The sequence below is a fragment of the Triticum aestivum genome, chromosome 5B (genome assembly GCF_018294505.1).
Source record: "Triticum aestivum cultivar Chinese Spring chromosome 5B, IWGSC CS RefSeq v2.1, whole genome shotgun sequence".
NCBI lineage: Eukaryota > Viridiplantae > Streptophyta > Magnoliopsida > Poales > Poaceae > Triticum > Triticum aestivum.
In genome coordinates, this window is record NC_057807.1 from 196,835,187 (window position 1) to 196,907,275 (window position 72,089).

Genomic DNA, 72,089 nt, shown 5'->3' on the forward strand with positions numbered 1-72,089 from the left:
TCTCCGCACGCACCCTAGAGTTCGAACCTATCAAGGGTTTGTGGAAACCGCAATCCGATATTTGGCACGCCAGGTAGGGGTTCGTCGGGGATCCGTTGCTCCATCCGTCACATTGCTCCACCGGCTTCGATGGCGGGTGCTCCTTCGCTGGCTCGACTATCGCGCGCATTTGAGGGGGCCGAGGAGCTCCGCGCTTTCATCCCTTCCTTGCTGCGGGTGGATTGGCCACCTAAGTTCAAGCGGGAGATGCCGCCACACTACAACGATGTGGCGGACCTGGCTGGTTCCTCCAGGCGTACGAGGAGGCGATCTAGGCGGCCGGCGGAGACAGCAAGGTGAAGGCCAACTGGCTCCCCATGGCCCTCGTAGGCGCACTGCGTGCCTGGCTGCTCAACCTACCAGCCTCCTCTATGGCCTCCTGGGAGGAGTTGTGCAGCCTATTTGTCGGATGCTACACGGCGCCAGCGCCTCCCGTCGTTGCAGCTCTCGTAGGTGGATCGCAGGCACCACCCTCCGACCAGCACATCAAGTAGTTCTACCGCTAAGTGGGCGCTACCTAGTTGAGCCCCGGGGCCCCGCCGGGCTGGGCAGCGCCTAAGGCCAACCTCACTTTGGACCAGAAGATCATCCAGCAACCACAGCGGGAGCAGGCGCGCTCCCGTTGCTGTGCACCCCCACCATCTGCAACGTGGCGGTCACCAAGACCCTCATCAACGGTGGAGCCGACCTCAACGTGCTCTCCGCGGAGGCATTCCTCCTACTGCACGTGCCCCCCGACCAGCTCCGCCCCACCAAGCCCTTCTCCGGGGTTGGCAGTGGCTTCACCAACCCCTTAGGGCAGATCCGTCTCCCCGTCACCTTCAGTACCCGCGACAACTACCGCACCGTGCTCATCGGCTTCGACATCGCTAGGATCGACCTGCCATACAACGCCATCCTTGGATACCCCGCTCTAGCCAAGTTCATGGCGGTAACTGATCCAGCCTACAACCTCATGAAGATGCCATGTAGCAACGGTGTCCTCACAGTGGCAGGGGACACCAAGGACGCGTTGTAGGCTCCCAAGCTTGCCTTTAGGTATGCGACGTTCGCGCTGCCTGGCGAGAAAGGGGGCCCTGAGGCCCTACGGGCAGCACCGGCCAAGAAGAATCAGTTGTTCTCCCAGGACCAAGCCAAGACGAAGGAAGTGCTGGTCCACGAAGATGGGGCATCGGCCGCCACCTTCACAATAGGATCTGGCCTTCCTAAGGACCAAGAGAAAGCGTTGGTCGACTTCTTGCGCGCCAACAAGGATGTATTCACATGGGAGCCCAAGGACTTGGTCGGGGTACCAAGGGGAATAATCGAGCACCACCTAAAGGAATGCCCAAACCTGCGCCCAGTGAAGAAGAAGGCCCGCCGCCAGTCCACTGAGAAGCAGGCATTCATTGTCCAAGAAACCCGCAAGCTGCAGGATGTTGGGGTCATCAGGGAGGTATGGTACCCGGAATGGCTGGCAAACCCAGTTGTCGTCCCCAAGAAAGGAGGGAAGGAACGCATGTGTGTCGACTTCCTCAACCTCGCATCGACCAGGTCATTGACTCCACCGCTGAGTGCAACCTATTGTGCTTTTGGGACGCCTTCTCAGGCTACCACCTGATCAAGATGGCCGTGCAAGATGTGGAGAAGACGGTGTTCCTGACCCCCTGCACAGTGTACTGCTACACCTGCATGCCCTTCGGGTTGTGCAATGCCGGGGATACCTTCCAACGGCTGATGCACATCGCCCTGGGCAGGCAGCTTGGGAGAAATGCTGAGGCATATGTTGATGACATAGTGGTGAAGTCTCAGGAGGCAAGGACCCTGATTGAGGACCTGGAGGAGACATTTGCCAGCTTGCGCAAGGTGGACCTGCGGCTCAATCCCGAAAAGTGCGTGTTCGGAGTTCCCTCTGGCAAGCTGTTGGGCTTTCTAGTATCGCACAGAGGAATCAAGACAAATCCGGAGAAGGTCAAAGCAATAGAAGACATGAGCCCTCCGAAGACGCTGAAGGAGATGCACAAGCTGGTGGGCTGCGTGACCTCACTGGGGCATTTCATCTCCAAGCTGGGAGAACGCGCCCTCCCGTTTTTCAAGCTAATGAAAAAGAAAGGGTCGTTCGAGTGGACCCCTGAGGCTGACGCAGCCTTTTAGGACATCAAGAGATACCTGACCAGCGCGTGATGATGGTGGCACTGCACCCTCTTGAGCCCCTGGTACTCTATCTGGCAGCCACCCTCACTCTGTCAGCGCTGTCGTGGTGGCGCTAAGGGAGGAATGCATGCTCAAGGACCCTCAGCAGGGCGCTCGGTTACCAAGCAAAGTGCAGCAGCCTCAGGATAGCGCTCCTGAGGCCTTGGCCGATCTGGCAGTCGACATTCATCCTGAGGTTGCAACCGACCTCCCGGCTGGGGGAGGGGGCGCCTGAGGCCAGCCCTCGCGAGACCACACTCGGCACAGTAGTAGGCGGAACCGCCGAAGGCCCACATCCTCGAGAAGCAAAAGACTCCGCCAACACATCTTCCCTCGTCAAGCACCTTGTCTACTTTGTCAGCACGGTGCTATGGGAGGCATGGGCGCATTACCCTATGCCTCAAAAGCTCTTACTCGCACTCCTCGTCGCCTCCCAAAAGCTGCGCCACTACTTCCAAGGCCAGCCCATCAATGTCGCTTCGGCCTACCCACTGGAGAGGGTGCTCCAGAGCCCTAATGTCGCTGGACGAGTTGTGGAGTGGAACATCGAGCTCTAGGCGTTCCATATAGAGTTCAACACCACCAGAGTCATCAAGGGTGCGGCCCTCACTGGTTTCATGGCAGAATGGGTTGACGCCCCTGACCGTGGAGTGAACGAGGACGGTTCCCTCTTGCCTGGGGACGAGGAGCCAGACTGGTGGATCATGTACTTCGATGCCGTGTTCGAGCGACAAGGCGCAGGGGCTGGGGCCGTCCTCATCTCACCCACCAATGACAAGCTCTACTACACAGTGCAGCTTTGTTTCCAGTAGGGTGAAAAGGTCTCCAACAACATCGTAGAGTATGAAGGCTTGCTCGCTGACCTTAGGGCCACGGCGGCATTAGGGGTGAAGCGTCTCACCATCAAGGGCGACTCCCAGCTCCTCATCAACTTCTCCAACAAAGAATACACACCCAAGGATGAACACATGGAGGCCTACCAGGAAGAGGTACGCAAGATGGAGAAACGGTTCTTAGGCTCGGAACAGCAGCATGTGCCGCGAGGAACAAACAAGGAGGCGGACGACATTGCCAAGAGAGCATCCCGAAGGCTCCCTCAGTAGCCGGGGGTGCTTGAGGAACGGATCTTCAAGTCATCAGCGGCTCCTCCCACGACGACTCCAGCGCCACCTCGGGAGGATCTACCGCAAGCACTAGCAACCGACGCCCCAGCATGCGGCCCTCCCTCAGGGGCCTGCCTGCTCCTCGCGCTTGAGCCCCAGGTGGGGTGCTGGACCAAGGAGTCCAAGGCGTACCTAGTTCAGGGGACCCTGCCAGAGAAGGAGGAGGACGCCGAGTGGATGGCTCGTCAGGCCACCACGTACTGCATCCGGGATGGTGAGTTGTACCGCAAGAGGTTCAATGACGTTTCGTTATGATGCATCTCCAGGGAGCAGGGGCTCAAGCTGCTGGCGGACATACACGGTGGGGATTGCGGACATCATTCCTCATCACGCATTCTTGTGGGCAAGGCATTCCGCAGTGGCTTCTACTCGCCCACTACACTCAACGATGCTACCGAGCTGGTGCGCTCCTGCAAAGCATGCCAGTTCCACGCCAAGCAAATTCACCAGCCTGCGTAGGGCCTTCGGACTATCCTGCTCACATGGCCGTTCGCGGTCTGGGGGCTGGAAATCCTGGGGCCATTCCCTCGAGCGCCAGGGGGCTACCACTACCTTTACGTCGCCATCGACATGTTCACCAAATGGACGGAGGTAGAAGCCGTCTGAACCATCCCAGCTGGATCAGCCGTCAAGTTCATCAAGGGTCTCCTGAGCCGGTTTGGGGTCCCTAACCGCATCATCACCGACAATGACTCGCAGTTCACTAGCAACCTTTTCAAAACATACTGTGCTAACCTTGGAATGCAGATATGCTATGCCTCAGTGGCACACCCCAGGAGCAACGGCCAAGCTGAGCATGCCAACGCCAAGGTCCTGAGGGGCCTCAAGGCAAGGACCTTCAAGAAGAAGCTCGAGGCATGCGGCAGGGGCTGGCTTGACAGCGACGCTTTGTCCCGAAAGTCCTCTCCTTATTTTTTTTTCTAGGTCAAAATGACTTATGTACTAGAAGAGGGGCACCGGAGGTGGGCCGAGGGCAGCACAACCCACCAAGGCGCGGCCAGGTGTGTTGTGTCCACCTGGTGGGCTCCCTTCGTACTTATTTGCCCCAATAATTCTCATTTATTCCAGAAAAATTCCTCGTGAAGTTTCAGCTCATTTGGAGTTGTGAAGAATAGGTAGCATGACGTAGTTTTTTCAGGTCCACATTTCCAGCTGCCAGAATTGTGCCTCTTTGTGTGAACCTTGCATATTATGAGAGAAAAGGCATTAGAATTACTCCAAAAACCATTATTATGCAATAAAACAACATAACTAACAGTAGGTAAACATGATGCAAAATGGATGTATCAACTCCCCCAGGCTTAGACCTTGCTTGTCCTCAAGCGAAAACCGAAATCGGAAAACATGTCCACATGCTTAGAGAGAGAGAGAGAGAGGTGTCGATAAAAAATACGGACATAAAAGCATCATGTAACTTATTATGACAGCAACAAACTTTAACATAAAACTTTTATCATAGAATTTTTATCACAGACTTCTCATGAACAAGTAACAATTTATCACAACATCTAAGTATAAAGCATAAACTCTGTTGAAAACCAGCAAACTATGTTCTCGGTCAACTTTGCAACTACAATTCATCATCTTTTCAGGAAGGGTCACGTATCAGAGCCTTTTTGGGCAAGTCCACATACTCAACCATCATATAGTCTTCTATGATTGCTAACAATCATCGCATACACATGGGAAAAACGTTTCAACCAGACACACAGAAAGATAGGGGCCTATAGTTTTGCCTCCCAACATACTCACCTCGAGGGTGATGTCAACAATAATAACTCATGCTACCCATATCCAACTAGATATATGTGCCTAGATCTATCCTCACCATATGATGCTTGCCAAAAGAGAAAATAAAAAGGAATAGAGAGAATAACTTTGTCTCTTGCATGAAAGTAAATACATAAAAGTAAAATATAGTCCCTTCGTAGAGGGAAGCAGAGGTTGCCATGCGCTTTTTGTTTCTATGCTCAATCCCTTAGTGCAAGAGAACATCACTTTACATTGCCCCTTATGATGGCAACCTTTATTATGCAGTCTGTCGCTTTTATTCTTTGCCATCACAAGTTCGTACAATGCTAAATTTCTCTTACACTAAATGATCTAACACTTTTAGAAGTAATTTTTATTGCCTTATTGCACCAATGACAACTTACTTGAAGGATCTTAATCAATCCATAGGTAGGTATGGTGGACTCTCAAAACTAGATTTTGGTTTAAGGGTTTTTGGATACACAAGTAGTATCTCTACTTGGTGCAGAATTTTTGGCTAGCAAAGATAAGGGGCAAACACCACATGTTGAAGGATCTATAAAAATATAGCTTATATGTGAATATGAACAAGCATAAATCATTACGATCTCTTCCTTGTCCAACGTCAACAATTTTGGCATATAATATTTTGATGGGTGCTCACAATCAAAAAATATTTCCAAGATAGTGTATTTGCATGTGAATCTTCTCTTCCCTTATTAATTATTTCATGAATTGCATCATTTACCAATGCTATGTTTGTCAATCTACAATAAAATTTTCTACTTATACTTTTCCTTGTGTGATGTCATTACTTACCGTAAGATTAGCATATGATCTTTTTCATTTATTTTCTTTGTTTTTATTGAAACATGAAAGTAAAGAAAGCAAAACTCAAACTAAACTTTATTATAAATCTCGCACACGATTACAAGGATAGATCACTAAGCAAACTCTCAAAAAGAAAGGATCGAACTAAACTTTTATTCCTCTAAATAAAAAGATAACTATGGATCGAACTAAGAAAATTAAAAGAAAAAGATAGTGGAGGTGATACGATATCGGGGCGCTTCCCCCAAGCTTGGCGAAAGCCAAGGGAAGTGCCCATACCCGATACTCAATTTTCTTTTGGTGATGAAGAAGGAGGTGGTGGTGATGAAGCAGTAGCGATCCTGTCCTCGGGTTTCCACGGCAGAGGCTCACCATCATAAGAGGAAGATTGAGTCTCTCGGGTCCTGCAACTGGCAGCCAAACTCATACCTTTAAACCTTGCCTCATATTAAAGGACTTGGTTTTGAAGGTCGTAGATCTGGTTCTGGAGGAAGTTGATTTGCTCATTGAAGGAGAAGACGATGTCCTTCACGGACTTGCCATCCAACTTGAGATCACTGGTGTAGTCCGCAATCATGAGGTGATTGGCATTGAGTCCATGTTCCACCATCCCCTTGCACCGGAAGACTTCCTGCTCCATAACTTCAAGCCTAGCCTCCACGGATCCAGTCCCCTTGGGGCCTTGCACATCGCGGATGTGGAGCACCCCCTCACGCATCTAGATAGCTTGAGAGTTCTGCATCACCTCCCGCAGATATGGGTTGATGACATTCTCAAAGAACTTGTCCTTGGAGTAGCTTGAAGCGGCCATGGTGGATTAGATCTATTAGAAACAGCAAGAAAAGAAAACAGGAGATTTCTCCACGGTAGGGAGGTCAATAGGTTCGGGGAGTATATAAAGATCTTTTATCTTGGGAAACAAGCAAATGGAAGAAAAATAGAATCCGGAAGGTACCCGAGGTGGGCACAACCCACCTGGGTGCACCTGGCCTAGTGTCTTGTGTCCACTCGGGTCACCTTCCTGGTAGTTTCTTATTGTCCTAATTTTCTAAATATTCCAAAACTGCCAAAAAATATTTTTGCGGATTTTTCGGAGTCTGTTTACTGACTGTATCATGTACCTCCTTTTTTCACGATTATGGAGTGTTGCGGAAGTTTTCTTTTATGTGTTCTTCTGGTGTCATAGTTTGGATAACATTGCTTTTGACATTAACGGGCGTACCTGAGATATAATGTTTTATTCGTTGCCCATTAACAACCTTCGGGTTAGTACCTTTGGTATTATTTATTTTGATAGCTCCAGATCGATAAGCCTCCTCGATAACACAGGGTCCTTCCCATTTGGAGAGGAGTTTTCCTACAAAGAATCTGAAACGAGAGTTGTACAAAAGAACATATTCTCCAACTTTGAACTCACGCTTTTGTATTCTTTTATCATGCCATCTTTTAACTTTTTCTTTAAACAACTTGGCATTTTCATAATCTTGGGTTCTCCATTCATCTAATGAGCTAATATCAAATAACCTCTTCTCAACAGAAAGTTTGAAACCATAGTTGAGTTCTTTAATTGCCCAATATGCTTTATGCTCTAACTCAAGAGGCAAATGACAAGCTTTTCCATAAACCATTTTATAAGGAGACATACTCATAGGATTTTTATATGTTGTTCTATAAGCCCAAAGTGCATCATAATTTCTGAGACCAATTCTTCTGGGACCTATTGACAGTCTTTTGTAAAATTAATTTTACTTCTCTATTGCTAAGTTCAACTTGACCAATAGACTGAGGATGATAGGTGATGCAATTCTATGGTTAATATCATACTTAGCAAGCATTTTACGGAAAGCACCATGAATAAAGTGTGAACCACCATTAGTCATTAAATATCTAGGGACTCCAAACCTTGGGAAAATAACTTCCTTAAGCATTTTAATAGAGGTGTTGTGATCATCACTACTAGTTGGAATAGCTTCTACCCACTTAGTAACATAATCAACAGCAACCAAAATATGAGTATACCCATTAGAGGAAGGAAAAGGTCCCATATAATCAAATCCCCAAACATCAAATGGTTCAACAGCAAGAGAATAATTCATAGGCATTTATTGACGCTTACCGATATTACCAATTCTTTGACATTCATCACAAGATAAGACGAACTTACGAGCATCCTTGAAGAGAGTAGGCCAATAAAAACCAGATTGCAATACCTTATGAGTAGTTCTGTCTCCCGCATGATGTCCTCCATAAGCTTCGGAGTGACGTTTCCATAGGATTTGTTCATGTTCATGCTCAGGTACACAACATCTAATAATACCATCTACTCCTTCATTATAAAGATGTGGGTCATCCCAAAAGTAATGTCTTAAATCATAGAAGAATTTTTTCTTTGTTGGTAAGTGAAGCTAGGTGGTATGTATTTAGCAACAATATAATTAGCATAGTCAGCATACCAAGGAGTGTTATGACAAACATTTATTGCAGCTAACTGTTCATTAGGAAAGGTAGCGTTAATAGGTTGTGGGTCATCAAGAATATTTTTCAAGTCTAGACAGGTTATCAGCTACGGGATTCTCTGCTCCTTTTCTATTAGTGATATGCAAATCAAATTATTTTAGTAGAAGAACCCACCTAATGAGTCTAGGTTTAGCATCTTTCTTTTCCATAACACATTTTATAGCATCATGATCGGTGTGAACAGTCACTTTGGAATCAACAATGTAGGGTCTAAATTTATCATAAGCAAACACCACTGCTAAGAATCCTTTTTCAGTAGTAGCATAATTTCGTTGAGCTCTGTCTAAAGTTTAATTAGCATAGTGGATAACATTTAGTTTCTTATCAACTCTTTGTTCTAGAACAGCACCAACATCATAATCACTAGCATCACACATAATTTCAAAAGGCAAGTTCCAATCAGGTGGTTGAACAATAGGTGCATAAATTAAGGCTTTCTTGAGTGTTTCGAAGGCTTCTAAACAATCGTCATAAAAAGGAGTGTTCTTTTGCAAAAGATTTGTAAGAGGCCTAGAAATTCTAGAAAAGTCTTTGATAAATCTCCTATAGAAACCACCATGACCAAGGAAACTACAAATACCTTTGATATCTTTAGGGCATGGCATTTTCAGAATTGCATCAACCTTGGCTTTGTCCACCTCAATACCTCTTTTAGAAATTTTATGGCACAAAACAATACCTTCGTTAACCATAAAGTGGCACTTCTCCCAATTCAAGACAAGATTTGTTTGCTCACATCTCTGCCAAACTCGATCAAGATTGCTTAAACAATCATCAAAAGACTTCCCATAAACAGAATAGTCATCCATGAAAACCTCAACAATCTTTTCGCAAAAATTGGAGAATATAGCAGTCATACATCTTTGAAAGGTAGCAGGTGCATTGCATAAACCAAAAGGCATACGTCTATAAGCATAAGTTCCAAAAGGACAAGTAAAAGTGGTTTTTTCTTGATTAGGTTGAGAAACAGGTATTTGTGAAAAACCATATATCCATTAAGGAAGCAAAAATGTGTGTGCTTAGATAATATTTCTAGCATTTGATCAATAAAAGGCAGAGGGTAATGATCTATTCTAGTTGCTTTGTTTAATTTTCTAAAATCAATTACCATTCTATAGCCTGTGACAATTCTTTGTGGAATAAGTTCATTCCTATCATTAGGAACAACAGTAATACCTCCCTTCTTAGGGACACAATGAACAAGACTTACCCATCTACTATCAGCTATAGGATAAATTATACCTGCTTCCAGAAGTTTCAATATTTCCGTTCTTACCACTTCTTTCATCTTCGGATTTAACCGACGTTGGTGATCAACAACGGGTTTAGCATCAGGTTCCATATTAATCTTGTGCTAGCATAGAGTGGATTAATGCCCTTAATATCATCAAGAGTATATCCAATAGCAACTCAGTGCTTCCTTAGAACTTTCAATAATCTTTCTTCTTCATGTTCTGAAAGGTTAGCACTAATAATAACAGGATTTTTCTTTCTCTCATCAAAATAAGCATATTTCAAAGTGACTGGCAATTGTTTCAATTCAAACATAGGACCACCTTTAGGTGGAGGAGGACCTCCTAGAGTTTCAACAGGCAGATTGTGTTTAAGCAGAGGTTGTTGTTCGAACAAGATTCTATCTATTTCATTTATTTCATGCCTATGCAAATCATTTTCATGGTCTAATAAATGTTGTTCTAAATGATCAGTAGGAGGTACAGCAATAGAAGCAAGACCAATAATTTCATCCTTACTAGGAAAATCTTTCTTATGAGGTTTTCTACTGAACTTAGAAAAATTAAACTCATGAGATTCATCACCAAAACTAACACCGACAATTTGTTTCTCACAATCTATTTTAGCATTAACGGTGTTCAAGAAAGGTCTACCAAAGATAATGGGACAAAAGTCATCTTGTGGGGAACCAAGAACAAGAAAATTTGTAGGGTATTTTATTTTTCCACACAAGACTTCAACATCTCTAACAATCCCAATTGGTGATATAGTATCTCTGTTGGCAAGCTTAATACTAACATCTATGTCTTCTATTTCTGCGGGTGCTATATCATTCATAATTTCTTGATATAAGGTAAAAGGAATAGCACTCACGCTAGCACATATGTCACATAAACCATGATAACAATGATCTCCTATCTTAACTAAGACAACAGGCATGCCAACAACAGGTCTATGTTTGTCTTTTTCATCGGGTTTGGCAATTCTAGCAGCTTCATCACATAAGTAAATAACATGCCCATCAATATTATCAACCAAGAGATCTTTAACCATAGCTACACTAGGTTCTAATTTGATTTGTTCAGCTGGTTTAGGTGTTCTAATATAACTTTTGTTGACCACAGTTGAAACTTTAGCATGTTCCTTCATCCTAACAGGGGAAGGTGGTTTTTCAATATAAGCAGCGGGAACAACTAGATCAACATTATAAATGATAGTTTCATCTTCAACTTTTACCGGTTCTTTAATTTCTTCTTTAATTGGTGGGTGATATTTGAACCACTTCTTGTTAGGAAGATCAACATGAGTAGCAAAAGATTCACAAAAGGAAGCTACTATCTCAGAGTCAAGTCCATATTTAGTGCTAAACTTTTGAAAAGCATCGGTATTCATAAAAGATTTAACACAATCAAACTTAAGCTCAATACCTGACTATTTACCTTCGTTGAGTTCCCAATCTTCAGAGTTGCGTTTAATTCTTTCTAAAAGATCCCACCGGAATTCAATAGTCTTCTTCACAAAAGAACCAGTACAAGAAGTATCGAGCATGGATTGATCATTACGAGAAAGCCGAGCATAAAAATTCTGAATAATAATATGTCTTGAGAGCTCATGATTAGGGCATGAATATAACATTGACTTAAGCCTCCCCCAACCTAGAGTGATACTTTCTCCTTCACTAGGCTAAAAAGTATATATATAATTCCGATCACGATGAACTAGATGCATAGGATACATTTTTTGATGGAATTCCAATTTCAACTGATTCCAGTTCCAAGATCCAATATCATCACATAGCCTATACCATGTCAATGCCTTTCCCTTCAAATATAAAGGGAAAACCTTCTTCTTAGCTTCATCTCTAGGTAAACCTGCAAGCTTAAACAATCCACAAATTTCATCCACATATATCAAGTGCTTATCACGATGTTCGGTTACATCTCCTGCATAAGGATTAGCTAGCAGTTGTTCTACCATACCCGAAGGAATTTCATATTCAATATTTTCAGTAGGTGCAGAAGGTTGAGGGGTAACTACTTGTGGTTCCGGTCGAGGTGAAGATACCCCGAACAAACCCTTCAAAGGATTGTTTTCCATTGTAACAAGTGACAATAAATTTCAGCACGTAGTAGTAATTTTTCCTTACCAATTTCCACTTACCAAGAGTGCTTCACTCCCCGTCAATGGTTCCAGAAAAGATCCTTGATGACCCTCAAGTATATGGGATCAATTGAATCCTTTTCGATAAGTAAGAGTGTCGAACCCAACGAGGAGCAGAAGGAAATAACAAATGGTTTTCAGCAAGGTAATGTTTGCAAGTGCTGAAATTGTAAGTAACAGAGTAGTTTAATAGGAAGATAATCTATAGCGAGCAAGTAGCGGTAGTAGTAATAAAAGTGCAGCAAGGTAGCCCAATCCTTTTGAGGCAAAGGACAGGCCAAATAAATCTCTTATGATAAGCAAAGTGTTCTTGAGGGCACACGGGAATTTCATCTAGTCACTTTCATCATGTTGGTTCAATTCGTATTCGCTACTTTGATAATTTGGTATGTGGGTGGACCAGTGCTTAGGTGTTGTTCTTACTAAAACTAACCCCCTACTTATGATTAACCCCCTCACAAGCATCTGCAACTACGAGCAAAGTATTAAGAATAAATTCTAACCATATGTAACATCCCAATTTTCAATTTGGATGTTATACATAGATCATCATATGCATATCATATTTATTCTTGCACTTGTTGAGATCCTAGAAATTTTAAGCAACTCAAGGACCCAAAGAGAGAGTTGGAGGTATCACAAATTTCATATTTGAATTTATTTCAAATTGGAAGAAAGGATCAAATTGATTTTATTATTTTTCTCTCCAATTATTTCATTATTAAAAATATATGAGAGAAGATAATATGACTTCTTCAAACTAAGAGAAATACTAGAGAAAGAATTTTAAAATCAAGTTCTGATTTATTTGGTATTTTAATTGCTATTTTATTTGAATTAGAAAAATATGCATTTTTGAAAATTGCATTTTTAAGCCAGAAAAATATTCACTTTGTTCTAAATATTTTATTTGGACAATGAAAATTATTTTTGGCATTTTTTAAAAAAAAAATATTTTTATTAGGATTTTTTTCTTTCGGGCGGAATTATTTAAAAAAAACTTTGTCGCCCAACTGGCCGAAGGCCCGGCCGAGCCAGGCCGGCCCAGCAGCCGCGCCGCCGCCTTCCCCCGCAGCGGGAGTCTGCCCCGCCGCCGCCGGCCGAGTCCGAGGTGGGTGATACGTCTCCGTCGTATCTACTTTTTCAAACACTTTTGCCCTTGTTTTGGACTCTAACTTGCATGATTTGAATGGAATTAACCCGGATGGACGCTGTTTTCAGCAGAAATTCTGTGGTGTTATCTTTGTGCAGAAATAAAAGTTCTCGGAATGTCCTGAAAATCCACAGAGCAACTTTTTGGATTTAATAAAAAATATTGGCGAAAGAATAAACGTCAGGGTGCCCACACCCTGTCCATGAGGGTGGGGGCGCCCCCCAAGGCGCACGCCCTGCCTCGTGGGCCCCCTGAAGCTCCACCGACCTCAACTCCAACTCCATATATTCATGTTCAGAGAGAAAAAAACAGAGAGAAAGATTCATCATGTTTTACGATACGGAGCCGCCGCCAAGCCCTAATCTCTCTCGGAAGGGCTGATCTGGAGGTCGTTCGGGGCTCCAGAGTGGGGGATTTGTCGCCATCGTCATCATCAACCATCATCCATCACCAATTTGATGATGCTCACCGCCGTGCGTGAGTAATTCCATCGTAGGCTTGCTGGACGGTGATGTGTCGAATGAGATTTACCATGTAATCAAGTTAGTTTTGTTAGTGTTTGATCCCTAGTATCCACTATGTTCTGAGATTGATGTTGCTATGACTTTGCTACGCTTAATGCTTGTCACTAGGGCCCGAGTGCCATGATTCCAGATCTGAACCTATTATGTTTTCCTGAATATAGTCACCTATTATGTGTTATGATCCGTTAACCCCGAAGTGACAATAATCGGGATACTTACCGGTGATGACCGTAGTTTGAGGAGTTCATGTATTCACTAAGTGTTAATGCTTTGGTCTGGTACTCTATTAAAAGGAGGACTTAATATCCCTTAGTTTCCAATAGGACCCCGCTACCACGGGAGGGTAGGACAAAAGATGTCATGCAAGTTCTTTTCCATAAGCACGTATGACTATATTCGGAATACATGCCTACATTACATTGATGAACTAGAGCTAGTTCTGTGTCACCCTATGTTATAACTATTACATGAGGAATCGCATCCGACATAATTATCCATCACTGATCCAATGCCTACGAGCTTTTCACATATTGCTCTTTGCTTAGTTAGTTTACCGTTGCCATTGTTACAGTTACTACAAAACTGCTATTGTTACTTTTGCTACTATTACCGTTACTTCCATATTACTTTGCTACTAAATACTTTGCTGCAGATACTAAGTTATCCAGGTGTGGTTGAATTGACAACTCAACTGCTAATACTTGAGAATATTCTTTGGCTCCCCTTTTGTCGAATCAATAAATTTGGGTTGAATACTCTACCCTTGAAAACTGTTGCGATCCCCTATACTTGTGGGTTATCAAGACTATTTTTGGTGCCATTGCCGGGGATCATAGCTCTATTCTTTGAGTCACTTGGGATTTATATCTACTGGTCACTATGAGGAACTTGAAAGATGAAAGAACTAAGATTTATCCCTCACTTACGAGGGGAGGTAAGGAACTGCCATCTAGCTCTGCACTTGATTCTCCTTCTGTTTTGAGTAAGCTTGCGACACCTAAACCTGCTTCTGATATGAATTCTGATATGTCGCATGTTATTGATGATGCCACTTCTACTATGCATGATACTTATGATGAAACTACATCTATGCTTGATACTACTATGCCATTAGGTGAATTTCTTAATGAACAACTTGCTAGGGCTAGAGAGAATGAAATTATTGAAACTGATATTATTGATGATAGTGATGATGAAGGTTCTCCCCCTAAATATGAATTGCATGTTGTTCCTAAAGGTTATGTTATGGATGAAGAAACTGCTAGAGATTTTCTTGCTTGCAATGATAGATCTGATCTTAAGAAGTTATTAGCTAAGCTGAAACAAAAATCTCTGAATGCTAGAATTAAATATGACCCTGCTTTTGCTACTTCACCTATCTTTGTTACTGATAAGGATTATGATTTCTCTTTCGATCCTGAGATAATTACTTTGGTTGAATCTGATCCTTTTTATTGCTATGAATCTGAAACTGTTGTGGCGCATCTTAGTAAGTTAAATGATATATCCACCCTGTTCACTAATGATGAGAAATCTCGCTACTACTATATCCTTAAGATATTGCCATTCTCATTAAATGTTGATGCTAAAACTTGGTTTAATTCTCTTAATCCTAGTTGTGTGCGTAATCCCCAGGATATGATTTATTACTTCTCTGTTAAATATTTCCCTACTCATAAGAAACAAGTTGCTTTAAGGGAAATATATAATTTTGTGCAAATTGAAGAAGAGAGTCTCCCACAAGCTTGGGGGAGGCTTCTCTGATTACTTAATGCTTTGCCTGATCATCCTCTCAGGAAAAATGAAATACTTGATATCTTTTATAATGGACTAACGGATGCTTCCAAAGACCACTTGGATAGTTGTGCTGGTTGTGTTTCCAAGGAAAGAACTGTCGATCAAGCTGGATTGCTATTGAATACTAATGAAAATAATTGGACACTTCCTGAGCCAACCCCTGAGCCAACTCCTAAACCAACTCCGAAGAAAAGGGGTGTTCTATTTCTCAGTCCTGAAGATATGCAAGAGGCAAAGAAATCTATGAAAGAAAAAGGTATTAAAGCTGAAGATGTTAAGAATTTACCTCCTGTTGAACAAATGCATGGTCTTAATATACCACCTATTGAAGAAATACATGGTCTTGATAACCCGACATAGGTAGTAAAGGTAAATTCTCTCTATAGATATGATAAAGTTGAAATCACGTCTACTAAGTTTGCTAGTCAATGCTTGGATGAATTTGATGACTTTATGGCTAAACAAGAAAACTTCAATGCTTATGTTGGTAGACAATTGAAACAAAATGCTTATATGATTGGACACTTGAGTGATTATATGGCTAGAGTTAAAGGTGAACTTAAACTCATTAGTAAACATGCTTATATGGTTACCACTCAAGTAGAACAAGTGCATTAGGCTCAAAATGATTTGCTTGATGAATTAAATAATAAAAATGACTTTGTTGTTAGAGTAGCAACTAGAACGGGTAAGATGACTCATGAACCTTTGTATCCTGAGGGCCACCCTAAGAGAATTGAGCAAGATTCTCAGAGAAATAATGTAGATGCACCTAGTCCTACTAAGAGGAATAAAAACAAAAATGATAGGACTTTGCATGCTTCTAGTGAACCTGTTGTAGACACACCTAAGAATCCCAATGATATTTCTATTTCTGATGCTGAAACACAATCTGGAGATGAACATGAACCTAGTGATAATGTTAATAATGATGCTCATGTTGATGCTCAACCTAGCAATAATAATGATGTAGAAATTGAACCTGTTGTTGATCTTGATAACCCACAATCAAAGAATCAATGTTATGATAAGAGAGACTTTGTTGCTAGGAAGCATGGTAAAGAAAGAGAACCATGGGTTCATAAACCCATGCCTTTTCCTCCTAAGCCATCCAAGAAAAAGGATGATGAGGATTTTGAGCGCTTTGCTGAAATGATTAGACCTATCTTTTTGCGTATGCATTTGACTGATATGCTTAAAGTGAATCCTTATGCTAAATACATGAAAGATATTATTACAAATAAAAGAAAGATACCGGAAGCTGAAATTTCTACCGTGCTTGCTAATTATACTTTTAAAGGTGGAATACCAAAGAAACTTGGAGATCCAGGAGTACCAACCATACCATGTTCCATTAAAAGAAACTATGTTAAAACTGCCTTATGTGATCTTGGAGCCGGTGATAGTGTTATGCCTCTCTCTTTATATCGTAGACTTGAATTGAATAATTTCACACCTACTGAAATATCTTTGCAAATGTCTGATAAATCAACTGCTATACCTGTCGGTATTTGTGAGGATGTGCCTGTTGTGGTTGCAAATGTTACTATCTTAACGGACTTTGTTATTCTTGATATTCCCGAGGACGATAGTATGCCGATTATCCTTGGTAGACCCTTTTTGAATACTGTAGGGGCTGTTATTGATTGCGACAAAGGCAATGTCACTTTTCATGTTAATGGCAATGAGCACACGATACACTTTCCGAGGAAACAACCTCAAGTTCATAGTATCAATTCTATTGGAAAAACACCATCGATTATTATTGGAGGTTTTGAATTTCCTTTTCCTACTGTCAAGAAGAAATATGATATTCTTATTATTGGGGATGTGCATATCCCCGTTGATGTAACCTAGTGTTATTCGAAATTTCTCCAGTTTCATGTTATTCGGAATGAGTTTGTTAACAAGAGTTGATCAAGCTTGTTACTGGATTCCTTTTGATGAGCATGAGATGGATGAAATTAGAAGGCACAACCTTCTGTACCCTCTTTTTACTTTCTGTTATTTAGATTAAATAAAGCAAAAATGGTATTTTCTGTCTGTTTTCTGAATTATCCATGCAATAAAAAAATACCCCAAAAATAAAAGTTCTCCAAATGCCCTGAAAATTTAGTATGATTTTTTCTGGAATATTTGAGAATATCTGGCACTGAGAACACAGCAGGGGGAGCTAGCACCTAGCCACGAGGGTCAGGGGGGTGCCCTACCCCCCTGGGCACGCCCCCTGCCTCGTGGGCCCACGGTGGCCCCCCTCCACTTCTTCCTGCACCCATACACTTCTTCTTCCTCCCAAAAAATCACTATCCAGCTCAAGCACGAGTTCTAGCTCATTTTGTTGCCCTTTTCGATCTCCTTGCTCAAAGCTCCATTCACAAAACTACTTTGGGGGATTGTTCTTTAGTATGTGAATCCTCTAATGGTCCCATTAGTTTTTGTTCTAGTGCTTTATTCATTGCAATTTTTGCTGCCTAGGTGACCCTGTTCTTGAGCTTGCATGTCAAATTTACTTGGTCCCAAGTAGTTCTATTGCATGATACAGTCTCTAGGCACTTGTGGGAGTAGTTGCCATCAATTTTGTTGAGTTTGGTTCACTTTTATTTTGAGTTACTAAAAGTTTCAGAAAATGATGAAGAGATTTTTGAGGGGCTGATGCATAGAATCCCACGATCATCCCCAAGGACGCATCTACATCCCCTACAACACCACTTGGACCTATGACTCGAGCACGTGCAAGAGCTCTTGAAACCGAGGTGACATCACTCCTCTCACAACTCCCTTTCGATTCACAGGAGACATGGTTACTACCTCAAACGGAAACGCTATGTGTACTGAGGTACCAAGGAGTTAACCATGGAGAAGCTAGGAAGCAAGGAGAACCGGAAGCGGAAGAAATGCGTGAAAACGGAGAGGAAAAGCGCCAAGTCCCAGACTGGCTAGATGATCCGGACGACGGCCCAGACGATCCGGACAGAGCCCGGACGATCCAGACCCCAGTCCAGACGATCCGGCTAATGCGCACCGAAGGCACCTGAAGGTCTCACCTGAAGCCGGATCATCCGGACGGCGCCCCAGATCATCCGGACCCTGCCCGGATATCCAGACCCCCAGCCGGACATCCGGACCTGCACCGCCACCTGCCGCGCCTCCAGCTCATCCGGGCCTCCACCCGGATCATACAGACCTGCCCGGATCATCCGGCTCCACCCACGGATCATCCGGCCAGCACCTGCGCGCGCGTGTTGGGCTAAGCCCATGTACCCCTTCGCCCCCCTAGCGTATATATAGGACTCCTCCTCCTCACTTCGAGACTTAGCATTGTGATAGCTCATTTTGAGATAGAGCACTGCTCATCCGTACCGGATCTACTCCACGTGAGGGACCGTGCCTCCTCGGAGAAGATCCATTCGGATTCAAGGCCTCCATCCGGAGAAGACAATCAAGACCTCCTCACGAGAAGAACGGTTACTCGTGTATCGTCCATTGTTGACTTTGTATCTTGTGTTACTCGTGCTTCGATGATCTAGACCTTGTGTGATCGATCTCTTGTCGTTTGAGTGTTCCTCTCATTCTTCCCCGTGATTTTCTCGTGTTCTTCCGCGCGTTCTTCGTGTTTCCCCCGTAGGATCCTCTCCAAATGTGAAAGATGGGCCACTAGGGTTCTTCCCTACATCATCTTGGTATCATGAGCCATATTGATCACGTTTTTGGAGCCCCTACCCCTCTTTTTCTAGCTTGATTTTGTTGTTTTCGTCCTAAATCCGAAAATCCCCACCAAAAATAGCCCCCAAATTTTTTTGTGATTTGTTGGTTTTGATGATGTTTTGTTGATTTTGATCCGTGGATTCGGTGTGTAACTCGTGGATCTTGCCTTTCCCCACCTTCTCCCCCTCGAAATCCATTCTAAATCTGCGGAATTGTCGAAATTCTCGCCGTTTTCGAGTTCATCCCGAGCAGTTCCTGACCGTGTTTGACCTGCCCGGATCATCCGGACCCTGACCCAGATCATCCGGACGCGCCCGGATCATCCGGCCCCTGGCCCGGATCATCCGGCTTCCTCTGCCGAAACTGCATTTTTGTAGTTCTCCACCACCACCACCTATGCCTCCGCACTCCCTCACTTCGACCACCACCACCTTCACCTGCCAAACCCCCACGACACACCCTCCGTACCACCATTCGACTTGGGTTCGAGAATTTGAGTTGTTATTTCCCATGTCCTATTGTGTTTCGGCTATTTAGGTATGGTGCGACATCAACATCATCAACGCTCATCTTCGTCGACTACTCATCATCGCTACGGACGGTAACTTCGACGACATCTTTTTCATACCTTGCAAATTGCATTGATAACCATCATATCCCATCTTTTGTGTAGCTTACCCATCAAGACTAGCCATTGAGTATTGCCGGTAACGTGACTTGTGCACATTAATGATCATACCATACCATACATACCATATCATCTCTTGTGTCACAAAGTTGTCATCGCATACACAATTGCTATCTTGGTTCGTGAAGTATCGCATGAGAAAAGAGCTCAAAAGTGAAAGAGCCAATCAAGCTTTTAAGCAAAAAGAGAAAGATAAGCAAAGAGCTTATAAGCAAGAACCATAGCATCATACTACATTAAGATTGTCATACCCGATCATCTTGGATCATCACACCGAAATACCATACATATAGCATATTTGGGATAGAACTTAATGGAGTAAGTTATTCTGATCCTGCTACTGTAAAAAAATATGCGAGGCTCGGTGAAATAGACATGTCTGTGAAAATGCGGACTACCTGCACCTGGACAGAAAGACCCCCGCCTTTCGTGCGGGTCAGAACTTACCCGACAAGGAATTTCTCTACCTTAGGACCATTATAGTTACGGCCGCTGTTCACCGGGGCTTCGGTCGCCGGACTGAAGATGCGGACTACCTGCACCTGGACAGAAAGACCCTATGAAGCGTTGCATTTTTGCCTAGTAGGTTGTGCACAAGCTCCGTATCCGCCTATTGTGCAAGCGTGCTAGCGTCTCTCGAGTATTGTGCAACAAGAACATTTTCGTGGATTCCACATTTTGGCTCATTTTTGGTTTGCACAATCCCATTATTCTATTTGCGTGTATGTTTCTGTGTTCCACTTCTTGCTTGGTCTACTTGTTCATTTGCGAATTTGCGAATCTTTTCCAACATCTTTGAATCAAACTAACAATTGCATCAAATTTTGTGCCACCATCCTAACCAAGCTCCACCATAAGCATTTACTTGTGTAGGTGTGAGAACCGACAAGGATTGGTACCAATAGTGCTATTCATTGTCCGCATTTGAGTGAACTTGATTCATCGTCAACATCGGTCAAGGTACATTGGTATAAGTTCTTCTCTTTCTACCACTCACATTTTTGCTTGGAATGATGGATAGGCCGAGTACTTCTACCAACCCACTCTTCATCGAGCAAGACGACAACATGTCATCATACGTCACCAAGATCCACCTCTTTGGTGCACAATGAGCGTTGCATCAAGAGCAACAAGCTATGAATGAACGCATTGACAACCTCGCCACCTACTTGTGACTCTCCAAGCAACGTACCAAGGACTACTTCGACAACAAGCTTGGCGCGCACAAGCAAGAGAATGATGCAAGGATGGACGAGATCCACGCCTTGTTGGTGAACCAGCCTCCTTTAACTTCTTCATACTCAAGACGGAGCCACTCAAGTCGACACTCCGACGACTCCTTCTCCGGCTCAAGTACACCATCATCAAACACTCTTCGACGAGCCGCGCGTCAAGACCATCATGCATCTCGCAACCCGCTACACGTCAAGCATTCACAAGAGCAAGTCGATGAGCAAGTCCCTCGTCCTCACTCAAACAAAGACGCTTTTGCTCAAGCTCAAGAACGACAACGACTACGGCACCAAGAGGAAGAACGAGCGCGTCTACACCAAGAGGAATAAGACGCCGAGGCTCAACGTCTTCAAAAACAACAACATGAAGCGCCAGCTCTTGGGGCGCAACGTGCCCTTCAAGAATCAAGTCGAGCCAAGTGCAATCGCGAACTGCGCAATCAAGAGGAAGCCCTTCGAGAAGAAATCCAAGAGAGGAACTACCAACCATGTGTGCAATGTCAAGTTTTTCAAGCTCCTCCACAAGCTCGTCAAGCTCAGCCTCAACCTCAAGTTCAACAAGAGCAAGTTGATCATGGACTCCCTCCACACCAAGAGCAACATGAGGATGATTACCCTGCACGTCAAGGGCATCATCATCACCATCGCCAACAACACAATGAAGAGCAACGCTATGGAAAGTTAAATTCACCATGCCCAAGTTCAATGAAAGCAATGACCCCGAAGAGTACCTTTCATGGGCATTGAAGGTCGACAAAATCTTTCGTTTGCACAACTATGAGGAAGAGAAGAAGATCGCTATGGCATCACTTGAGTTCCAAGATATGTGCTCATATGGTGGGAACAAGTCCTTGAGCTCCAACAAGCGAGAGGTGAACCTCCAATCACCACTTGGCCTCAAATGAAGGAAGTCATGCGAGCATGTTTTGTGCCCACCTACTACAACCGCGATCTCTTCAAGAAGCTACAACTCCTAAAGCAAGGAATAAAGAGTGTTGAAGAATACTACAAGGAAATGGAGATAGCCATGATTCGAGCCAATGTCAAGGAAGATGATGAGCAAACAATGGCACGATTCTTGAATGGACTCAATCATCCCATCAAGAAGATCGCCGACTTCCAACCCTACTCCAACCTCATAGAGCTCGTGCATCAAGCGACCAAGGCGGAACGACAAGTGCAAGATGACTTCAAGTACGCCAAGTACTCATCCAAGACCTACGGCTTCTCCAACAACCAAGCTTCAACACCTACTCCAACCGCTACTTCAACAAAGCCTTCTCCAAGCAATGACGAGAAGTCAAGTTACAATAAAACTTCGGCAAGTTCAAGTCGTCTTCCTCCTACTACAAGCAATTTCAAGCCGCGTGCTTCTTCATCTACGCCGACCGATGAGACCGTCAAGACAAGCTCCTTCAAGTGTTTCACTTGCGGCGGCCGAGGCCACAAGTCATATGAATGCACAAACGAGCGCACGATGATCCTCAACGATGATGGCACCTACGACTCCATGAGTGATGAGGAGATGGAAGATCTTGAGCAAGTGGCCATGCACCGGCGTGTGAACGAGGATGAAGATGATCAAGTCTTTTGTGATGAGGATTCGATCCCCGCTCTTGTTGTTTCCAAGGTCTTGACTCTTCAACATCAACAAGAAGAAGACTAACGATGCCACATCTTCCACACAAAGGCCGGCATCAATGGAAGGTCCGTCAAGGTCATCATCGATGGAGGTAGTTGCCACAACTTGGCAAGTGAAGAATCATGCTCCAAGGTTCACTTGGTAAAGAGGAAGCACCCGCACCCCTACAAGGTTCAATGGCTAAGTGACTCCGGCTCTATCCGAGTTGAGCATACGGTCCAAGTCTCCTTCAAAATTGGTGCATATGAGGACACTTTGGAGTGTGATGTGGTCCCAATGACCGTTTGCCACATCCTTCTTGGTCGACCATGGCAATTCGACCGTGGTGTCATCCACAACGGGTGCACCAATCACTATAGCTTCAAGATGAAAGGGAAGGAATATGTGCTACGACCTATGTCTCCTAGTCAAGTGATAGCCGACAAGCAAGCCACCCATCATGGAGAGAAGAGTGAGAAAGTGATCCACCAAAAAGTGAGTGAGAGCCACAAGCCAAACTTGAGCACCTCTTCGCCTAGAGAGAAAAACCTCATACTATTTGCCACAAAAAGTGAGATGAGAGAAGTGTGTGAGAACCCATCGAGTGTTATGCACTTTGTCCTTGTGTGCAAGGATGGAGAACCAAAAACTAACACCTCTCATGAGCTACCTTTAGTGTTTCAATCTCTTTTGCAGGAATTCCAAGATGTTTTCACCGATGAGCTACCTCCGGGTCTACCTCCTCTACGAGGCATTGAGCATCGAATCGACCTCATCCCCGGAGCGCCACTTCCAAACAAAGCTCCATACCGTGTCAACCCCGAAGAAACTAAGGAGATTCAACGGCAAGTACAACAACTCATCGACAACGGTCATGTACGTGAAAGTTTAAGCCCTTGTGTCGTTCCCGTTATACTTGTGCCTAAGCCAGATGGAAGTTTCCGCTTGTGTTCTGATTGTAGACCTATAAATGCTATTACCGTTCGCTATAGGCATCCCATTCCTCGCTTAGATGATATGCTTGATGAACTTAGCGGAGCCAACTTTTTCTCAAAAATTAATCTTAAAAGTGGCTATTATCAAATTAGCATACAAGAGGGTGATGAATGGAACACTACTTTCAAAACCAAATTTGGCTTATATGAGTGGTTAGTTATGCCTATGGGTTTATCGGAGGCTCCCGGTACTTTCGTGCGTCTTATGCATTATGTGCTTCGCCCTTATATTGGAGTCTTTGTGGTGGTTTACTTCGATGATATTCTTGTGTTTAGCAAAACCATGAAAGAGCATCTTAATCATGTTAGGGCTGTTCTGCAAACCCTTCGCAAGGAACTTCTTTATGCCAACATGAAAAAGTGCACATTTGGTGTTGACAAAGTGATTTTCTTGGGTTTTGTTGTATCTTCCAAGGGTGTCCATGTTGATGAATCTAAAATTGAAGAAATTAAAACTTGGCCCCAACCCACCAATTTTCAACAAGTGCGTAGTTTTCTTGGTCTTGCGGGTTTTTATCGTCGCTTTGTGAAAGACTTTAGCACTATTGCCGCTCCTTTGCATGCTTTGAGTTAGAAGAATGCTCCTTTTGTTTGGGGATCTTTGCAATCCACCGCTTTTGATGAGCTCAAGTCTTTGCTTACTCATGCTCCGATTCTTGCTTTGCCCAAGTTTGAGAAAACTTTTGAGGTTCATTGTGATGCAAGTGGTGCCGGAATTGGTGGAGTTTTGATGCAAGAAAAATGAGCCATTGCATATTTTAGTGAAAAACTCTCCGGTGCTCAACTTAACTACCCCATCTATGACAAAGAATTGTATGCTTTAGTGCGTGTGCTACATGTTTGGGAACATTATCTTGGACCTCATGAATTTGTCATACATACCGATCATGAAACGCTTAAGTACTTAAAAGGTCAAACTAAGTTGAACAAGCATCATGCCAAATGGAGTGAATTTATTGAATCTTTCCCCTATGTGATCAAGTACATTAAGGGTAAGGAAAATGTAGTTGTGGATGCACTTTCACGAATATGCACACTTGTCACTAAACTTGAGTTGAATGTTATTGGCTTTGAGCACATAAAAGACTTGTATGCTAATGATCCATCTTTTGCTAATCCTTATGCTAAATGTTTGACGCATACATCTTGGGAACAATATTACATCAAGGATGGTTATCTTTTGGGAGCTAACAAACTATGCATCCCCGAGTCTTCTCTTCGTTTGCTACTTTTGCAAGAGGCTCATGGAGGCGGACTCATGGGACATTTTCGACGTGACAAGACTTTCGCCACACTCTCCAAGAACTACTTTTGGCCCAAGATGTTCCGCGACGTATCACGCTTCACCACCCCGATGCTCTACATGTCACAAAGCTAATTCTAAAGCTCAATCCCATGGTCTTTACATGCCTCTTTCTATTCCTTATCAACCTTGGGAAGACATTAGCATGGATTTTGTACTTGGTTTGCCGAGAACTCAAAATTGAAAGGTTCGTGTTTGTTGTTGTGGACCGATTTTCTAAGATGGCACATTTCATTCCTTGCAACAAGATAGACGATGCTTCACACGTTGCAAATCACTTTTGTAGGGAAATCTTGTGCCTCCATGGAGTTCCAAGGACAATCATCTCCGACCGTGATGTCAAGTTCTTGAGTTACTTTTGGAAGACGCTATGTGCCAAACTCGAAATCAAGTTCTTGTTCTCATCCGCATACCATCCTCAAACCGACGGCCAAACGGAGGTGACGAACCGGACGCTCTCTACTCCACTTCGCGTGTTGATCAAGAAGAACATCAAGGAGTGGGAGGCATGTCTACCCATCACCGAGTAAGCCTACAACCGTGCAACACATTCGACTACCGGCAAGTCCCCCTTCGAGGTCGTCTACGGCTTCAACCTGTTGTCCCCATTGGACATTCTACCTCTTCCTCTACAAGAATGCACCAACATGGCTGCGAGTGCTCGAGCAAGCTACATCAAGAAGATGCATGAGGATACAAGGAACACCATCGAGCGCCAACTACAACGACTAGCGACCAAGCTCATCGTCAACAAGCAACCCATGATCTTCAACATAGGCGATCTCGTGTGGCTACACCTTCGCAAGGACCGCTTGCCCAACAAATGCAAGTCCAAACTTCTCCCTCGAGCCGATGGACCCTTAAAGGTGCTAGCACGCTACAACAACAACGCTTACAAGATCGACCTACCAAGCGACAAGTACAACATGAGCGACATCTTCAACGTCAAAGACCTCTCTCCTTACCATGGTGATGAAGATTTCGATCCGAGGTCGGATCTTTCCCAAGGGGGGGGAGATGATGCGGAGCATCCCACGATCATCCCCACGGACGCATCTAAATCCCCTACAACACCACTTGGACCTATGACTCGAGTACGTGCAAGAGCTCTTGAAACCGAGGTGACATCACTCCTCTCACAACTCCCTTTCGATTCACAGGAGACATGGTTACTACCTCAAACGGAAATGCTATGCGTACTCAGGTACCAAGGAGTTAACCATGGAGAAGCTAGGAAGCAAGGAGAACCGGAAGCAGAAGACATGCGTGAAGATGGAGAGGAAAAGCTCCAAGTCCCAGACTGGCCGGATGATCCGGACAGCGGCCCAGACAATCCATACAGGGCCCGGACGATCCGGACCCCGGTTCGGACGATCCGGCTAATGCGCACCGAAGGCACCCGAAGGACTCACCTGAAGCCGGATCATCCGGACGGCGCCCCGGATCATCCGGACCCTGCCTGGACATCTGAACCCCCAGCCGGACATCCGGACCTGCATCCCCACCAACCGCGCCGCCAGCTCATCCGGGCCACCACCCGGATCATCCGGACCAGCCCGGATCATCCGGTTCCACCCCCGGATCATCCGGCCAGCGCCTGCGCGTGTGTGCTGGGCTGAGCCCATGTACCCCTTCGCCCCCTAGCCTTTATATAGGACTCCTCCTCACTTCAAGACTTAGTATTGTCATAGCTCATTTTGAGATAGAGCACTGCTCATCCATACCGGATCTACTCCACGTGAGGGACCGTGCCTCCTCAGAGAAGATCCATTCGGATTCAAGGCCTCCATCCGGAGAAGACAATCAAGACCTCCTCACGGAGAAGAACGGTAACTCGTGTATCGTCCATTGTTGACTTTGTATCTCGTGTTACTCGTGCTTCGATGATCTAGACCTTGTGTGAACGATCTCTTGTCGATTGAGTGTTCCTCTCGTTCTTCCCCGTGATTTTCTCGTGTTTTTCCATGCGTTCTTCGTATTTCCCCCGTAGGATCCTCTCCAAACGTGAAATATCGGCCCCTAGGTTTCCGCCCTACATCAGGGGCTCTTCTAGCCAAAGCTCAAAGGAGAAACAAAGTAAGGAGAATAAAAAGCCCAAGTATAATATCCCTCGCGTTGCGGAAGTTCGACCGTGTGAATGGCCTTGTGATGGTTTCTTGAGAGCAGCCGGGATTCATGATGATTTTTATTCTTTGGCGAATGATGCGGGCCTCACCAACTTCCTCCATGACCATCTCGAACAGTATCTCTTACTCACCAATACTTTCGTGCAATTTTTTTACTTTCATCCTAAGAAATCACCTCCTTCAGTAGAGTTTCATGTATATGATGAGGCTAGGGAGATGTCACTATGTGAATTTTGTGCGGTTTGCAAGATACCCTTCGAGGGTAGCCTAGAGGAACCACATCGTAAATATGTGGATGGATTTATTGATATGATTACTGTAGGGGAAATGAGGAAGGTTTCCGATGCAAGAATTACTAGCATACACTTTGCTGTTCTATGTTACTTTGCAATGTTTCCTAGTAGATGCTTAATTGGTCGCGGGAACTGTGGGAACCTTAGTGTTCCTCATATTATTATTTTGATCCATACTTTATTTCGTGATAACACTGTTACTATGGGCGGTATTATTGCTCAACGATTAAGTCTGAACCGTACAAAGGGCCCCATCTTTGGAGGTATCTATGTTTCACGCCTTGCTAAACACTTCAGGATACCTATTAGGCATTATGAGAAAGAGGAAAAGCTGCTACCCCCTACTTTTCTAGATTATAAGGGTATGGTAGCACATGATTTTATTGTTAAAAATGATGTGAAGATGCTCAAGTATAATTTGAGATTTCATAAAACTCACAGTGAGACTATTATCTTGCCAGCACCCTCTTTGTTTGACTTATCTGCAGGCATGTACCTTGTCTTGCCGGAGGCTGTTTACGCATACCGGGGCCAGACATCAGCTCTAGAGCCTGAGCCGGAACCACCACTTGACCCTTATCATCCGTCCTTTCACCAGTGTGATCCGGAGGAGATCGCCAGCCAATTGCAGTCAGATGACACTCCTCAGTACACCGGAGAGAGTAGTTATGATCCATGGGCATAGACCAACTTAGGCCAAAATTCTAAGCTTGAGGGAGTACGTATTTCTCACCGACATTACATTCATGTTCATGCACTCATTCTATATGTCAGTGATCACACTTTTTCATTGTACTATCCATGCTAGTTTATTTTCCTTTTCTAGTTTTCTTCTTGTGTGTTTGAATAACCTTAAGAAAAACCAAAAAAATTAGTTGTAGCTTTTAGCTAGTTTACTTTCCATGTCTGTAGTAGTATTAATTAAAAGAAACCCCAAAAAGGTTTCTCGTTCTTCTTTTGCTTGTTGGGAGCTTTCCTGTGTAAATAGGTTTATTTGTTTTCTTTCGGGGTCGAGAGGAGAAGACCATAATGAAAATGTTGAGTGGCTCTTATATGCATTATTGTTGATTTAACCAAGAGCCCATATTACCTTGTCTTCTTCTTGAATGGAATGCTTGCAGATTCCAGCTTAGTCCAATGCACGTGAACTATTATTATTATCCACACCGTTCGGTCGTGCAAGTGAAAGGCAATAATGACCACATATGATGAAATGATTGAGATGAGAGAAGCTGGTATGAACTCGACCTCTCTTGTTTTTGTAAATATGATTAGTTCATCGTTCCTGATTCAGCCTATTATGAATAAACATGTTTGCAATGACAATTAGAGATTATATTTGCTTATGACATGGTTAATTAGCTAGGAGTTTATAATGGTTTACCTTGCGTGCCGACATGCTATTAAAATGCTTGTGATGTGGTATGATAGGGTGGTACCACCTTTGAATGATTCGAGTGACTTGACTTGGCACATGTTCATGCATGTAGTTGAAACACAATCAACATAGCCTTCACGATATTTTTGTTCATGGTGGATTATATCCTACTCATGCTTGCACTCAGTGTTGATTAATTTTAATGCATGTTCATGACTGTTGTTGTTCTCTAGTTGGTCGCTTCCCAGTCTCTTTCTAGCCTTCACCTATACTAAGAGGGAATACTTCTTGTGCATCCAAACTCCATAAACCCCAAAGTTATTCCATATGAGTCCACCATACCTTCCTATATGCGGTATTTACCAGCCGTTCCAAGTAAATTTGTATGTGCCAAACTCCAAACCTTCAAATGAAATTGTGTTTTGTATGCTCGAACAGCTCATGTATCAACTAGGGTTGTCTGTATCTTCCATGTTAGGCGGGTTATTCTTAAGAGGAGTGGACTCCGCTCCTCATTCACGAGAAAATGGCTGGTCACCGGGATGCCCAGTCCCATGCTCAAATCAAATCAAAAGAATTGCAAACAAAACTCCCCCAGGATAGTTGTTAGTTGGAGGCACCTGTTGTTTCGGGCAAGCCATGGATTGATGCTTGTTGGTGGTGGGGGAGTATAAACTGTACCATTCTGTTTGGGAACCGCCTATAACGTGTGTAGCATGGAAGATACCGGGATCTCTTGGTTGTTATGTTGACAGTGAAAGTATACCGCTCAAATTGTTATTTATCTCTATTTCAAAATTGAGCTCTGGCACCTCTACAAATCCCTGCTTCCCTCTGCGAAGGGCCTATCCATTTACTTTTATGTTGGGTCATCACCCTCTTATTGAAAAGCACCCGCCGGAGAGCACCGCTGTCATTTGCATGCATTACTATTAATTTATATTGGGTATGACTATGACTGGATCTCTTTTACCATGAATTACAATGTTTAGTCAGTCCTTGATCTTCAGAGGTGCTCTGCATTTATGTTTTGGGGTCTTAGAAAGGGCTACCAAGAACCATCTTGTTATATCATATTATGATTGTTTTGAGAAACTGTTGTCATCCGAGATTTATTATTATTGCTCACTAGTTGATTATGCCATTGATATGAGTAAACATGAGACCTAAGTGTTATTGTGAATGTGATTAGCTCATAATCTTTGCTGAAAACCTGAATGTGGGCTTTACATATTTGCAATAACAAGAGCAAACAGAGTTTGTAAAAGTATTTCTTTATCACTTTCACTTTGTCAACTGAATTGCTTGAGCACAGGCAAAGGTTTAAGCTTGGAGGAGTTGATACATCTCCGTCGTATGTACTTTTCCAAACACTATTGCCCTTGTTTTGGACTCTAACTTGCATGATTTGAATAGAACTAACCCGGACTGATGCTGTTTTCAGCAGAACTGCCATGGTGTTATTTTTGTGCAGAAATAAAAGTTCTCGGAATGTCCTAAAAATACACAGAGCAACTTTTTGGATTTAATAAAAAATATTGGCGAAAGAATAAACGTCAGGGCGCCCACAATCTGTCCACGAGGGTGGGGGCGCGCCCCCTACCTCGTGGGCCCCCTGAAGCTCCACCGACCTCAACTCCAACTCCATATATTCACGTTCGGAAAGAAAAAAATCAGAGAGAAAGAGTCATCGCGTTTTACGATACAGAGCCGCCTCCAAGCCCTAAACTCTCTCGAGAGGGCTGATCTGGAATCCGTTCGGGTCTCCGGAGAGGGGGATTCGTCGCCGTCGTCATCATCAACCATCCTCCATCACCAATTTCATGATGCTCACCACCGTGCGTGAGTAATTCCATCATAGGCTTGCTGGACGGTGATGGGTTGGATGAGATTTACCACGTAATCAAGTTAGGTTTTTTAGGGTTTGATCCATAGTATCCACTATGTTCTGAGATTGATGTTGCTATGACTTTGCTATGCTTAAGGCTTGTCACTAGGGACCGAGTGCCATGATTTCAGATCTGAACCTATTATATTTTCATGAATATATGTGAGTTCTTGATCCTATCTTGCAAGTCTATAGTCACCTATTATGTGTTATGATCCATTAACCCCAAAGTGATAATAGTCGGGATACTTACCGGTGATGACCGTAGTTTGAGGAGTTCATGTATTCACTAAGTGTTAATGCTTTGGTCTGGTACTCTACTAAAAGGAGACCTTAATATCCCTTAGTTTCCAATAGGACCCCGCTGCCACGGGAGGGTAGGACAAAAGATGTCATGCAAGTTCTTTTCCATAAGCACGTATGACTATATTTGGAATACATGCCTACATTACATTGATGAACTGGAACAAGTTCTGTGTCACCCTATGTTATAACTATTACATGAGGAATCGCATCCGACATAATTATCCATCACTGATCCAATGCCTACGAGGTTTTCACATATTGCTCTTTGCTTAGTTACTTTACCATTGCCACTGTTCCAATTACTACAAAACTGCTACTGTTACTTTTGCTACTGTTACCGTTACTTCCATACTACTTTGCTACTAAATACTTTGCTGCAGATACTAAGTTATCCAGGTGTGGTTGAATTGACAACTCAACTGCTAATACTTGCGAATATTCTTTGGCTCCCTTGTGCCGAATCAATAAATTTGGGTTGAATACTCTACCCTCGAAAACTATTGTGATCCCCTATACTTGTGGGTTATCAGCGGGCACGCCTCCCGAGGCCGGCCCCTTCCCCAAGACGAGGCCAAGCCCCCCCCCCCCCTTTATATAGTGTGCTGCCCCGCCACCTCTCCTCCACTTCACCGCCGCCGCTGCCGCCCGCAATAGCAGCAGTTGCCGCCGCCACTCGCCGCAGCCGCCGCCGCTTGCGCCGCCACCGCCTTGCCGCGCCGCCCCGCGCCGCCGCCCCGTCTCGTCGTCGCCCCGCCACCGATGCCCCGTCGCCGGAGCCGCCGGATTCCGTCGCCGCCGCCGTTAACCCCGTCGCCGTCGTTGACATGTAAAAACTGACCCTGGTTGTTTTCGGTTTATTCGGTTCGGTAGATCTAGATTGGTTTTTTAGGTTTTATTATTTAACGAACGTCCGTTCGTTCGCTCTAAAGAATGCTTTTCGCCGGTTAAGTTCAGCTAGCGAACGTTCGCGCCGTAGGATTTTTCTTTTTAGTTTATTTTCGGCCAGGGACCTATCCACGAATAGTTTTATCGCGATTTAGCCCATGATCTTTAAACTATTATAACTTTTTACTCGTTTATCCAAATTAGATGAAACCAGCGCCTAAATCTTCGTATCGTTCTGTTATTTCCAGTTAACCAACTTAAACATGATTTCGGTATTGTAAAAATTAAGTTTTAGTCCAGATTAGTAAATGATCTTGTTTCGTTCGTATTTTGAGTTTCGTTGCTTCGTTTGAGATGAATCTTTTTGCAAATCGTAGCTAATCACATGTACCTACTGTTATGATCTAATTCGCATGAGAATATTGCTGTTAGGTTTAACTTTCGTTAGTTTAACCCATTTGCTTGTTTCGTGTTCGATTTGGATCTTTTCTTGGTTTTTCTCGTGTTTCGTTTGAGTGGTTGCTTCTGTATGCTATTGTTTGTCTGTGCTAGATTACCCAGAGTGCGAAGCTTGTTACTATGAATCTATAGAGTTTGCAGATCATCAGCAAGGCAAGTTACACTTTGATCATACTCTTTTATACTCAGCTTTTACTATGCATTAGTTCTGCCCTCAAATATTTGCATGAGTAGGATTGGGTACATGTGGTTTTGGTTGTAGTGCTTGAGGTACGAACCTAATACCTTTTGAACACCCCGGGAATATACATTATGCTTATTTATTGCTTAGCCATGATCGTAGACGGGGTTTGGATCGTAATTCACACATGGAAGTTTGAGAGTTATTTAATCATGGATAACATTAAGGTGGCAAATTTAACATACATCTGGGTGGATTGGTTGAGGCACCTGGGGAACCCAGAGTTGCTTGTTTTTGGACATCCCGGAGTACCTCTGTGATTATCCTATGGAATGCCACCCAGACTCAAGGGGATCATAAGATTATTCATGCTAGAAACTTCCATGTGCAGCCACAAGCCATTTTGGGCTCTGGCATGGTTGAGTAAGTTGCGTCAGCTCTTGAAGAGGTGGACTAGCAGATGTAGGGGAAAGTAGGTGTACCGGTCCACCGAAGTAGAGAGTTAATGCTTTAGAAAGACTATGTCTCAGTCATCGATCATGGATGCGGTCGAGTCTTGTGGGGCAAAGTGCGCAAACCTCTACAGAGTGTATAAATTAATCATGGTTAGTCGTGTCCCCGATTATGGACATCTTGAGTATCTACTACTTAATCTATTGATGTGATCTCATCACGTTACTTTAATTAACTTTGAATTGGGTTAATGATGATACTTTTTAATTGGGATTTGAGTTGGGGTTACCTTCTCAAATATTGGGCAACTTGGGAGTAGTTAAATAAATTTATTCCTTTGTTGTAGGGAAAAACTAGCTTTATGCAAAATCATAAACTTACAGCCTCCACCAACCAAATATTGCATGTAGATATAGTTCATGCATTTCATTGCTTTACAGTGTAACTCTGACAGCATATTCAATGTGATGACCTACATGCCTGCGACGTCTCATGTTGCAGACTACTCAGACGACGAATATGGTGCGACAGGTCGTTGTTTTGCACTTAGCTATGCCATTGGAGTTGATGGACTCATTTACCTTCAAAGCTTCCGCAGTTATTTAGTTTAGATGGCCTTCAGCCATGATATTTTTTTTGTAATCATACTCTTTATGAGAACTCGATGTAATAAGTGTGTGATTGAAACTCTGTTATAATTCCTCGAGTACTCTGCGTGTCAGCATTACCGATCCTAGGATGACACTAATGCACAGAGACTTGACCGTCTGAGGTCTGGTCGCTAAAAGATGGTATCAGAGCACACACTGACTGTAGGACACGATCACTAGAATGAGCCACGGGATTTCTCTTCTCTAATCATTTCTAATTATCCTCTATTTCTACTCTATAGATGGCGGATCCCAAGTTCACTCAGCCGGATGACGACACCCCTTTTGGGAAGCACTTGAAGGAAGTCACTAAGTATTTGAACATCGGACTACCAAGCTTCACGGGACTTTCTCTACATCTGTACTGGAAGAGGAGCGTTGGAAGATCAAAGTCTGGGTACCTGGGAGGACATTTGCGCCAACAACGGAGCCTATTGATTTCTACCAGGATGCACCAAGCTGGAGTATAGGAAAGAGCATGGCAGTGCATATCACTTTTGGACGCACATGTGAGGTGTATCACAAGGAGCTGGAGAATACCATTTACTAGATATGTGGCCACCGAGATGACAAATGGGAGATGATTCGTACCAGGAGGGATGGATCAATTGCAGCCTACATTCAAGACATGGGAGATCATATTCATTGACAGGAGAATCAACAAATTATCCACATGAAGAAGATCAAGAAACTGGTTAAGAGAAACAACGAGCTAGAAGAGGAACTCAAGTCTACACGCAATGGATATGAGGAAGAGATTGCCGTACTACTGGAGAAGCATGAAGACCTGAAGAGGAAGATGGGAATATCAGTGGAGAATATCAAACGAGCAACGGAGATCCGTTCGGAGGACTACATCATCCTGGATGACACCGACATGGATAGCGATGCAAATGATGACAGCGATGACGACTACATTGATGAAGCTAGAGCAGATATCATGGAGTCTTCCTCTGATGAAAATTTCTAGATGACCACCATTGTAATTAGTAGTATTTCCCTCCAAGTAGTTAGCAACGGTCGATTTTGTAATCATAGGTTAGACTGCTTTGTGTGATCTTGTGTGCTTGATTAAAGTAAAATTGATTGTGCTTGTCTCATGAGCATTATGGGTAGTGAATCTCTCTTAGACCTCATTCTATTCTGTTTTCTCACTCCTTTAAACCCATCAATGCCTCCGAGACGTGACAATGGATTTGCCTTCCCACCGGAGCTCACTCAGTTGATCCAGCAGCTGAAAGCCTTGATGCAGATATTAGTTCAGAATCAGAACCAAGGCAACAACAACAACAACAACAACAACAACAACAATAACCCACCACCACCACCCCATGTTGATCACCTAGCCCGTTTTCTAAGGTTGAATCCGCCGGTGTTCTCTAGTAGCACTGAGCCGATTGTTGCAGATGATTGGCTCCGCAAGATTGGAAGAGAGATGACCACTGCAGGATGCACAAATGCGGAGAGAGTGTGTTTTGTCACACATCAGCTTGATGGACCCGCAGCATCATGGTGGGAGAATATCACAGCCACTTACCCCATTGACACTGTTACGTGGGATCAATTTCAGCAGGCTTTCCGCACTGCCCATGTTTCAGCAGGAGCTATGAGCATGAAGAAGCGCGAGTTTCGCAACCTGCACCAAGGAGGACGTATAGTGGGCCAGTATGTGGATGATTTTAGCAAATTAGCACGGTATGCCCCTGATGATGTAGCTACAGATGCCTAAGCAGGAGAAGTTTTTGGAGGGACTAAACGATGAGTTGAGCATGCAGTTGATGGTGGCAACATTCAACAACTACCAGGAGTTGGTAGACAGGGCTCTCATGATTGAAGGCAAGCAGCAACAGATTGATCTTCGCAAGAGGAAGTATGAATAGGGGAGGTACACCTCAGGAGCTCAGTAGAAGCCCTGCTATTCCCCGTACTCGGGAGGACATAACCATAACCATGGAGGCCATAACCATGGAGGACACACGCACAATGGAGCAAGTTCGCACAACCACAGTGGCCCCAAGAATGGCAATGGGAATGGAGGAAGCAGCAGCCAGAACCGTTCCAACCCTACAACACCAGCCAAGAGGGATCTGAGCCACATTACGTGTTTCAAGTGCCAAAAGACTGGACATTATGCCAATGAATTTCCTGAAGCGAAGAATGGAAATGGCAATGGAGGTTCTGCCAAGAAGCCCAACCCCTTCACCAAAGGTCAGGTGAACCACGTCAGCGTGGAGGAGATTGAGGATCAACCCGACGCAGTTGTCAGTAAGTTTTTGATTAATGCATTTACCGCACTTGTTCTTTTCGATACTAGTGCATCGCATTCATACATATCAAGGGGATTTGTGGATAAGTATAGCCTGCCAACCGTAGCCCTTAAGTCACCTATGTTAGTAAGTTCCCCAGGAGCGGAGTATATGGCTAGTAGGGGATGTTACCAGTTGCCACTAACCATAGGTAGACATGTTTTTCCCACCGACCTAATTGTTCTAGAGTCATAAGGATTGGATGTGATACTGGGAGTGGATTGGCTATCCAAGTTTGAAGGAAACATCGACCACGCCAGTAAATCAATTCTTCTCACCACCCCAGAAGGAAAAAGGATCAAGTATGTATCCCGGCATGCACCGAGGAGGACTCAAGTGAATTCCTTATCAGGAGTTGTACAAGAGGAAGTACCAGTGGTGAAGGATTACCCCAACGTATTTCCGGAGGAGTTACCAGACATGCCACTGGATAGAGACATTGAGTTTTTGGTTGAGCTATTGCCAGGCACCGGACCAATATCAAAGAGACCATATCAGATGCCCGCACAAGATCTGGGGGAAATTAAGAAGCAGATAAAGGAGTTACTGGAGAAAGGTTACATTCGACCAAGTTCATCACCTTGGGGATCCCTAGTGCTCCTAGTGGAAAAGAAGGATGGATCTTTAAGATGGTTGTTGATTATCGTGCGCTGAATGAGGTGACGATCAAGAACAAATACCCACTGCCGATGATCAATGATTTGTTTGACCAGTTGCAAGGAGCTAAAGTTTTCTCTAAGATCGATCTTCGATCAGGTTATCACCAATTGAACATCCGAGAGCAGGATATACCTAAGAAAACTTTTACCACAAGGTACGAGCTATATGAGTATACCGTTATGTCATTTGGTCTGACTAACGCGCCTGCCTATTTCATGAAAATGACGAACAAAGTGTTTATGGAGTTTTTGGATAAGTTCGTCGTGGTGTTCATTGATGATATATTGGTCTACTCAAAGAACGAAGAGGAGCATAAGGAGCATTTGTGTTTGGTTCTTGAGAAGCTCAGAGAACATCAGTTGTATGCCAAGTTCAGCAAATGTGAGTTTTGGCTAAAGGAAGTTGGATTTCTCAGACACGTTATATCCGGAGAAGGAATAGCACTAGACCCTACCAAGGTTGCTTCTGTTACTAAATGGGTGGAACCGACATCAGTTGGAGAGATCAGAAGTTTTCTTGGACTCGCAGGTTACTATCGGAGGTTCATTGAGAATTTCTCCAGGATTGCAAAGCCCATGACGGAGTTATTGAAGAAGGACACCAACTTTAAATGGACTGAGGATTGTGAAGCCAGTTTTCAGGAGTTGAAGAAACGTTTGGTTACAGCCCTAGTGCGGATTCTCCCAGACCAACGTAAGGATTACCAAGTATATTGCGACGCTTCATGACGAGGACTTGGAGCTATACTTATGCAGGAAGGAAGAGTTATTTCATATGCCTCACGACAGCTTAAACCTCACGAGCTGAATTATGCTACACATGATTTCGAGTTAGCAGTCGTAGTGCATGCGCTGAAGACATGAGTCACTTTCTCATCGGAAACCATTATGAGGTATACATGGATCATAAGAGTTTAAAATACATCTTCACGCAGAAGTAATTGAACCTCGGGCAAAGGAGATGGTTGGAGCTCATCAAGGATTATGATATGAAATTGCACTATCACCCCGGAAAGGCCAATGTCGTAGCAGATGCGTTGAGCCGCAAGAGTTATGTTAACACGCTCATAACCGGAGGATTTCCTAAGGAGTTAGCAGATGGTCTTCGAGAGCTATGTTTGGAGATAGTTCTGAGAGGTTATGTCGCAGCATTGGAAATTTAGTCTACTCTTTTGGGTAAGATCAGGGAAGCCTAGAAGACTGACAAGGAGATTGCCGAGATAAAGGAAAGGATGAGTAAAGGAAAGGCTAAAGGATTTCGTGAGGATGAGCATGACACTTTATGGTTTGAGGATCGCTTATATGTGCCTAATGACCCCGGGATCAGGAAGATGATTTTGTAGGAGGCCCATGATTCGCCGTATTCGATTCACCCAGGAAACACTAAGATGTATCTGGATTTGAAGGAAGGTTTCTGGTGGATAGGAATGAAGAAGGATATAGCCGAGTATGCATCAGTATGTGATGTATGTCAAAGAGTTAAGGAAGAGCATCAGAAGCCAGCCGGATTGCTACAGCCATTGCCGATACCCGAATGGAAGTGGGATAAGCTTGGCATGGATTTTATCACTGGATTACCCAGGACTCGTTCAGGCTACGACTCTATGTGGTTTGTAGTCGATTGTCTGACGAAAGTAGCTCCTTTCATCCCGGTGAAGACCACCTATACGAGTGCTAAGTTGGCAAAGATATACATGACCAGGATCGTATGTCTGCAAGGAGTTCCGAGGACCATTGTATCAGATAGAGCAACCCAGTTTACTTCAAAGTTTTGGAATCAGTTGCATGAATCTTTGGGTACCAGGCTAGAGTTCAGTACAACCTTTCATCCACAGACAGATGAACAAACCGAGAGAGTCAATCAAATTCTGGAGGACATGTTGAGAGCTTGTGCGCTAGATTATCGATCTAGTTGGGATGACAATTTTCCATATGCAGAGTTCTCTTATAACAACAGTTATCAAGCCAGTTTGAAGATAGCCCCTTTCGAAGCTTTATACAGAAGGAGGTGCAGGACACCGTTATCGTGGGATGAAGTTGGAGATCGCAGTTGTTCAGACCGGATTTAATCAAAGACTCTGAAGAGAAGGTTAAGTTGTTTTGCGACAGACTCAAGGTAGCCCAGTCCAGGAAGAAGAGTTATGCAGATACTAAACACAAGGAGATAGTTTACGAAGTCGGAGATAGAGCATATCTTCGTCTATCCCCGCTTCAAGGAGTTAAGCATTTTGGAGTCAAGGGAAAGCTAGCACCATGTTTTGTGGGACCATACCGAGTATTGGAACGCATGGGAGAAGTTGCATACAAGCTGGAATTGCCAAAAGGATTGTCAGGAGTTCATGACGTGTTTCACGTTTCCCAGTTGAAGAAGTGCCACGCAGAGATGGCCGATACTCCTCTGAGGGATACAGTGCCACTGGAAGCAATTCAACTAGAGTGTGATTTGACCTATGTAGATAAGCCAGTCAAGATTCTCGAGTTTTACAGTCGAGTTACTCGCAGCAAGGTTATCAAGTTTTGCAAAGTTAAGTGGAGCCACCATACCGAGGAGGAAGTTGTCGGTGTCAAAACTGGCGGATCTCGGGTAGGGGATCCCAAACTGTGCGTCTAAGGCTAATGTTAACAAGAGACGGGGAACACAATGTTTACACAGATTCGGGCCCTCTCTATAGAGGTAATACCCTACTTCCTGCCTAATTGATCTTGATGATATGAGTATTAGAAGAGTTGATTTACCACGAGATCGTAGAGGCTAAACCCTAGAAGCTAGCCTATGGTTATGATTGTTGTTGTCCTACGGACTAAACCCTCCGGTTTATATAGACACCGGAGGGGCTAGGGTTACAATAGAGGCGGTTACAAAGAAGGAAATCTACATATCCAAATTGCCAAGCTTGCCTTCCACGCAAAGGAGAGTCCCATCCGGACATGAGACGAAGTCTTCAGTCTTGTATCTTCATAGTCCAACTGTCCGGCATAAGCATATAGTCCGGCTGTCCGAGGACCCACTAATCCAGAACTCCCTCAGTAGCCCCTGAACTAGGCTTCAATGACGATGAGTCCGGCTAGCAGATTGTCTTCGGCATTGCAAGGCAGGTTCCTTCTCCGAATACTCCAAAGAAGATCTTGAACACAAGAATCGTGTCCGACTCTGTAAAACAAATTCCACATATCACCGCAAAGAGCACAATATTCCACGAATCTAATCTGCTGACAACCTTTCCATAGCGTGACATCACGCCATGGCCCCGTATTTATTTAAACCGTTTTTCTCAACCTGCTACTGCACATCTTGCGAGGCGGTTTCATAGGCACGTCTTATCGATGCAGAGATCGTGTCCCCGTATCATGGGATACTCATCAGGGTGTGGGTAACCCAACCACACCATCAACACGGTGCTTGAGGAATAAGCGAGTTCCCAGGGCAAGTGGGGAGGCGCATGGTTTCTACCGCCTTTATAAAGAGACTAGTTGACCCGTTGCGCCAAATGGCGCACAGACCTGCTGAAGACTTGTTGTAGATGAAAATAGCTTCATGCTGCAAGAACCTTCAACTAAATCTGCTATTTTTTAAATATGTTTATTACGTTGTTAAATAATAGTATGGGAAAAGAAAAACTTTGCATAATATGCATATGTTCAGTTTGAAAATATGGGCACTATGATGAGAGAGTAAAGTTGGCATGGTTGTATTTTTTTTAGCAAGTTTGGAAACATGGTTATCATGATGAAAAACCTGGCCATGCATATTTTTCCTTAAAAAAAGAGGAAAAAAGATAAGAAACCTAAGAAAAAAACATGTCTTTGTTGTGCATATACGGAGATATAGGGATCAAAAGGTATTAGGATAGCCCATATGTTATTTAGCTCAACCCACATAGAGCGATGCATGTGGCCCGTGAGTAGGGGGCGGAGCCAGCGAAGACTGTCTATCCCCTTCCTTTCTTTCTCAGTTCATCATCTAGGTAACAAAATGGCACAGAGACCCACTGAATCCATGTTCAACATGAAAAGAATGTTTTAGTTGTTTTAGTAGCGGGCAAGCATATATGATAACAAATTTAACCCCCTTTAATAAAAAAATATTGACTTGTCATCTACAATGAGATATACCTACACATTTTAATTTGATAGTAGTCCCATTTCAAGACCATGTCATGTTGAAAAAATATGTATTTTTCAGTAATCTCCCGTTGCGCCAAATTGTGAACAGACCCACACCATACGTGCTTTGAAAATATTCCATTTATCAGTATTGAGCAAGCACATATGGTTACTATTCTAACCACTATATAAACAAAATGAACAAGGGCTTGTATAAGGGTACCCAAAGTTAAAAGGAAAAAAATGTTGTATGTGTTGTTTTTCTGTTGATTTGGGTCTTGGAACATCTGAATAGGCAAGCACAGTATTTCAAGTAAGAAAATGTGAAACATTGCTTATAACTTGCCTCATATACATGATAGTTTTAGGTCATACAAGCAGTGGGGAAAAGAAAAGCAGTCTATATGTGATGAAGCAAGCCTAAGTCAAATAGGTAATGCCCATACAACCAAATTCATTACAATGGATGGATTTCGGTCCTAAAACTGAAAAGTAAATATGCATAACAGAAGTGAATCGTAGAACATGGTTTATACACAACACAATAGTCTTCCTGTGAGTACAGCTTCTACCACACATCGCCTGTAAACAAAAGAAAAGATAACAATACCATACTCAAGTTGACCAGTGCAAAGCTCGCTATAAAATAGAAACTTCAAAAACCATATCAGGTAATATGTTGATAGGATTTAGAAAACAATGTCCGGAAAACAAAAATATTTCTCAGTATATAGTAGGAAATCATGCATGCAGCAATCATGTACATAGGTGTTCTCATCAATGAACTAACATCAAGCAGAAAAACTAAAAGGCGCCATTCTAGGAAAGTCTGTATATTCTACATGCATCGACCACCACAAAACTGAAACGGAAAGCAATATTATTAATCAACAAAAAACAAAAATATTTTTTTCAGAATCCATGAGAACGAATGGAGTGGAAACAGAAAATATTTATAAATCTTTGAAGGATACGAAAGAACTGCAATATTATAGGCTAACGGAATTGATCTTTTCCAGAGAAGATCTTTGCTAGAAGGAAAAAAACAGGTTTAACCTTGGAAGAGGATTATATTTGTTTATGGTGCAATGTAGCTTGCTAGCATTATGCAATGCAATAAAGGAGAAACTACTCTATTAACGGCAAATTATACAGTGATAGGTGGTGTTGAAAACAAAACTGATATAAAATGTACATGCCAATGTATCTTAATCATAGCAAACAACAAACATCCAACAATGAGAAAATGCATACCACATACCAACAGCCAACAATAAGCACATGCATCACCCGTTGTAGCAAAAACAGACTCATCCCGTTGGAGAGAAGCATGGTGGAGAAAATCAAAATCCGCCAGAATCAAAAAGAAATCAAGCACGCATTACACATAAAACATTTACCCTAAGTTCATGCATTAGAAAAATGAGCGAGGGCACCACATTTTCTAAAACTATAGTTTAAAGTTAGCAATCTGAACATATACACATATCCTAGGTGCGAAGAGTATCTTAACCACGGCTCTGGTTTTAGCTGAAAGTTGCTTTTTTAGATATAGCAGTACATAAAAACACAATGAACATCTGAATAAGAATTTATTCTTCTGAAATTAATATGGCATGGGACTGCTATGGACAATGATGGAACATTTATGGTGACATAGTTTTCAGAAATCTTTTTCATTGTCATAGTGGATCTTAGGAAAATGGACTTTCAATCAACTTCATAGTGGATCTTAGGGAAAATTTTCCTATGCCACTAATTAAAAATCCTATTATACAACACCGACAAGTGCGACCATGTTTTCATCAAAACAATATTACCAATTCTTTTGGTTGCAATGAAACACCGAAACCTGGCTCGAGTACATTTGAACAATAACATTGTCGGCTATTTACATACCTGTAAAATTACATACTCATATATCAAGCTTTCAAAGTATAAGTATTTTTCAGGTCTGGACAGATTCAAGCGAGTGAAAGAATATTATCCTTTTTAGTTTAAATTAAATAGCTTAATCTTCTATCAGATTTACATGGGCCTTAGGGTATAGAACAGACTTACAGTTGGATAGTAATTCGTGAAAACAGAGTAACCAGTGATAATCAAATCCATTACTGCATCAAAGGTACTTTTTTCACGAGATCATGCCATAAAGGCATTCCAGATTTGCAGAAGAAAGGTAGGAAACTCCTACAAAGCATCAAGCAAAACACCCAGATTCAGAGCAGTTGGGAACGAATAAATTCAGAAATAGATAATTAGTAAACATTGAGATTGCACGTGTTCTATTGCTACCTGCCTTCTCTTGTTAAGTAACTCATTCAAAGACAGATAGTAGCTCAATGATTAGTAGGTGGTGGTGTTCTAGATGCTCGTCCCTTCTCACCTTGGGCTCTCTGAATAAGTGATTATGTATTACCAAATCCAATGATTGCTAGCTCCATGAAGATCACACCTGTACCACTGCAAGCAAGAAGGTCAGCTGTTAGATCTATTTGTCCATACAAGATAGGAGTAGGAATACATGCATATCCTGCTATATGTCATTCAAAATTTCATTTTTCGAATATGCTAGCCTGCTAATTGCATTGGGACAAATTTGTAGAAGAAGCTAATCAGGGCATCTCCAATGCAAGAGTGTTTGTTCGGCGCTTAGGCAATAAAAAATAATAATAACGGAAGTAGCATCGATCTACCAGCCTACTTAAGTGAGTTTCATAGTGGAGTGTTCCTTGCAGTTGAGGAGCACACCACGGATTCTTGGTCATTCAAATAAAGAGCTTTTTCTCACTTACTCTATTATAATGTGATGGCTAGATCACGCACTAAGTGTGTTGAAAAGAGAAGTTATTTTGCAGTCAAAATAAAAAAACACGAGTAATCCAAACCAAACCAAGAGCACATTCTAAGTATGTGTATGTAACGATACAGAGGCGTTATTAATTCAGAAGTAACCTGAATAAGTTGTTGCATATTTCTTCTAAGGGACAATTGTTTACATATTTCTTCTATATCCATTGCTCTCTGCTGTCACGATTAGAATGGCGAACAAAATAATTCGTAGGCATTGATATTAGTGACTTTCTTGTTGGTAGACATAAAATGAAATCCAAAGAGAGCATAACGGTAATGTTATAGCATATATCTGTACTGTAAGTAACAAAAGAGTAGTCTCTTTCAAAATAATTCGTAGGCATTGATATTAGTGACTTTCTTGTTGGTAGACATAAAATGAAATCCAAAGAGAGCATAACGGTAATGTTATAGCATATATCTGTACTGTAAGTAACAAAAGAGTAGTCTCTTTCCTTTTTTCAACATAACACAGTCTTGATCCCCATTGTCTTGGCTGAATCGAGAGATGGATGAGGAGGAGGACGATGGCGCGAGGAGAGAAGAGGAGGACCAACCGGTGACCATCTGGTTCAAGTTAGCCATAGAAGCAAAGAAACTTTCTGGCAACTTTATTATAAGCCAATTACTCATCAATATTGCCTGAAAACAGTAATAGTAATACTCGTAAGGACTGATCAAAATAAACAAATTACCAGATTGACTATCATTCTGCAATACAGGTGGTGTCAACCCAAAAGGTCCTGCACCATGGCCATGTAGAATATATGTAAGACGTCGCAATTTCACATGGATGGCTATATGAAAATACACATGTCTTTGGTTGGTGAGTGCATGAAAGACTTACTGCAACACGAGGCAGAGCACCAGCAATTTGAGATTGCTGGTACTTCAATATTGTCCAGTCAAATACATAGTCAAACTGAAAACCTGCAAGGCATTATTCTGATGAACCTTACGGCTATAACCTTTAAAGCATTTTGGATGTTGGTACTTCAATAATACACAGAATGCAACAGGTTTCGATCAAGTATAGACGAGGGAAGTTAATATCTCGTAGATTTAAGTATGAAGAGGAAAATAATACTTCCTAATCCTCTTCAAGAATGAAAACAAAATCAAACCTTCATGGATAAAGAGGTCACGTAACAGTCGCTTAAGGTAGGAATAATCAGGCTTGTCATCAGTGGAATAAAGTTAGAAGTTATTGTACGCCTTTTTTATGTGTCCATCATAGTTCAATGCATCACAATAGTTTTCATTTGCTATCATATTTAGTTTTTATTAACCATTGTGGATTGTATCATGTTGCATGTAGTACACCATAGACTCCGAAGCACAACAATGAAATGTGTGATTAACCATAGAGGATGATAATAATAATAAAAGAGACACATTAGCTAAAACAATAAATACAGACATCACATAATCGTTGTATTTATCAGTGGCAAACAAGGAGAACTATTCAAGGAAATAAACCAACCAAATCAGTGGCGTGGAAGGCTAAAGATAACATGGTGAAGAAAAAACATGGAAGCAAGATGGGATGACATCTAAGTCAGCATCCAAATGCACCCACACCCACAAAATTCATGCATACTAACTTACCAAGCTAGGAAAGCAATAAGGCCTACAGGGCACATAATATATGGAATACCAAGGAAATCAGTAGGACAAACTTGGCTTTGGCAACGTCTGAATTTACACCCATTTACAATGTTACTGAATGAATTTTGTAAATCCCACAAAAAGGGCTTTGGTGACGTCTGAATCTACACCTACAGAGCACATGGAGGTTTCAGGTTCAAGCCAGGGGGTAGAAGTGCAATACCAGGTGATGACGGGAGAGTGAGAGATGGTGGGGGGCTCACATACACTCCTGCAGCCGTGAAGACACCTTAAGGATGGTGCTAGGGTCTGCCGCGGCCCAGACACGAAGGACGGTGTCAAGCCGAGCCGACTACCTGGCTGGCATCTGCTCCTCTCTGTTTCAGCCCCTCCTCCGGGCTTCTCGAGACGAGGTCTCTCCTCCTCACGTGTCTTCCTCGCAGCCTGAGCAGATGAGAATCTCGAGCAGCAAGGGACGGAGGATGAACTGGGGAGACAGTGGAGAAGGTTGGCGCGAAAGGAAACTGGCGACCTGCACGGACAGAGTCGGTGGACGGAGGAGCATAGTAGTCGATCGCGGGCGAGGCAAAGACGAGCGCGTCGGCCGACAGGCGGCATGCGCTGTCCTCCTGGCGAAGGAAGAGCGGCACGAACTCCTCCACGGAGGGGTTCAGCTTCTTGAACAGCTCCTCCAGCTTCCTCACGTCACTCTTGTACTCCCTGACCTCGTCCTTCCTAGCCTTGGCCGCCGCCGCCCCGCCCGTGGCCAACCTCGTCCTCCCTGGCCTTGGCCGCCGCCACCCCGCCCGCAGCCGCCGCATCGGCCCTCTCCGCGCCCGCCCCGGCCGCCGCCGGCACGGCGTCGGCGCGGATCGGGCCCTCGTCCGCCATGGAGGTCGGATGGAGCAGGGGCAAAGACCACGGTATCGTAGGAAAGGGACCTAGGGTTTGTGGCGGCTGAGGGAGAGAGATCGAGGAGGGAGGGAGGGCTGCGGAGTGCGGGCGATTTGACTGGGCCGAGGGGCTTTCGACGGCAAGGTTACCCACGCCCCCGCAAATGGCGCGACGTGCACGCGGCTTGCGGGGAGAGGGCGCACTCGCACCTCGAAATGGCTTACCCAGCCAATAGGCACAGAATAAGAGCTCATCGGTCATTGGCCATGCAAACTTACCACACGGTCAAAACCAACAGCGAAAACAGCAAGCATCTAACGGTCGAAACAAAGTCGAAGACTAGTCTGACCACGATCAAACGGCCATCAAAGGAAGCGATCGGGGGAGCCTTCTTCATGCGAGTTGGCTAGCCTCATTATTGTTTTAAATAAGGATTCCCCTTTTTCACCCACGCCTTCTTCTTCCTCTGCTCATCCATTCTCGAGCTCCAACGCCCAAGCATTCACCTTCTCCGCAAACAAAGGCACTCCGAAAATGTCCGGATCGGGAGCAGGAGGCAAGTGGATGGCCTCTACCGTTCGGGAGAAGGACATCAAGAAACTTCGGCAGGCCGGGTATCTGGCCAAGAAAATCAGCCACCGCCTCCCGGCGGTGGGACTGATCGTCCCTACTCCGGAACCCCACGAGAGGGTTGTATTCCTTCCTCATTTTGTCCGCGGACTAGGGTTTCCCCTCCACCCATTTGTTCGCGGCATTATGTATTACTATGGGATCGATTTTCATGATCTATCCCCCAATTCCTTCCTCAACATCTCGACATTCATCGTCGTGTGCGAGGCCTTTCTCCGCATCCCCCCACACTTAGGCTTATGGCTGAAGATTTTCAATGTGAAACCCAAGGAGGTCAGCGGAGAGCGCACTGAGTGTAGAGGAGCCATGGTGAGCAAGATGCCCAACGTCACATGGCCCTCAGGTACCTTCAATGACTCCGTCAAGGGATGGCAACAACAGTGGTTCTATATCACTGAGCCACGCGGCACAAAATGGGCCGCAGCTCCCGAATTACGATCCGGAGCTCCACTGCGGCTTACGTCTTGGCCCAAGAAGGGCCTGAACTGGTCTTCGCCTGATGAGTTGTCGGTGCTCCAGACGCGCGTCAAGGGTATGGAAGACAAGAATATCAAACTTGTCAATGTGGTCTGGGTGATGTTAGTTTGCCAGATTCTCCCTTGCCAACACAGGGCTTGGCATTTATGGGAATACGACCCGGCCAAGCACCAGACCCTACTAGGGTTCTTCGACACATCGCACGAAGACATCTGGAAAGTGCTTTTTAAGTCCGGCAAATCGTGGCCGGACTCAGCTGAGGACCACGGGTATCAACTGTCCCTACCTGCGAGTTTGGTAAGTCTCCGTATGTTGTCGAGTCACATGCTTTATCTGTATAATCCAAGGGAAACGTTCAATGTATTTTTCCACAACTCTCCTAGGGCTGGACGAAGAAGGCAGGGCGGATCTACTGACCGGCCCCGCTGCCGGAAGAACCAGCCGGCCCACTTCTGACAAAGATGCTGGTCCCGACGCCTTACAAGGCGCCGAAGAAGAAAACCGAAAAAGAGGTTAAAGAGACCAGGGGCGCTCGTCTCGCCGAGGAACTTTGGACACAGTATCCAAAGACTCCGAGGCCCGCTCTTCCTCCAAGGAGGACGAAGAAGAGGCGGAAAGCCAATCCTCCCCAGTAAGGGGAAGAAAGAAAAGGATGGCCTCCACACACTTGGAGGCTGAATCGCCTAAGAAGGGAAAAACTCCCCTTCCGGAGGAATCCGCCACCGCTACCGACAGCAGCCCGGAGTGGGATCCCAGGGACTAGCCCCTGGTGAAATTGTGAGTATATAAAACACGGACACATTTGTGCATCCAGACTTACTATTGTATGACGTTTAATCATTGAGCCACACTTTCTTGCAGTCCGGCGAGGTCCCGCGCCGAACAATCCTCATCGGAGGATTTATTGGCTCGGATGCTATGGACAGCGGGACACCCCAGAAGGCCCCTTCCCCAAAAAAAGTGCACGACACCGAGGCATCATCCCAGAGGGACCCAGGCCAAGGAGGGGGTGAAAAGACCGTCAAGGCGGCGCCAGGGGGTCAAATTTTGGTGGGCCGACACACGGGAGAAAAGGCTCCCATGGACACTGATGGCGGGGGCTATCTCGAATTCGGCCCCCAGCCGGACATTATTCCGGAGACCGATACGGCTCCGGAATCAGGCAGGCAGCCTCCCTCGATAGGAAGGGGTGCGCCTGTTCCACTGGCAACCTTTGCCCAGCCAGAGGTGCCGGATACTTTATCAGCGGCACTGAAGAGCACCTCCATCATTGAGGAGAACCGTGCCCTTACGGGTGCGTGATTGAGAAGATTCGGTCAGCCGAGAGCGGGCTAAATGAAGCGTGCATTAGCCTGATAACGGGCTTTGAGGTATGTTGTTAGGTTTCAAAGAGTGTTATAGTATAGGTAGTAGCCTCTGATACACTGTTCGTTGTTTGAAAGAAAGAACCGGGCAAAGGATAAAATACACGATCGCAGGAGACTCACCCTATGGCACCTCTCCCTCTTTTTTATTTATAAGCAGGCGTCTGTAGCGAATGTCGCCTCTCATACTGCGGAAGTCTCCGGACTGAAGCAGAGTATGGAGCGGGACGAAGAAGAACTTGGCCAATTGAAAAAGCAGTTGGAGGATAACCAAGGTATGCAAAAAACCTTGTTCATGTTCAGCGCGAATGAATAACTGACTATGATGAAAATATTTTCATGATGTGCTCTAGGGGCGACGACCGAAGTCAAGGCTCTTAAGAAGGCTATGGCTGAGGCTGAGAAGAAGGCAGCAGCAGAGTAGGCTCTTCGTGAAAAGCATGAGGCCAGGGTTATTGAAGCTAAGCAAGAGCTCCAAGAGGCCGTGAAGAAATGCGAGACCTTGGAGCAGAGTTTAACAGAGAAAGAATCCAAACTCACCAAGGCTCGTCAGGCCGCACGTGATGCCTGGGGGGAAGCCCAAGGCGCCCGGCAGGAAATCTAGGAGGCGAGGAAGATCGCGGTGGGTAAGGCTTTATCTATGCAAAGCAAATATTGGAAGGGAGAAAATCACGTTACTAATTTGAATTCAGATTTCTCCAGGGGTATTTGCGGAGCTGCCGCGTAGCATATCTGATGCCGCACAATTCTACCAAGCCGAAGAAAGGAGCACTGCGGAGAAGCTCTTTTGGTCGCAGTATCTGGCACCACAGTATCCAGTGCCCTTTGTCGATCAACTGAAGCAGGTCATTGAACTGCATAAGGCGGCGGAACTAGCCATGAAGGATTTAATTATCCGGCTATGGCCTGCCGAACTGATTCCCAGCAGCTACTTCGGGCTCGTGAAACGGCTGGTAAGTGCCTGCCCTCAACTTGAATTCATCAAGCGGTCGGTCTGTATGGAGGGTGCGCGAATGGCCTTCGCCCGCGCGAAGGTGCACTGGGCGAAGATGGATGCTGAAAAGCTGATGACCCAAGGACCGCCTGAGGTGAAGGAGCACCGCAAGCCCGAGTTATATTATGATAGTGTCCTGAAAGGATGCCGTCTTGTAGCGGAGCAATGTGCCAAGGACATTATATTCCCATGAATACATTCATGTTGTCCTATGTAATGTTTGAACAAGGTCATTTAAATGATATAATGCTTGTTATTTTGGAAGTTTTACCTCCTTTGCGGCCATTTTATATATTAACCCTGAGAGTTGGCTAGTCGTCGGCTTCTGCCCCCATGTAGGAAATACGGGGGTGTTCGGGATGAACCTGAGCACTCTTTACCCCAGTTTTGAGTCCTTGATGGAGGTGTTCAGCGCAACGAACCAGGTAGTTTGACAAGAGAAAGGTAGGCGCAGCCCCTGGTGTTTGGAAGACCGCACTAGGGGCTCTATAAGCACCTGATCGGAAGAGAAAGCCGATTCATCGCATGCTGCATTAGTTATCGCATAGTGCGGAAGAAATCCTTAAAGATTTTGCGACCTCTCGAACAGCTGACCAGCTCTCTCCATATCATGACAGTCAGTTTTCGGCTTTCTCTACTGAGGCGCTCATCCAGAAGAACCGGGACGCAATCGCAGTAGTTCTCCCTTTACTACCCTAGCCGATATAGAGCCGGGCAACCCAACTTTTGACCCAAGACATGATTCGGAGCCGATGCATATAATGCTACAAGTTCGAGGTGCCGAACGACCGTGAAGGTGTCCGGACTTTTATTGCCGTATTATGGGTACGATGAGGCCCCTGGCATATTAAGGCATATCGTAGTGTACGAATGCCATTTGACAAAGAGTATCAAAAAAGGAACTGCAAGTAAGCGTCATAAAAAGGCACACGTTGTAATTTGAATAATACGTCAAGGCGTACGAGTACAAGTAATGTGATAAAAAAGAAATATGACTTTAGAATCTGCTGAGATTGGGGGAGGGAGGCTGTGTGCGTATCCGGATTGTAGTCGGATGGTCATCGAGGGGAATATCTAAGGATTCCTTTACGCGTCTGAGTTGTTTCCCTCTGTGGTATGTTTGTCCCCTCATGGGTCTGGTCGCTGGTGATGGCCTACACAAAAGTGGACCTACAAGGGAAATGCGAAAAAATGTTTGTGTGCCACGGAGCGGTTGAGCCGCATTGTGTGGCCTATCCTAGCTTTGCCTCTGTCTACTGTTGGAGTGTTTAGTTGAGCTCTTGACGAGCCGGGCTATCCTGCCACGAAGTAGTTCGGACTCGTTTGATGGTGTCCGGAAGCTTGGCTTTCGACTCAAGGTTCAATTGAAAGATGCCACTCTATGCTTCTACTATTAAGGCGGTGGTGTACTCTTCGGCACGGAGGGAGCGTACGGCCTTGCCATTAACTATTATGACGCCGCGTGGACCGGGCATCTTAAGCTTAAGGTAGGCATAATGTGGCACCGCGTTGAATGAAGCAAACGCGGTTCGACCGAGCAATGCATGATAGATGCTGCGAAAGGGGACGATGTCAAAGATTAACTCTTCGTTACGGTAGTTATCCGGTGGTCCAAAGACTACCTCCAGAGTGATGGAGCCTGTACAACGGGCCTCCACACTTGGTATAACACCTTTAAAGGTGGTTTTAGTGGGTTTGATCATTGAAGGATCGATACCCATCTTGCGCACTGTGTCCTGATATAGCAGGTTCAGACTACTGCCCCCGTCCATATGGACTCGTGTGAGGTGGAATCCGTCAATTATTGGGTCAAGGACTAGTGCGGCTAAATTGCCCTGACTGTTATTGGCCGGACGATACGTACGATCAAAGGTGACCGGGCCGGACGACCATAGGTTATATTTTGGGGCGACTGGCTCCGTTGCGTCAACATACTTGAGTGTGCACATCTGCTCCCGCTTGGGAATATGGGTGGCGTTTATCATGTTCACCATTTTGATATGCGGGGGAAACTTCTTTTACCCTCCTGTGTTTGGTGGCAGGGGCTCCTCGTCGTCGTCATCGCTTTGCGACCCCTTCTCCTTTTTTTGGCACCTGATCTGCTGGCTTGTTTGAAGACCCATCATTCTCTGTTGGTGTGATTGGCTGGTGTTCCTGGGGTGCCATGAATTTGGCATGGTCGGTCGAGTATACGGTCCAAACTGGACGTGCCCGGACTATTTCTTTTGAATTGTTTCTTCCTTTGACCGGTGGTAGAGCCGCTGAATCCGGCATTGACGGTCGTGTCTTCGGTGTTGTCGCCATTATTACGACGCTTGTGTTTGCTGCGTCTGGGCTTGCCGTTGTTATCTCTTGGTTCAGAAGTCCCATGCTTGCTTGAGATGGTGTTGCTACGAGCTAGCCAGGTGTCCTCGCCCGCACAGAAGCGGGTCATGAGTGTCGTAAGGGCTTCCATGGATTTCGGCTTCTCTTGGCCGAGGTGTCGGGCAAGCCACTCGTCACGGATGTTGTGCTTAAAGGCCGCTAGGGCTTCGGCATCTGGACAGTCAACAATTTGGTCCTTTTTAGTTAAGAACCGAGTCCAGAATTTCCTGGCTGACTCTCCGGGCTGTTGGGTTATGTGACTTAACTCATCAGCGTCCGGTGGTCGCACATAAGTGCCCTGGAAGTTGTCAAGGATTGCGTCTTCCAGGTTCTCCCAACTGCCAATGGAGTTTGCCGGCAGGCTATTCAGCCAATGTCGAGCCGGTCCCTTGAGTTTTACTGGGAGATACTTGATGGCATGCAGATCATCGCCGCGGGCCATGTGAATGTGGAGAAGGAAATCTTCGATCCATACCGCGGGGTCTGTTGTTCCATCACATGGTTCGATGTTCACGGGTTTAAACCCTTTTGGGAACTCATGCTCCGTTACTTTGTCAGTGAAGCATAGGGGGTGTGCGGCGCCTCCATGCGGGCTACGTCGTGACGCAGTTCCACGAGTTTGATCTGCTATATTCGGCCCGACCGGATTTGTATTTAGTATATCCGGCGTGGCGGTCATCGTCATGCATTGGGGCGCGCCCCCGTGATCTGTAGATCGATCTTGACTGTCCTGCTTTGTTTTCCAATTCGTCTCACAGGTCCTGCGTGTAGCCCCGGGCCTTCGTGTTTTTATTTGTTTGCCGACGGGGTGCGGGCTGGTGTTCGGGCTGATATGCCGCTTTGTCTTGGCCACGAGGTGGCTGGTCAGCCGCATCCTGCGCTGGTAATGTGGGCTATAGTGCCTCATCCTCGAATTGAGGTAACAACTTGCGCCTCGGGTAGCTTTTGGTTGGTGCTCGAGTCCATATTCCTCGGCTGCCAGGACCTCAGTCCATCTAGCAGTTAGCAGATCTTGATCAGCTTTAAGTTGCTGCTATTTTTTCTTCAGGCTTTTTGCAGTGGCTATAAGTCGACGCTTGAAGCGCTCCTGCTCGACGGGATCCTCAGGCACGATAAATTCTTCGTCGCTGAGGCTCACATTGTCTTCGGAGAGGTGCATGTAATTTTCATCCTCCAAGTCTCCATTCATTGCATGTTCATCAGGGCTAGCTTGCCCATCCTCCGGTCTGGCTTGCTTGAAGCTTGGATGGGCGGGGTTGTTTTCGTCTTCGGCATCATTCGGAGTGCTATTGTCCCTTGTGCCGGTATCACTGTTTTTGCTATGGCGGGATTTAGAGCGGCGCCGCTGTCGTCGGCGCTTGGTTTGCTTCTCAAGTGGATCATCCTCCGCTGTATCCTTTTGACCCTCGCCATTGTCTTCTTTGGGTGTGTCCACCATATATATATCATATGATGAGGTGGCAGTCCATTGCCCTGTGGGCGGTGGTTCCTGTTCTTCTCCGGCATCGTCATCCATATCGTCGATGTCTTCGGAGTCGAAGTCAAGCATGTCGGTTAAGTCGTCGACAGTGGCTATTAAGTGGGTGGTGGGTGGGTAACGAATTTCTTCGTCGTCCGCTTCCCACTCAAGCCGGATCTAGTTCGGCTAAGAGTCTCCTGATAGGGAGAGAGATTTTAATGAGTTTAGCACGTCGCCCAAGGGCGAGTGCTAAAAGATACCCACGGAGCTAAACTCCATGATCGGTGCCCAGTCAGGTTTGGTGGGCACGGATGCACGCGGTTCGGAGCCCCTAGCCGGAGACGAATCCGAGGGTCCGAAGACACAGACCTCCTTGGAGGTGAGATCTGTGTTCGGCTCTATCGGCGCTGAGTGTGCGGCCTCCATGGCGGGGTCCATCCGCCCATCCTCGGATGGCACGATCTGCTCCAGATTTAAAGCCAGGGCAGCTGCAGGTGCGATCTCCTGAACACCGTCTGATGACAGATCTAAGTCATGCTCATCGCGGCTGTAGGACGCACCTGTCATGGGCTCGAATCCGTCGAAGATCAAGTCTCCGCGGGTGTCGGCAATGTAGTTCAAGCTTCCAAACCTGACCTGATGGCCAGGGGCGTAGCTATCGATCTGCTCCAGATGGCCAAGTGAGTTGGCCCGCAGTGCGAAGCCGCCGAATACGAAGATCTGTCTAGGGAGGAAAACCTCACCCTGGATTGCATCGCTGTAGACGATTGAAGGAGCCATCAAGCCTTATGGTGACGACACAGTGGAACTCTCAATGAAAGCACCAATGTTGGTGTCAAAACCGGCGGATTTTCGGTAGGGGGTCCCGAACTGTGCGTCTAAGGCTAATGGTAATAGGAGGTGGGGGACACAATGTTTACCCAGGTTCGGGCCCTCTCTACGGAGGTAATACCCTACTTCTTGCTTGATTGATCTTGATGATATGAGTATTACAAGAGTTGATCTACCACGAGATCATAGAGGCTAAACCCTAGAAGCTAGCCTATGGTTATGATTGTTGTTGTCCTACGGACTAAACCCTTCGGTTTATATAGACACCGGAGGGGCTAGGGTTACAACAGAGGCGGTTACAGAGAAGGAAATCTACATATCCAAATTGCCAAGCTTGCCTTCAACACAAAGGAGAGTCCCACCTGGACACGGGACGAAGTCTTCAGTCTTGTATCTTCATAGTCCAACAGTCCGGCATAAGCATATAGTCCGGCTGTCCGAGGGCCTCCTAATCCAGGACTCCCTCAGAACCCACCTGGGAGCGAGAAGATCTCCGTAGAGACCACCCAAACCGTTTTGCTGACCAACCCGAATCTCAAGGGCGAGATAGATCTTAAGGGGGGGTAGGTTTGTAACATCCCAATTTTCAATTTGGATGTTATACATAGATCATCATATGCATATCATATTTATTCTTGCATTTTGTTGAGATCCTAGAAATCTTAAGCAACTCAAGGACCCAAGGAGAGAGTTGGAGGTTTCACAAATTTCATATTTGAAATTCATTTCAAATTGGAAGAAAGGATCAAATTGATTTTATTATTTTTCTCTCTAATTATTTCATTATTAAAAGTATATGAGAGAAGATAATATGACTTCTTCAAACTAAGAGAAATACTGGAGAAAGAATTTTAAAATCAAGTTATGATTTATTTGGTATTTTAATTGCTATTTTATTTGAATTAGTAAAATATGCATTTTTTAAAATTGCATTTTTAGGCCAGAAAAATGTTAACTTTGTTCTATATATTTTATTTAGACGGTGAAAATTGTTTTTGGCATTTTTAGAATTTTTATTATATTCTTATTAGGATTTTTTTTCTTTCAGGCGAAATTATTTAAAAAAAAACTTTGTCGCCCGACTGGGCTGAAGGCCCAGCCGCGCCGCCGCCTTCCCCCGCAGCGGGAGTCCGCCCCGCCGCCGTCGGCCGAGTACGACGCGGGCACGCCTCCGGAGACCGGCCCCTTCCCCAAGACGAGGCCGAGCCCCCCTTTATATAGTGTGCTGCCTGCCGCCTCTCCTTCATCTCACCGCCGCCGTCGCCGCCCGTAACAGTAGCAGCAGCAGCCGCCGCCGCCGTCGCGCTGTCGCCCCGCCATTGACGCCCCATCGCGGGAGCCGCCGAATTCCGCCGCCGCCACCGTTGACCCCGTCGCCGCCGCTGACCGGTAAAAAGGGACCTCGGTTTATACGGCTTAGTAGATCTAGATCGGTTTTTTTAGGTTTTCTTATTTAACAAACGTCCGTCCGTTCGTTCTAACAAACGCTTTTCGCCGGTTAAGTTCAGCTAGCGAACGTTCGTGCCGTAGGATTTTTACTCGTTTATCCAAATTAGATGAAACCAGCGCCTAAATCTCCGTATTGTTTTGTTCTTTCCAGCTAACCAACTTGAACATGATTTTGATATGGTAAAAATTGAGTTTTAGTCCAGATTAGTAAACGATCTTGTTTCGTTCGTATTTTGAGTTTCGTTGCTCCGTTTGAGTTGAATATTTTTGCAAATCGTAGCTAATCACATGTAACTACCGTTAAGATCTAATCCACATGATGATATTGCTGTTAGGTTTAACTTTTGTTAGTTTAAACCGTTTGCTTGTTTTGTGTTCGATTTGGATCTTTTCTCGGGTTTTCTCATGTTTTGTTTGAGTGATTGCTTATGTATGCTATTATTTGTCTACGCTAGATTACCCGGAGTGCAAAGCTTATTACTACGAATCTCTAGAGTTTGCAGATCATCAGCAAGGCAAGTTACAATTTGATCACACTCTTTTATACCTAGTTTTTACTATGCATTAGTTCTGCCCTCAAATATTTGCATGAGTAGGATTGCGAACATGTGGTTTTGGTTGTAGTGCTTGACGTACGAACCTAATACCTTTTGAACACCCCGGGAATATACGTTATGCTTATTTATTGCTTGGCCATGCTCGTAGACGAGGTTTGGATCGTGATTCACACATGGAAGTTTGAGAGTTATTTAATCATGGATAACATTAAGGTGGCAACTTTAACATACATCTGGGTGGATTGGTTGAGGCACCTGGGGAACCCAATGTTGCCTGTTTTTGGAAATCCCAGCATACCTGTGTGATTATCCTATGGAAAGCCACCCAGACTCAAAGGGATCATAAGATTATTCATGCTAGAAACTTCCGTGTGCAGCCACAAGCCATTATGGGCTCTGGCATGGTTGAGTAAGTTGCATGAGCTCTTGAAGAGGTGGAATAGCAGATGTATGGGAAAGTAGGTGTACCGGTCCGCCCGGAGTAGAGAGTTAATGCTTCAGAAAGACTATGTCTCGATCATCCGATCATGGATGCGGTCGAGTCTTGTGGGGAAAAGTGCGCAAACTTCTGCAGAGTGTATAAACTAATCATGGTTAGCCGTGTCCCTGGTTATGGACATCTTTAGTATCTAGTACTTGAATCTATTGATGTGATCTCATCACGTTACTTTAATTAACTTTGAATTGGGTTAATGATGATACTTTTTATGGGATTTGAGTTGGGGTTACCTTCTCAAATACTGGGCAACTTGGGAGTAGTTAAATAAATTTATTCCTTTGTTGTAGGGAAAAACTAGCTTTATGCAAAATCATAAACTTACAACATCCACCAGCCAAATATTGCATGTAGATATAGTTCTTGCATTTCATTGCTTTACAGTGTAACTCTGCCAGCATATTCAATGTGCTGACCTACATGCCTGCAACGTCTCATGTTGCAGACTACTCAGACGACGGATAAGGTGCGATAGGCCGTTGTTTTGCACTCAGCTATGCCGTTGGAGTTGATGGACTCATTTACCTTCGAAGCTTCCGCAGTTATTTAGTTTAGATGGCCTTCAGCCATGATATTTTTGTGTAATCATACTCTTTATGAGGACTCGATGTAATAAGTGTGTGATTGAAACTCTATTATAATTCCTCGAGTATTGTGCGTGTCAGCATTACCAATCCAGGGATGACACTGATGCACAGATACTTGACTGTTTGAGGTCTGGTCGCTACACCATGGCATTAAACTTTTGGATCCAATCGGTCCCTTACGGAATAGTTCATAAACTAGGGTTTATGCTTCTGTCACTCTCGCAACCCATCATATAAGAACTACTCCACAATGCATTCCTCTAGGCCCAAATATGGTGAAGTGTCATGTAGTCGACGTTCACATGACACCACTAAGGGAATCACAACATACATATCGTCAAAATATCGAACACATATCAAGTTCACATGATTACTTGCAACATGATTTCTCCTGTGACCTCAAGAACAAAAGTAACTACACACAAATGATAATCATGCTCAAGATCAGAGGGGTATTAAATAGCATAATGGATCTGAACATATAATCTTCCACCATATAAACCATATAGTAATCAACTACAAGATGTAATCAACACTACTAGTCACCCACAAGCACCAATCTATAGTTCCGGTACAAAGATTGAACATAGGATATGAACTAGGGTTTGAGAGGAGATGGTATTGTTGAAGATGTTGATGGAGATTTCCCTCCCTAGGATCGCAGAGTTGTTGGTGATGATAATGACGATGATTTCCCCCTCCGGGAGGGAAGTTCCCCCAGCGGAATCGCTCGCCGGAGGGCAAAAGTGCTCCTGCCCTAGTTCCGCCTCGAGACAGCGGCGCTTCAACCCGAAAGTACTCTCCTTATTTTTTTTCTAGGTCAAAATGACTTATGTACCAAAAGAGGGGCACCGGAGGTGGGCCGAGGGGAGCACAACCCACCAGGGCATGCCTGGGCTCCTTGGCGCGTCGAGGTGGGCTGTGCCCACCTAGTGGGCCCCCTCTGGTACTTATTTGCTCCAATAATTCTCATTTATTCCATAAAAATTCCTCATGAAGTTTCAGCTCATTTGGAGTTGTGCAGAATAGGTAGCTTGACATAGCTTTTTCAGGTCCAGATTTCTAGTTGCCAGAATTCTCCCTCTTTGTGTGAACCTTGATGAGAGAAAAGGCATTAGAATTACTCCAAAAATCATTATTATGCAATAAAACAACATAAATAACAGTAGGTAAACATGATGCAAAATGGACATATCAACGGGCGTCATTGTCAAAAAACTTATAGACGAGAATGCCATGGTCCGCATCGAGCGCAAAAGGTTGGTGGAGGAATCCGTGGATGATGCCAACCAGCGTATTAAGGACATGAAACTGATGAAAGAGATCATCGCAACTCGCCACGAGAACTAGTCTCCGTGACCTGCAGTGTTGGGGAACGTTGCAGAAAATTAAAAATTTTCCTACGGTTTCACCAAGATCCATCTATGAGTTCATCTAAGCAACGAGTCAAGGGAGAGAGTTTGCATCTACATACCACTTGTAGATCGCGTGCGGAAGCTTGCAAGGTGATGATGTAGTCGTACTCGACGTGATTCGAATCACCGATGACCAAGTGCTGAACGGACAGCACCTCCGCGTTCAACACACGTACGGGACGACAGACGTCTCCTCCTTCTTGATCCAGCAAGGGGAAAGGAGAGGTTGAGGAAGACAGCTCCACCGGCAGCACGACGGCGTGGTGATGGTGGAGAGGCGGTACTCCGACAGGGCTTCGCCAAGCACACAACGGAGGAGGAGAGGTGTTGGGGAGGGGAGGGCTGCGCCTTGGAGGGTGGTGCGGCTGCCCTCCCCTCACCCCTCTATTTATAGGGGGAAGGGAGAAGGGGGCCGGCCCCCTAGAACCCATCTAGGGGGGGTGCGGCGGCCTAGGGGAGAGGGGAGAGGGTGGCTTGCCCCCCAAGCCAAGGGGGGCGCCCCCTCTAGGGTTCCCCCTCAACCCTAGGCGCATGGGCCCAAGGGAGGGGGGTGCGGCCAGCCCACCAGGGGCTGGCTCCCTGCCCCACGCAGCCCATGTGGCCCCCCCGGGAGGGGTGGCCCCTCCCGGTGGACCCCCGGAACCCTTCCGGTGGCCCCGGTACAATACCGGTATGACCCCGAAACTTCCCGGTGTCCGTTTGACAACTTCCCATATATAAATCTTTACCTCCGGACCCTTCCGGATCTCCTCGTGACGTCCAGGATCCCATCCGGGACTCCGAACAACATTCGGTAGTCACATACTAGTCTTCCTAATAACCCTAGCGTCACCGAACCTTAAGTGTGTAGACCCTACGGGTTCGGGAGACATGCAGACATGACCGAGACGCTCTCAGTCAATAACCAACAGCGGGATCTGGATACCCATGATGGCTCCCACATGCTCCTCGATGTTGTCATCGGATGAACCACTATGTCGAGGATTCGATCAAACCCTGTATGCAATTCCCTTTGTTAATCGGTACGTTACTTGCCCGAGACTCGATCGTCGGTATCCCAATACCTTGTTCAGTCTCGTTACCGGCAAGTCACTTTACTCGTACCGTAATGCATGATCCCGTGTCCAACACCTTGGTCACATTGAGCTCATTATGATGATGCATTACCGAGTGGGCCCAGAGATACCTCTCCGTCATACGGAGTGACAAATCCCAGTCTCGATCCGTGTCAACCCAACAGATACTTTCGGAGATACCTGTAATGCACCTTTATAGTCACCCAGTTACGTTGTGACGTTTGATACACCCAAGGCACTCTTACGGTATCCGGGAGTTACACGATCTCATGGTCGAAGGAAGAGATACTTGACACTGGCAAAGCTCTAGCAAAACGAACTACACGATCTTTTATGCTATGCTTAGGATTGGGTCTTGTCCATCACATCATTCTCCTAATAATGTGATCCCGTTATCAATGACATCCAATGTCCATAGTCAGGAAACCATGACTATCTGTTGATCACAACGAGCTGGTCAACTAGAGGCTCACCAGGGACATATTGTGGTCTAAGTATTCACACGTGTATTACGATTTCCGGATAATACAGTTAGAGCATGAATAAAAGACATTTATCATGAACATTGAAATATAATAATACTTTTATTATTGCCTCTAGGGCATATTTCCAACAGTCTCCCACTTGCACTAGAGTCACCAATCTAGTTACATTGTGATGAATCGAACACCCATAGAGTTCTGGTGTTGATCATGTTTTGCACGCGAGAGAGGTTTAGTCAGCGGATCTGCGACATTCAGATCCGTGTGCACTTTCCAAATCTCTATGTCTCCATCTTGAACATTTTCACGGATGGAGTTGAAACGACGCTTGATGTGCCTGGTCTTCTTGTGAAACCTGGGCTCCTTGGCGAGGGCAATAGCTCCAGTGTTGTCACAGAAGAGTTTGATCAGCCCCGACACATTGGGTATGACTCCTAGGTCGGTGATGAACTCCTTCACCCAAATTGCTTCATGCGCTGCCTCCGAGGCTGCCATGTACTCCGCTTCACACGTAGATCCCGCCACGACGCTCTGCTTGCAGCTGCACCAGCTTACTGCTCCACCATTCAACATATACACGTATCCGGTTTGTGACTTAGAGTCATCCAGATCTGAGTCGAAGCTAGCGTCGACGTAGCCCTTTACGACGAGCTCTTTGTCTCTTCCATAAACGAGAAACATGTCCTTCGTCCTTTTCAGGTACTTCAGGATATTCTTGACCGCTGTCCAGTGTTCCTTGCCGGGATTACTTTGGTATCTTGCTACCAAACTTACGGCAAGGTTTACATCGGGTCTGGTACACAGCATGGCATACATAATAGATCCTATGGCTGAAGCATAGGGGATGACACTCATCTCTTCTTTATCTTTCGCCGTGGTCGGTGATTGAGCCGAGCTCAATCTCACACCTTGTAACATAGGCAAGAACCCCTTCTTGGACTGATCCATTTTGAACCTCTTCAAAATCTTATCAAGGTATGTGCTTTGTGAAAGACCTATGAGGCGTCTCGATCTATCTCTATAGATCTTGATGCCTAATATATAAGCAGCTTCTCCAATGTCCTTCATTGAAAAACACTTATTCAAGTAGGCCTTAATGCTGTCCAGAAATTCTATATTATTTCCCATCAAGAGTATGTCATCTACATATAATATGAGAAATGCTACAGAGCTCCCACTCACTTTCTTGTAAACGCAGGCTTCTCCATAAGTCTACATAAACCCAAACGCTTTGATCATCTCATCAAAGCGAATGTTCCAACTCCGAGATGCTTGCACGAGTCCATAAATGGATCGCTGGAGCTTGCATACTTTGTTAGCGTTCCGAGGATCGACAAAACCTTCTGGCTCCATCATATACAGTTCTTCCTTAAGATGCCCGTTAAGGAATGCTGTTTTGACGTCCATCTTCCATATCTCATAATCATAGTATGCGGCAATTGCTAACATGATTCAGACGGACTTCAGCTTCGCTACGGGAGAGAAAGTCTCGTCGTAGTCAATCCCTTGAACTTGTCGATAACCCTTAGCGACAAGTCGAGCCTTATAGATGGTAACATTTCCATCCGCGTCCGTCTTCTTTAAAAATCCATTTGTTTTCTATCGCTCGCCGATCATTGGGCAAGTCTGTCAAAGTCCATACTTTGTTTTCATACATGGATTCTATCTCGGATTTCATGGCTTCAAGCCATTTGTTGGAATCCGGGCCCGCCATCGCTTCTTCATAGTTCGAAGGTTCATTGTTGTCTAACAACATGATTTCCAGGACAGGGTTGCCGTACCACTCTGGTGCGGAACGTGTCCTTGTGGACCTACGAAGTTCAGCAGTAACTTGATCTGAAGTACCTTGATCATCATCATTGTTTTCCTCTTCAGTTGGTGTGGGCATCACAGGAACGGTTTCCTGCGCTGCGCCACTTTCCCGCTCAAGAGGTAGTACTTCATCGAGTTCTACTTTCCTCCCACTTACTTCTTTCGAGAGAAACTCTTTTTCCAGAAAGCATCCGTTCTTGGCAACAAAGATCTTGCCTTCGGATCTTAAGTAGAAGGTATACCCTACAGTTTCCTTAGGGTATCCTATGAATACGCATTTTTCCGACTTGGGTTCGAGCTTTTCAGGTTGGAGTTTCTTGACATAAGCATCGCATCCCCAAACTTTTAGAAACGACAGCTTAGGTTTCTTTCCAAACCATAATTCATACGGTGTCGTCTCAACGGATTTAGACGGTGCCCTATTTAAAGTGAATGTAGCTGTCTCTAGAGCGTATCCCCAAAAAGATAGCGGTAAATCGGTAAGAGACATCATAGACCGCACCATATCCAATAGGGTGCGATTACGACGTTCGGACACACCGTTTCGCTGAGGTGTTCCAGGCGGCGTGAGTTGTGAAACGATTCCACATTTCCTTAAGTGTGTACCAAATTCGTGACTTAAGTATTCTCCTCCACGATCTGATCGTAAGAATTTTATCTTTCGGTCACGTTGATTCTCTACCTCATTCTGAAATTCCTTGAACTTTTCAAAGGTCTCAGACTTGTGTTTCATTAAGTAAACATACCCATATCTACTCAAGTCATCAGTGAGAGTGAGAACATAACGATATCCTCCGCGAGCCTCAACGCTCATTGGACCGCACACATCGGTATGTATGATTTCCAACAAGTTGGTCGCTCGCTCCATTGTTCCGGAGAACGGAGTCTTGGTCATTTTGCCCAAAAGGCATGGTTCGCACGTGTCAAACGATTCATAATCAAGAGACTCTAAAAGTCCATCGGCATGGAGCTTCTTCATGCGCTTGACACCAATGTGACCAAGGCGGCAGTGCCACAAGTATGTGGGACTATCGTTATCAACTTTAAATCTTTTGGCATCTACACTGTGAACATGTGTAATATTACACTCGAGATTCATTAAGAATAAACCATTGACCATCGGAGCATGACCATAAAACATATCTCTCATATAAATCGAACAACCATTATTCTCAGACTTAAATGAGTAGCCATCTCGTATTAAACGAGATCCAAATACAATGTTCATGCTCAAACTTGGCACTAAATAACAATTATTAAGGTTCAAAACGAATCCCGTAGGTAAATGTAGAGGCAGCGTGCCGACGGCGATCACATCGACTCTGGAACCATTCCCGACGCGCATCATCACCTCGTCCTTCGCCAGTCTCCGTTTATTCCGCAGCTCCTGCTGTGAGTTACAAATATGAGCAACGGCACCGGTATCAAATACCCAGGAGTTACTACGAGTACTGGTAAGGTACACATCAATCACATGTATATCAAATATACCTTTGGTGGTGCCGGCCTTCTTATCCGCTAAGTATTTGGGGCAGTTCCGCTTCCAGTGACCCTTCCCCTTGCAATAAAAGCACTCAGTCTCAGGCTTAGGTCCATTCTTTGACTTCTTCCCGGTAACTGGCTTACCAGGCGCGGCAACATCTTTGCCGTCCTTCTTGAAGTTCTTCTTACCCTTGCCCTTCTTGAACTTAGTGGTCTTATTCACCATCAACACTTGATGTTCTTTCTTGATTTCAGCCTCTGCTGACTTCAGCATCGAGAACACTTCAGGAATGGTCTTTTCCATCCCCTGCATGTTGTAGTTCATCACAAAGCTCTTGTAGCTTGGTGGGAGCGACTGGAGGATTCTGTCAATGACCGCCTCATCTGGGAGGTTAATGTTCAGCTGGGTCATACGGTTGTGCAACCCAGACATCTTCAGGATGTGCTCACTGACAGAACTGTTTTCCTCCATCTTACAACTATAGAACTTGTCAGAGACATCATATCTCTCGACCCGGGCATGAGCTTGAAAAACTAGTTTCAGCTCTTCGAACATCTCATATGCTCCGTGGTGCTCAAAACGTTTTTGGAGCCCCGGTTCTAAGCTGTAAAGCATGCCGCACTGAACGAGGGAGTAATCATCAGCACGAGACTGCCAAGCATTCATAATGTCTTGGTTCTCTGGGACGGGAGCGTCACCTAGCGGTCCTTCTAGGACATATTGTTTCCTGGCAGCTATGAGGATGAGCCTCAGGTTCCGGACCCAGTCCGTATAGTTGCTGCCATCATCTTTCAGCTTGGTTTTCTCTAGGAACGCGTTGAAGTTCATGTTGACATTAGCGTTGGCCATTGATCTACAAGACATATTTGCAAAGGTTTTAGACTAAGTTCATGATAATAAAGTTCTAATCAAATTATGAACTCCCACTTAGATTAGACATCCCTCTAGTCATCTAAGTGTTACACGATCCGAGTCGACTAGCCCGTGTCCGATCATCACGTGAGACGGACTAGTCATTGTCGGTGAACATTCTCATGTTGATCATTCCCGTGTCCGATCTTCATGAAAGTTTTTATTATATCCTCCTTGGATATCTATCACTTCGGGACTATTTTCATATGTTGCTTTTAATAAGCTCAAACAAATTTAAGTGAAGAACATGAGCATAATTTTTCTTTCTCTCAAAATAATCTGAGTGAAGCAAGAGAGAGAATTTCTAAAACAAATTACTAAATCCCAAATAAATCTAAGTGAAGCATGAGAGCATTTCTTCAAAAATAACAAAGCACACCGTGCTCAAAAAGTTATAAGTGAACCACTAGAGCAATTGCATTGCTCTAAAAATTTAAGTGAAGAATAGGAGCAAGCATAACATAATTTTTGGGTCTCCCAAAAAGGTGTGTCCAGGAAGGATTCAAGACTTAAAACACAAAGCAAAACAAGAAAAGACTCATATCATACAAGACGCTCCAAGCAAAACTCATAATATGTGACGAATAAAAATATAGCTCCAAGTATACTACCGATGGTTGTTAGAAGAAAGAGGGGATCCCACTCGGGAGCATCCCCAAGCTTAGTTTCTTCCTACTTCTTTGAATATTATCTTGGGGTGCCTCGGTCATCCCCAATCTTAGCCTTTTGCTAATCCTTATTCCTTCATCCATTATAAGATCACCCAAAACGTGAAAACTTCAATCACACAAAACTCAACAAAACCTTCGTGAGATCCGTTAGTATAAGAAAGCAAACCACTACTATAAGTACTGTTTCAAACACATTCATATTTTATTTTTGCATTATATCTACTGTATTCCAACTTTTCTATGCCAAAAAATCTTCAAAGAAAACCATAGAATCATCAAAACAAGCACACAATGCAAAGAAAACAGAATCTGTCAAAAACAGAACAGTCTGTAGCAACCTGACTACTTCAAATACTTCTGGAACTCAAAAAACTCTTAAAAATTAGGAAGACATGAATAATTTGTTTATTAATCTTCTACAAGAATAACAAACTCAAAATCACTCTTATGGTAAAAATTAAAAATAATTTCGTGAGCGCAAAAGTTTCTGTTTTTCAGCAAGATCAAATCAACTCTCACCCGAATCATCCCAAAGGCCGTGCTTGGCACACGCACTAATTTAAACCACAAAAACACATCTAATCAGAGGAATAATTGTGTATTTTGTTGAAAACAGAAAGAAAACCAAAAATCAAAAAGATACAAGTTGGGTTGCCTCCCAACGAGCGCTATCGTTTTACGCCCCTAGCTAGGCATAACGCGTAGGATCTAAGTTTGTCATATTTAGTTCTAGATCCATATGATGCCCTCATGATTGATTGAAAAGGTGGCCTAATTATTCTTCTAGGTAAGTGTTCCATACCCTTCCGTAGTGGAAATTGAAATTTAATATTTCCTTTCTTTCATATCAATCACGACACCAATAGTACGTAAAAACGGTCTACCAAGTATAATTGGACAAGACGGCTTGCAATCAATAGCAAGAACAATAAAATCTATGGGCACATAATTCCTATTTGCAAGAATAATAACATCATTAATTCTTCCCATAGGCTTTTTAATAGTAGTATCCACCAAGTTTAAATTTAAAGAGCATTCTTCAATATCGGTAAGACCCAGTACATCACATAAAGATTTCAGAATTGTAGAAACACTAGCACCCAAGTCACATAAAGCAAAACACTCATAATTTTCAATATTGACTTTGATGGTATGTTCCCATTCATCATGTAATTTTCTAGGAATTGAAACTTCTAATTCCAACTTTTCTTCAAAAGCTTTCATCATAGCATCAACAATATGTTTAGTAAAAGCTTTATTTTTTTCATAAGCATGGGTGAATTTATCATGGATTGCAACAAAGAAATACAATCAACCAAAGAGCAACTATCATAATTAAAGTCTTTGTAATCCAAAATAGTGGGAACATCACTAGTTAAAGTCTTGACCTCTTCAAACCCACTTCTATCAATTTTCTCAACAAGACGCCTTCTAGCTAAAGTTGACTCTTCTCCAGTCCCTTTTTCATCAATCTTAATTTTACTAAAAAAAGAATCAATAGAGGAAACACCAATTATTTAAAAATCTTCATTACTTTTATCTTCTAGCGAGATTGGCTTGGTGTCCATTTGATTCACTAAAGTAGATTGTGCATCGGATATTTTTCCTAGCAAACTTTCAGCAAAAGCATCCTTACATTGGAGATTGCAAACTTCTCTACTAATATCATCAAGTAGTTTCGTTATAGCCTCTAAAACAACGGAGTGTTCCTTAAGTTCTTCAGTAAAATATTTATTACTCAAATTGTGTAGTCATATATTCCTTAGTACTTTTATCAATTTCAAGCAAAATATTTGGGTAAGGAACATCATAATATTTTCTTTGAGGTGTCATGACTATGCAAACAAGAACGCACTCAAAAACAGATATGACGAGAAAATAGCGAACAAAAAAAGTGCGAATAAAACGGCAATTTTTTGTGAAGAGGGGGAGAGGAAAACGAGAGGCAAATGGCAAATAATGTAAATTGTGAGGAGATGAGATTTGTGATTAGGAACCTGGTTGATTTGATGATCCTCCCCGGCAATGGCGCCAGAAATACCTTTTGATGCCTGCTTGAACTACGTCAGTATTTCCCCAAAGAGGAAGGGATGATGCAGCACAGCGACGGTAGGTATTTCCCTCAGTGATGAGACCAAGGTTATGGAACCAGTAGGAGAACCAAGCAACACAACGTAAACAACCCCTGTGCACAAATAAAAAATACTCGCAACCCAACGTGTTAAAGGGGTTGTCAATCCCTTTCGGGTAATGGTGCCTGAAATTGGCGAGAAGACGTGATAAAGTTGTGATAGATAGGATAAATACAGTGCAAATAAAATAAAGTGCAACAAGGTATTTTTGTATTTTTGGTTTAATAGATCTGAAAATAAAAGCAAAGGAAAATAGATCGCAAAGGCATATATATTAAAGAAGAGACCCGGGGGCCGTAGGTTTCACTAGTGGCTTCTCTCGAGAAAAAATAGCAAACGATGGGAAAACAATTACTGTTGGGCAATTGATAGAAGTTCAAATAATCATGACGATATCCAGGCAATGATCATTATATAGGCATCTCGTCCAAGATTAGTAGACCGACTCCTGCCTGCATCTACTACTATTACTCCACACATCAACTACTATCCAGCATGCATCTAGTGTATTAAGTTCATGGAAAAACGGAGTAATGCAATAGGAAAGATGACATGATGTAGACAAGATCTATTTATGTAGAAATAGACCCCATCTTGTTATCCTTAATAGCAACGATACATATGTGTCATTTCCCCTTATGTCACTGGCATCAAGCATCGTAAGGTCGAACCCATCACAAAGCACCTCTTCCCATTGCAAGATAAATAGATCAAGTAGCCCAAATAAAACCCAAATATAGGAGAAGAAATATGAGGCTGTAAGCAATCATGCATATAAGAGATCAAAGAAGATTGAAATGACTTTCATGGATAAAAACATAGATCTGATCATAAACTCAAAGTTCATCGGATCCCAACAAACACACCGCAAAAAGACTTACATCATATGGATCGCCAAGAGACCATTGTATTGAGAATCAAGAGAGAGAGAGAGAGAGAGAGAGAGAGAGAGAGAGAGAGGAAGCCATCTAGCTACTAACTACGGCCCCGTAGGTCTACAAAGAACTACTCACGCATCATCGGAGAGGCACCAATGGACATGGTGAACCCCTCTGTGATGGTGTCTAGATTGGATCTGGTGTTTCTGGAACTTGCGGCCGCTGGAATTGATTTTCATCGACTCCCCTAGGGTTTCTGGAATATTGGGGTATATATAGAGAAAAGAGGCGGTGCGGGAGGCCACCGAGGTGGGCACGTTGTGCTCCCCTCGGAGCTCCCCTCAAGTATTTTCTTGGCCCATACGGTGTCTTTTGGTCCAGAAAAAATCCACAAAAAGTTTCGCTGTGTTTGGACTCTATTTGGTATTGATTTCCTGCAATGTAAAAAATAAGCAGAAAACAACAACTCGCACTGGGCACTATGTCAATAGGTTATTACCAAAAAATGATATAAAATGACTATAAAATGATTGTAAAACATACAAGAATGATAATCTAATAACATGGAACAATCAAAAATTATAGATACGTTGGAGACGTATCAACAGTGTATATTGTTTTTCACACAAAGGTGACACATTCCGTCTCAGAACCATGAGTCTTCTTGATAGAAGCTCCGGTTTACAAGAAGCTTATAGAAAAACTTGTTCCAATTCGGCCAAATTTTTACCAAAGCATGTTAGCACCATGACATGACACCATGCCAAGTTTCATGATTTTCAAGCGTGTTTTGGATTTACAAGAATTTTAAAACCATGTTTCTCAATGTTCTCGGTCGAGCCACGCCGCCCAGATGTTTGAATTTAATTCCCATTTCTTGCATGGGACCTAGAAATTCACCCGAGGACACACATGTTATTTTTCAACCAACTTTGGTGCACTGGAGCATGTGCTTGTAGTTCAAAATTGAATTATGCACATTAAATGACCAGAAACTCAATTAATGTATAAAAAAGGCCAAACGAACCCGGACTAGTCCCAAAATTTAACACGACACTCATATAGTTTTATGTTGCCTCTGTAAAGAAAATCAAGGGGGGCAGCGTATATCGTTTCGCACACAAAGGTGACATGTTCCCTCTCAGAACCACGAGCTTTCTTAAGAGAAGCTCCGGTTTTCAAGAAGCTTATACCAAAACTTGTTCCAATTCGGCCAATTTTTTTACCACATCATGTTAGTGCCATGACATGACACCATGCCAAGTTTCATGATTTCCACGCAAGTTTTGGATTTACAGGAATTTGAAAACCAAGTTTCTCAATGTTCTCGGCCGAGTCACGACGCCCAGATGTTTGAATTTCGTTCCCATTTCTTGCATGGGACCTAGAAATTCACCCAAGGAAACACATGTGATTTTTCAACCAACTTTGGTGCACCGGAGCATGTGCTTGCAATTCAAATTTGAATTATGCGCATTAAATGTCCAGAAACTCAATTAATGTATAAAAAAGGCCAAACGAACCCGGAATAATTCCAGAATTTAACAAGATGTAAACTTAATTAATATCTTCTCTATGTGGGGCATTTAGTAAATGTCTATTATATATGTTTTCTACCCTATTCAAATTTAGTAGATATGACAGTATGATGCTCGCACATAATCTATTATTGACACTATAGGGGATGTTGATCCTATCAACTACCATATCCTAAAGGTTGAAATAGGTACATAATCATCTTCTCTGTATTGCACAGTGCATTACCAACCCCTATATGATGATGCACATTAAACTGTTGATACAAGTTTTATGTAAACTAGTGGCTTAAAGTTGATTTTCATATTGTTTGAAATTGTGTCAATAAAGATTTCTTTAAGAATATTGTTTGTTGATGTTATCGGATGTGTGTATGAAAGATGCTTTTTCCTCCCGTTGCAACGCACGGCTATGTTTTGCTAGTGTATAAAAAAGGCCAAATGAACCCGGAATAATTCCAAAATTTAACAGGGCACTCATATAGTTCTATGTTGTCTGTAAAGAAAATCAGGGGGCAGCGTATGTCGTTTCGCACACAAAGATTACACGTTCCCTCTCGGAACCACGAGGCTTGTTGAGAGAATCTCCGGTTTGCAAGAAGCTTATACCAAAAATTGTCCCAATTCGGCCAAAAATTATACATATGAAGCAGGGTTTAGATTATTCCGAACATCTCGCTACCTAGACCAATGTACTGCGATTTGAATTCAACATAAAATGGATACAAATATTTAAATTGGAGATAGTATGGTACATGTAGTTCATAGTGAAATATGATTACTGCTATATACATGTTTTCTGTTATCAAGATAATATTTAAATGATGGTATAACTTGACAACAATCTTATTCAAATAAGGAAAATTGATTCAAATTTAGTCCATCTGGTAGACGACAATATATATGTTCATAGGGTGGACTAAAATGTTCATATAAGATGGAAGATTAAAATGTAGGACTACATCCATTATAAACCTCAAGGTCACCTAACGATGTATTCAAATTCAACATAACGTGGATTCAAAAATTGAAATTCGAGATCCTGGCATTTGTAATCATATAAAAAGGGACATGACTCTTTCTGGTGGTGGGAACTGATTTGTTTTTTGTTGTTGTTGAGGGAAGTGCGAATTGATTTGGTATTGTACAGGGTAATCTTGTTCTCCCGATTTTTTTACATTTTTCTTGTAGTTTTTTCAATGGAATTTATAGCAATATAGTAAAAGTGGACATGTCTCTCTTGTGTCTTGTATGAATTGTTTTTTTGTACACGTTAAGTTTGTTCTGCCAAACATGGAATCCGCGCCTTGTTATCCCGAAATTTTCAAGCTTGAGTATCTTTCGTCTCTTCTGTTGTGAAACTCCCACCTCTTTAACCCGTGTGGCGCCTTGTTATCCCGAACTTTTGATGCATGCGAAAAATCCCTCCTCATCTGAAATCGGTCCTGCAGCCCAGACACACGAAATCCCCCTTCTACCCCTCAGCCGGAGATCCCGCCTCGACGCTGCATGGTCAAAACCGGTGGGGGTACGTTCGTTACTTACCCTACATTTCGGACAAGTGCGTCCCTAAGCCATGGCTCCCCCTACCTTCCCCTCCCCCCATTTGTACATCAATGCTGCCAAAACCCGCGAAACCCCACGCTCCTCCGTCGGCCTCCCGACTTATGTCTACTATGCAACCTTCCTCTTGTGGACTCGTGTTGGGCCTCCAAGCGCAGAGTTTTGTAGGACAGTAGCAAATTTCCCTCAAGCGGATGACCTAAGTTTTATCAATCCATGGGAGGCATAGGATGAAGATGGTATCTCTCAAACAACCCTGTAACCAAATAACAAAGAGTCTCTTGTGTCCCCAACACACCCAATACAATGGTAAATTGTATAGGTGCACTAGTTCGGCGAAGAGATGGTGATACAAGCGTAATATGGGTAGTAGATATCAGTTTTTGTAATCTAAAAATATAAAAACGGCAAGGTAGCAAGTAACAAAAGTGAGCGAAAACAGTATTGCAATGCTTCGAAACAAGGCCGAGGGTTCATACTTTCACTAGTGCAAGTTCTCTCAACAATGATAACATAATTACATCATACAACAATCCCTCAACGTGCAACAATGAGTCAGTCCAAAGTTACTAATAGCCGAGAACAAATGAAGAGATTATTGCAGGGTACGAAACCACCTCAAGGTTATTCTTTGTGATCGATCTATTGGGCTATTCCTATAAGTGCCACAAACAGCCCTAGAGTTCGTACTAAAATAACACCTTAAGATACACATCAACCAAAACCCTAATGTCACCTAGATACTCCAATGTCACCACAAGTATCCGCGGGTTTGATTATACGATATGCATCACACAATCTCATATTCGTCTATTCAAACCAACACAAAGAACTTCAAAGAGTGCCCCAAAGTTTCTACCGGAGAGTCGAGATGAAAACGTGTGCCAACCCCTATGCATAAGTTCACAAGGTCATAGAACCCACAAGTTGATCACCAAAACATACATCAAGTGCATCAAGTAAATATCCCATTGTCACCATAGATAAGCACATG

At 44.1% G+C, this 72,089-nt stretch overlaps 1 long non-coding RNA gene across 8 annotated transcripts; it reads right to left on the reverse strand.

Moving 5' to 3' along the window:
• Positions 1-40,880: 40,880 nt before the first annotated feature.
• LOC123111004 (uncharacterized) lies at positions 40,881-46,124 on the reverse strand. Of its 8 annotated transcripts, none has more exons than XR_006454018.1 (4): positions 44,274-46,123; positions 43,529-44,169; positions 42,960-43,036; positions 40,881-42,763 (listed from the first exon to the last, which is right to left on the reverse strand). It is a non-coding gene; the product is annotated as an uncharacterized lncRNA (long non-coding RNA). The 8 variants fall into 8 exon arrangements; XR_006454014.1 differs by having other exon boundaries at positions 42,869-43,036; positions 44,274-46,122; XR_006454019.1 differs by having other exon boundaries at positions 40,881-44,169; positions 44,274-45,204; positions 45,302-46,124.
• Between the last annotated feature and the right edge of the window lie 25,965 nt (positions 46,125-72,089).